A 72,089-nucleotide genomic window follows, 5' to 3' on the forward strand; every position below is an offset into this window, starting at 1 on the left:
GTTTTGAAATGGTTCGGGCACATGGAGAGAATGAGTGAGGAAAGATTGACCAAGAGAATATATGTGTCGGAGGTGGAGGGAACGAGGAGAAGAGGGAGACCAAATTGGAGGTGGAAAGATGGAGTGAAAAAGATTTTGTGTGATCGGGGCCTGAACATGCAGGAGGGTGAAAGGAGGGCAAGGAATAGAGTGAATTGGAGCGATGTGGTATACCGGGGTTGACGTGCTGTCAGTGGATTGAATCAAGGCATGTGAAGCGTCTGGGGTAAACCATGGAAAGCTGTGTAGGTATGTATATTTGCGTGTGTGGACGTGTGTATATACATGTGTATGGGGGTGGGTTGAGCCATTTCTTTCGTCTGTTTCCTTGCGCTACCTCGCAAACGCGGGAGACAGCGACAAAAAAAAAAAAAAAAATAATAAGAATTATAAGATATCACATTGAAGTAATACATGATAGAGAATGAAAGTCTTTATGGGTAGAAGCTCAATTCAAGGTTAGAAAGTATATATATAGATTATACAATATGAATTATAAGATATCACATAAAAGTACCACATAAAGTATCACATAAGGAATCATCGGTTGCAATCAGAGGTTATATCACAAAGGAGACATAGCGTCTTTAGATGATTAAATAGCAGGATGCTTTTTTTAGTACAAATGATTTTCTGAACTTATCGATGCGCTGTCAAGGCAGAGACAGTCTTCTTCCTAACCTTATAGATACATAGCACTGGTGCAGAGGATGACGGGCTGCATCCTGCATGATCTCCATCTGCTTCATTGGACATTCTTGATACATCATATCTAATCTTTTAGTGTTTGTACCCAATTTCCAAGATTTCTTACAAGTTTATTCTTATCTTTACTGTTTAGCTTGCCTTTCCAGGCGGTAATTGAAAATCATGAAAATGAATTTATAGGTCACCTATAAAAAAATATGACGAAATATGAAAATGAATGGCCGGAGAGCATATTCTAAGATAGTGCAGTTGCTAGAAACACTGCTACAGTCATCTGTATACAAAGTGAACAAAGTGGGGGACATAACGCATCCCTGGGGTGCATTTGCGTCGATAAAGATCATGTTGGAATCAGAATTATCTATCTAGATATACTGTGACCTCTTTGTTAAAAACCTGAAGATCTATTTCAGTAAGTTGTAGTTTACATTTATCCCTGATGATTTATCAAACAAAATATATATGGCTGGATTGTATTAAAGGCAAAGCTAAAATTTTGTCTCTCTAAATGTTTGCTAATCTCATTCATAATTTTCAAACTTACATCCTGCACACTACTATTTTCACAATACGCAAACTGCAGTGGATCCCTGAAATTATCTGTTATTACACAAAAAGTTTCTCATTATGTCTTCAGACATTTCATAATATTTGGCGTTAAAACAATCGGCTAAAATCGTTGAACTCTTTAGGAAATGAGATTGTAACTATTAGCTTATTTCTAACAATTTCCATAGGTCAAGTACTACGTTGCCCTTGATCTAGTGAGTCCTGAAATAGTTACATGGGTGCATTTGTTCAGCACAACACTGGTACAACGTCTGTTCCCGTGACCTTTCCAGGCCTAATACGCTTCAGGAACTGTAATACATGCTCGTACAATATCACAATTTCATCATTTCTTTCTCGAATAACTGACGTAAAATTACGGCACTCTTCACTACAACCATCTCTTTGAAGTTTGCAAAAACTGAATTTATATCATTCACATGTTTGTCATGGTTTTCTGACTCAGGCATGTTAATCTTTTTATTATAACCACATAATGTTTTTAATCCTTTCCACGCATCTTTCACACGATGTCTTCTAGGCAACCCCTCAGCCTTTTCCTTGTAAGCTGTCATTCTAATTCAATATTTTCTTTCTTGATTGTCTTTGTATTAATATCAGCTGTACACGATCTTCATTTTGTACGGTTCTATATTTTTCATTGAGCGTATATTTTCCTGTTCCTTGTGTATCCAAGGCTTGTTGTTGGGATACCCAGATATATCTTTACTTGGCACTATCATATCAAAACAAAAAAAAAATAAGAATTAAATATGTCCAAGTTTGTATCAAAATTTGCTCCATCTTGTAGAACTGGTCGGTCAGTGCACTCAAAGCATCCCTTTAGTTGTGGGCTACTCTCAGTATCCCATTTTCCAATTGCTACCTTTTTATATTCTTTTTTCTTTTCAACACTTGTGTATTGGTTGGTACACAAAACAGCATGATGTGATCTCCATTTTCAACACTTATGTACTGGTTGGTACACAAGACAGCATGATGTGATCTCCATTTTCAACACTTATGTATTGGTTGGTACACAAGACAGCATGATGTGATCTCCATTTTCAACACTTATGTATTGGTTGGTACACAAGACAGCATGATGTGATCTCCATTTTCAACACTTATGTATTGGTTGGTACACAAGACAGCATAATGTGATCTCCATTTTCAAGAAGGGGCCTTTCCATAACACAACATCTGTGTTTTACATCACAACACATCTTGTCGAGATTATCATTTCCCCTTGGTAGCGCATTTTATTGTTCGTTCTTAAGCTGGAACACTGTCTTGAAAGTTACAATGGTTAATATCATCTAGAATTATCCTGACGTTCTCATTTCATTCGTGTTCATGTTTCGTCATAGTTTTCCAAGTCTAATTCCTTCCGCCTCGTCCGCATCCGGGGGAATATACACAGTGAACAAGATAACCTCGCCAAACTCCCGTGGAACGTAAAAGGGCCTACGCGATATCACTGGGAATTCAATGTCTTTATCACAGTAGCTTTCTCTTACTGTTACCTGTATGTGTACACCATTCATCGTTTATATAAACAGTTACCCCACCTCCTCGTTCCTTGAAAATACCTCTCCTGTCTGATCCTAGCAGCGTAAAACCGTCTGTGTTCACTGGTCTTGTAGCCAGGTTTCCGTACTATCTCTGTATTCACGTAAGTATTTGCAGGCAGTTCATCATCCTTGTTCCGAATAGACCATATATTACCGAAATTTTCGGTGGGTAGCGGTGTTCGTATGTCCCTCTTCCTCGGGCTAAATCACTGGATATATTGTACATTAAGCTAAAAAGAAAAAATTAATGTTCCCGATGTCATGATTATAGGAATAATCTAACAAGAATAATCTGGGATTTTTCATACAAGATCTTTTCTGAACATGAAACCCAGCAGTGTACACTAAGTGTCTACCTCGCATAAGTAACAGTAGTAAAAAACGAAATGATAATTCGCGTAAGTCACGGATATTATAACCTTATCAAATGTGTGTGGTTTCCTTAACCATCTGAGCTTTGAGGGGAGACTATGGTGAAACACATTACTGCCTCTGACCATGACAGCGGAATACAAAATTCAGCACAAGCGCTTTGCAATGAGACTGAAGGATTGTTATTAGCCAATCCATTATACTACATATTTTTACCCTTATATATGTAATCACGCACACACAACCTTGACAATGTCAGGCACCCACTTTATCGTGCGTGTGTCTGTGTGTGTGTGTGTGTGTGTGTGTGTGTGTGTGTGTGTATATGTGCCTGTGTGTGTGTCAGAGCCAAAGTTCCATAAAAATATAACTTAGTATCTTCAAACCTTATACGCACACCAGGAGAACGCCAAGGGTATGCCCCTAGTTATGATACTTTAGATTTAAAGAAATATATGTATATTTGTATATATATATATATATATATATATATATATATATATATATATATATATATATATATATATAATAATAATAATGATAATAATAATAATAATAATAACAATATTTATTTATTTATTTATCTATTTTACTTTGACGCTGTCTCCCACGTTAGCGAGGTCGCGCAAGGAAAGGGACGTAATAATAGCCCAACCCACCCACATACACATGTATATACATACATGTCGACACACACAAATATACTTACCTATACATCTCTCTCTCTCTCTCTCTCTCTCTCTCTCTCTCTCTCTCTCTCTCTCTATATATATATATATATATATATATATATATATATATATATATATATATTTTTTATTATTTCATTTTGTCGCTGTCTCCCGCGTTAGCGAGGTAGCGCAAGGAAACAGACGAAAGAATGGCCCAAAACACCCATATACACATGTATATACATACACGTCTACACACGCAAATATACATAACTATACATCTCAACGTATACATATATATACACACACAGACATATACATATATACACATGAACAAAATTCATACTATCTGCCTGTATTCATTCCCATCGCCAACCCGCCACACATGAAATAACAACCCCCTCCCCCCGCATGTGCGCGAGGTAGCGCTAGGAAAATACATCAGAGGCCACATTCGTTCACACTCAGTCTTTAGCTGTCATGTATAAAGCACCGAAACCACAGCTACCTTTCCACATCCAGGCCCCACAGAACTTTCCATGGCTTACCCAGACGCTTCACATGCCCTGGTTCAATCAAATGACCGCACGTCGACCCCGGTATACCACATCGTTCCATTTCACTCTATTCCTTGTACGCCTTTCACCCTCCTGCATGTTCAGGCCCAGATCACTCAAAATCTTTTTCACTCCATCTTTCCACCTCCAATTTGGTCTCCCACTTCTCCTCGCTCCCTCCATCTCTGACCCATATATCCTCATGATCAATCTTTCCTCACTCATTCTTTCCATGTGACCAAGACATTTCAAAACACCCTCTTCTGCTTTCTCATCCACACTCTTTTTATTACCACACTCTATCTATAGCCCACGCCTCGCAATCATATAACATTGTCGGGACCAGTATTCCTTCAAACCTACCCATTTTTGCTTTCCGAGATAACTTTCTCGACTTCCACACATTCTTCAACGCTCCCAGAACTTTCGCCCCCTCCCCCACCCTATGACTCACTTCCGCTTCCATAGTTCCATCCGCTGCCAGATCCACTCCCAGATATCTAAAACACTTCACTTTCTCCAGTTTTTCTCCATTCAAACATACCTCTCAATTGACTTGTCCCTTAACCCTACTGTACCTAATAACCTTAATCTTATTCACGTTTACTCTCAGCTTTCTTCTTTCACACACTCTACCAAACTCAGTCAACAGCTTCTGCAGCTTCTCACACGAATCAGCCACCAGCGCTGTATCATCAGCGACGAACAACTGACTCACTTCCCAAGCTCTCTCTTCCACAACAGACTGCATATTTGCCCCTCTTTCCAAAACTCTTGCATTCACCTCGCTAACAACCCCATCCATAAACAAATTAAACAACTATAGAGCCATCACACACCCCTGCCGCAAACCACCATTCACTAAGAACCAATCACTTTCCTCTCTTCCTACAAGTACACATGCCTTACATCCTCGATAAAAACTTTTCACTGCTTCTAATAACTTTCCTCCTACACCATAGATTCTTAGTACCTTCCACAGAGCATCTCTATCAACTCTATCATATGCCTTCTCCAGATCCATAAATGCTACAGACAAATCCATTTGCTCTTCTAAGTATTTCTCACATACATTCGTCAAAGCAAACACCTGATCCACACATCCTCTGCCACTTCTGAAACCACACTGCTAATCCCTAGTCTGATGCTCTGTACATGCCTTCACCCTCTCAATCAATACCCTCCCATATAATTTACCAGGAATACTCAACAAACTTATACCTCTGTAATTTGAGCTCTCACTTTTATCCCATTTGCCTTTATACAATGGCACCATGCAAGCATTCCGCCACTCCTCAGGCACCTCACCATGAGTCATACATACATTAGATAACCTTACCAACCAGTCAACAGTACAGTCACCCTCTTTTTTAATATAATCCACTGCAATATCATCCAAACCCGCTGCCTTGCCGGCTTTCATCTTCCACAAAGCTTTTAGTACATATTCTCTGTTTACCAATTCATTCTCCCTAACCCTCTCACTTTGTACACCACCTCACCCAAAACACCCTATATTTTCCACTCTATCATCAAACACATTCAACAAACCTTTAAAATACTCACTCCATCTCATTTTCACATCACCACTACTTGTTATCACCTCCCCATTAGCCCCCTTCACTGAAGTTTCCATTTGTTCCCTAGCCTTACGCACTTTATTTACCTTCTTCCAAAACATCTTTTTATTCTCCCTAAAATTTGATGATACTCTCCTACCCCAACTCTCTTTTGCCCTCTTTTTTACCTCTTGCACCTTTCTCTTGACCTCCTGCCTCTTTCTTTTATACATTTCCCTCCCACTCATTTGCATTATTTCCCTGCAAAAATCCTCCAAATGCCTCCCTCTTTTTCACTAAGAATCTTACTTCGTCATCCCACCACTCACTACTCTTTCTAATATGCCCACCTCCCACGCTTCTCATGCCACAAGCATCTTTTGCGCAAGCCTTCACTGCTTCCCTAAATACATCCCATTCCTCCCCCACTCCCTTTACGTCCTTTTCCTCACCTTTTTCCATTCTGTACTCAGTCTCTCCTGGTACTGCCTCATACAAGTCTCCTTCTCAAGCTCACTTACTCTCACCATTCTCTTCACCCCAACATTCTCTTTTCTTTTCTGAAAACCTCTACAAGTCTTCACCTTCGCCTCCACAAGATAATGATCACACATCTCTCCATTTGCACCTCTCAGCATATTAACTTCAAAAAGTCTCTCTTTCGCGCGCCTATCAATTAACACGTAATCCAGTAACGCTCTCTGGCCAACTCACCTTCCTACATACGTATTCTTAGATATATCTCTCTCTTTAAAGCAGGTATTCCCAATCACCAGTTCTTTTTGAGCACATAAATCTACAAGCTATTCACCATTTCCATTTACAACACTGAGCACCCTATGTACACCAATTATTTCCTCAACGAAACATTACTTACCTTTGCATTCATATCGCCCATCACTATTCCGGTCTCGTGCATCAAAACTACTAACACACTCACGCAGCTGCTCTCAAAAACACTTGCTTCTCATGATCTTTCTTCTCATGCCTTGGTGCTCAATTCTATAAAATGATTTCTTTGCTAACTTAGGGGATTTATCAATGAAAGACCTAGGGTACTTTAACTTAGATTCAATAGAATATATCTTCTCAAACTCATCATCAATATATTCTAGACTGCAAATACGTAATGCCCTAAGGAACACAGATTGAAATGATGATAATCTAACTCTCTCATGTTGAGATGAGTAACAATGGATATATGAGCATACATTGGAAGGTTTTCTGTATATGCTAAACTTAAACTTGTTACCTTGCCTATGGATCATGCAAACTAAAAATGGTAACATACCATTATTTTCATTTTCTATAGTAAATTTGATGGAAGGTACTAAATAGTTAAGTAAGGGAAGAAATATTTGTAAATTTTCATTTGTTGGCCAAACACAAAGAACTTTATCTACATACTTTAACCAAATTGCATTAGAAGGTAAGATATCCCTTAGTGATTTTGTTTCAAAGAATTCCATATAAAGATTACTTATTATAAGTGAAAGAGGGTTACCCATTGCCATACCAAATTTTTTAGCATAATAACCTCCATTGAATTGAATTACACAGTCTTTTATAGACAATTATAGCAGTTTAATGAAAACAGACTTTGAAACAGGTAAATGAATATCATCCAAGACATCAAATGAATGTTCTAAAAGGTCATCAACTGGAACTTTTGTGAAAAGTGAAGAAACATCAAAGCTAACTAGTTTGAAATCAAAACTAACATTGATATTGTTTAGTTTGTTCACTAAATCTACATTGTTCATGATATTAGAATTTGATACCTTACCCACTAAAGGGCTTGATAAAGAAACTAACCATTTTGACAATTTACATGTGATGGAACATACTAAACTCACTATAGATCTTCCTGGAAAGTTCTGTTTAAGTGTTTAGATAAGTCCATACATATATAGCAATAAAGGGGACAAAGATGACAAACTTTAGAGAAGAGAATTATTACCTCTCAACAACAACTTCATTTCTTTATTGAAATGAGAATTAACTGCTTCTAAGGGATTTTTACTGAGTTTAGAATATGTTTTAGATGAATAGTTACTTTTGTCTAAAATCACAACAGTGTTAGCCTTAACTGCTTTAGTAATGTATATATCCTTGTCTTTTTCTTAAGGTGTTAATAGCTCTTATAAATCTTTTAGGGCAATTTGGTTCCACTGGTTTTGTCCTGGACTTTCTCCTTTTGTTATTACTTTCTCCAAATCGTTGATCAAGGCCCACCAATTGAAGTTACGATTTGGATTCCTTAGGAAATGCCTTGATGAACAAGTGATGCCAAGATCTGTCCTACCTCAACGTTTGTTGCAGCTGTCTGGTCGACCATTTGACCAATTCCAAAACAGCATTTTCAAGAAACACATTGAATTAAAGAAGATTGAAATGGAGGAGGCTTTTTGCATTACAAGATAGAAGAAACGTGCCTTTCAAATGACAATTCCGACATATTGGAAGAACCGGATGCTGCACTACTGCTATGATAGATTGAGGAATGAACGCAATAGGCTACAAATGAAACTAAATTGTAAGTTGGACCATCTTAGTAAAAACAGGGACTGGACTAAGAACACAAACATTTCTTTTGTGATAAACCTGTCTAATAAACGACTAGATAAGGATTCCTTGCGTGCATTAGGCTATGGACTAAGTTTTGTGTGCTCAAACAGTTCCCGGAAGCCAGCTGTGTTGATGTCACAAAGTCTTTTTGTAATTTAGAGAAATACCGAAATTTAACCAATGATGAAATTGATATCTGCAAAGGTTTAGTGTATGCCAGTTTGTCAGAACTGGAACCTAATTGCCCTAGAAGATTTATAAGAGCTATTAACACCTTAAAAAAAAAAGGATATACATATTACTAAAGCATATAAGGCTAACACTGTTGTGATTTTAGACAACAGTAACAGTTTCTCTAAAATGAATGATCTTTTAAATGATGACGCAACTTATTCTAAACTTAGTAAAAATCCCTTAGAAGCAGTTAATTCCCATTTCAATAATTGTAAGGTAATGGTTCTCTTATCAAAAGTTTGTCATCTTTGTCCCCTTCATTGCCATATATGTATGGACTTATCAAAACACATAAATAGAATTTTCCAGCAAGATCTATAGTGAGTTCAGTAGGCTCCATCACATATGAATTGTCAACAAGCTAAACAATATCAATGTCAATTTTTATCTCAAACTAGTTAGCTTTGATGTTTCCTCTCTTTTCACAAAAGTTCCAGTTGATGACCTTTTAGAATATCTATTTGATGTCTTGGATGATATTCATTTACCTGTTTCAAAGTCTGTTTTCATTAAACTGATAAGATAGTGTATAAAAGATTGTGTATTTCAATTCAATGAAGATTATTATGCTCAAAAATTTGGCATGGCAATGGGTAACCCTCTTTCACCTATATTAAGTAATCTTAATATGGAATTTTTTGAAACAAAATTACTATAGGATATCTTACCTTCTAATGCAATTTGGTTTAGGTATGTAGATGATGTTCTTTGTGTTTGGCCAACAAATGAAAATTTACAAATATTTCTCCCCTTACTTAACAATTTGGTACCTTCCATCAAATTTACTGTAGAAAATGAAAATAATGGTATGTTACCATTTTTAGATTGCATGATCCATAGGCAAGGTAACAATTTTAAGTTTAGCATATACAGAAAACCTACCAATATATGTTCATATATCCATTATTACTCATCTCAACACGACAGAGTTAAATTATCATCATTTCAATCTATTTTCCTTAGGGCATTACGTATTTGCAGTCCAGAGTTTATTGATGATGAGTTTGAGAAGATATATTCTATTGGATCTAAGTTAAAGTACCCTAGATCTTTCATTGATAAATCCCTCAAGTTAGCAAAGAAATAATTCTATAGAGTTGAGCCCAAATCTCCCATTGCCACTAAGAATCTTTTAGTTCTCCCTTTTGATAATAATTTTACTTTACTTCACATGTTGCTTAAATCCTTTAATGTAAATGTTGCCTTCAGCAACAATAATACTATAAAGAATATTTTAAACAGGAGTTCACCAGAAAATACTCCTGTAGAAATTGTGATTAGTTTTATGTTGGACAGACTGATATGTCATTACTCCCGTCAGTACAATGATCATAGTTTTTAACGTAAGTAAACAAGGCATTTGATTCTTGTCCCGTTCTTATACTACATTTATGTTGCTGGGGATAGGGAAGAAAGAATACTTCGCACGTATTCCTTGCATGTTGTAGAAGGCGACTAAAAGGGGAGGGAGTTGGGGGGGCTGGAAATCCTCCCCTGTAGTTTTTACTTCTCCAAAACAAGGAACAGAGAAGGGTGCCAGCAGAGGATTTTCTATCTAAGGCTCAGTCCTCTAGTCTTAATGCTACCTCGCTAATGTTGAAAATAGCGAAAATGTATGAAAAAAAATAACTACGCCGCTCTCCTCTAAATATTATAATTATCCAGTTCTTTGATTACGATTAGACCATTTTCTTTGGAAGATAAATATGTGTATTAAAGAAAATGGTATTAATAAGGGGTGACAAGTGTAGTTTTATTTTCTTCCACACACACACACACACACACACACACACACACACACACACACACACACACGCACACACATACACACACACACACACGCACACACATACACACACACTAGGACATGCCACAACTTGCCACCGAGACACCACACAAACTGTCACTGCGACATGACACCATCCGCCGCTAGTACACAACGGAAACTGCGACTGAGACGCGACTCCAGTTCCTGTTGTTACTGGACATTATTTGGCAAAGACTTAATACTCCTGACACTGTGAAACACCAATACCTGCACCCTGGACGTAACAGAACATGCCACAGGGATATGAAAGCACCTGCCACTAGAAAACTAAACCACTTGACAGCGTAGTTCGATACAATATACCACTAGGACATGACACCATCTGACAGTGGGACACGATACCACCTGCCCCTAGAAAATGGCATTACTTCCCACCGGGACATGACACCAATCGCCACTGGAAAAATGACACTTCTTGACACTGGAACAAGACACCACTTGCAATGTGACAAACCACCTGACACTGGGACATTATATCAACACACAATACACTGACATTCTTAGACTATGATGTTCACAGGGATGAAAACAACTTATAATTCTGCATTAATCGTAATCTCACTAATGTCTGTTCATACATTTATTACTACTTTATTCATCACAGTAGAAATGGTCCGTCAAACAGAGAGAATTATCGGTTTTGCGATACCGTTGGGCGTTTCCGTAAACTCCAGAGTCATGTTAAGTATACGAGCGGCAGCCGTGAGCACTTCCATGTCCATGCCGTAGCGATGAATCACTGTCCCATTCTCTGCCCGGCGGAGGAAGTTACACGGCTCATAGTTGAACATAGAAACCTGAGGATGAGAGACGACGGCTCACAAGTAGTTTACCCTCGCTATCAGCACTCACACACCTTGTACTCCACATAGTGAAGCATCACATAAAAATGCTGACGTACTAAGGCGTGTTACAACGAATAAGGAGTGGCTGCTACATATTATTAGTGCGTTTTGATGGGTAGTGATTCAGAATCATCTGCATTCATATCGAAGGAAAAACTCTACTAGTACTGAGTATTTCATGAAATGTTATAATTTACAGCCCTTCCACTGGCCTAAGTTTTTCTTGTTTAATACAACTGTGATTTACTTCTCCTTAGGTCAATCATTTTACCAATATAATTAGATTACCTTAAATGGAACTCCCAGATTTAAACCTTATACCCATTGTCAGCCTACCTTAAGCACAGCTCCCTGAAAGTCAGACAGTTTGTCAGGGAAGAGGTCTAACTGGCGGGTGAACCTGTGTTGGTACCAGGTGTTGATACGCCTCACTCCCGGACCCCAGTACAGCTGGTTCATGTACAGCATCCACTCCCCTTCGGTGCCAGACTGTGGGATAGATCATAAGCTATGGTACAGCTGGTTTATGTGCATTACTCACTACTCGTTGATACCACCCTGTAGGGGAATTATGACCATTCAATTCAGCTCGCTTATGTACAACACCCACGTACCCTCGTAGCTATATTTCAGAACATGTGTAACAGTGTACTAGGATCGCGTGCTACAACACCCACTTCCTCTCAGTTTCCCATAGTGAAGGATAATATTGATGCCGCCGCTGAATCACATATATCCTTAAGTTTACGTGTTAAAGCTTGACCTGAATGCAAATAGAAATATCATTCTTTTCTCGTTGCACATGGAAAATGGATGTCCTCCGAAATAATGATGAAACTGAGACTGATATACATAAACAGAGTTTCAAACAAGCTCTTTATGAATGAGGAATTATTTTGAAAAAATAACAAAGAAAATAGATATGTTTCAGAAACAAAAGCCTATCAATGTGTCTCTCATCATTACCTCCTTTCCTAAGTCCTAGGGTTGAGTCAGGTTCAAACAGCCTCTGATATCATCCATTTACTTCAATCCATGATGAGTGAGTTTAAGTGATACATAAATTACGACACTTAATAAAACCTCTTCCTATCTTATCATGTAGCACGAGCACTTCCGTCGGTGAGACCATTGTCTTTATTCATACCATCTCGATGAACAAAATATTTCCAATGCATTCGTTCCCAAATCATTCCTTCGGTAACTTCACCTACAAGATCCTTAGAGCTCTCTCTTTTAACATATTTCTGACTCGGTCAAACCTTCTCAAAAAACATGAAGTCCCGAAACATATCATTTCCAACGTGTATACCCTCTTACTTACATCTAAGACTCAAGCCTCGCATCTGCACAACACCAATGAGACTAACGTACCGTCAAACATGTAGTGACCTGTTTTTCCGTACATTTCTTGGTACGTCCAAGACCGCTTTTTCATCCACCCCAGGGCTCACTTCAGCTTCCCTGGATCCATTCGGTCACACGTCCACTTCCAGGTATCTGAAACATCACACTTCCTCCAGGCTTTCCACATTCAAGCTCACACTTCAAGTAAACCGTTACTTTCCACTAAAAGGCCTAATAACCTTAACTCTATTCACAATTACTATCAACTTTCTCCTTTCCTACACTCCTCTAAACTCAGACACCAACTTCTACGGATTCTTATTTGGATAATACACCAGCGCCGTGTCATCAGCAAACGATAACTGACTCGCCTCGCACCACCTCCTCTCACCACCAACAAAACGCAGTCCTGCTCCTCTCCTTATAACTCTTGCATTCACCTCCCTCACCACCCAATCAATAAGCAATCTAATGAGAAATGGTGGCAACACACATCGCTACCCCAACCCAACTTCCACTGGAACATATAACTCTCTTCCTCTTTGCACGCACGTCGTACACCCTTGATAAACACACTTCCATGCTTCTAGCAGTTTTCCTCCCAAGTCACATGGAGAGAATGAGTGAGGAAAGATTGACATAGAGTATATATGTGTCATAGGTGGAGGGAAAGAGGAGAAGTGGAAATCTAGATTGGAGGTGGAAAGATGGAGTAAGAAAAGATTTTGAGTGATCGGGGCCTGAACATGCAGGAGGGTGAAAGGAGTGCAAGGTATGGAGTGAAATGGAACGATGTGGTATACCGTGGTCGACGCGCTGTCAATGGATTGAACCAGGGCATGTGAAGCGTTTGGGGTACACCATGGAAAGTTCTGTGGGGACTGGATGTGGAAAGGGAGCTGTGGCTTCGGCGCATTATTACAAGAGAGCTAGAGACTGAGTGTGAATGAATGTGGCCTTTGTTGACCTTTCCTAGCGTTTCCTCGCGCACATGGGGGGGAGGGGGTTGTTACTTCATGCGTGGCGGGGTGGCGATGGGATAGAATAAAGGCAGCAAGTATGAATTATGTACATGTGTATATATATATATATATATATATATATATATATATATATATATATATATATATATATATATATATATATAGGTATACATATTTTTTTCTTTTTTTGCTTTGTCGCTGTCTCCCGCGTTTGCGAGGTAGCGCAAGGAAACAGACGAAAGAAATGGCCCAACCCACCCCCATACACATGTATATACATACGTCCACACACGCAAATATACATACCTCCACAGCTTTCCATGGTTTACCCCAGACGCTTCACATGCCTTGATTCAATCCACTGACATCACGTCAACCCCGGTATGCCATATCGCTCCAATTCACTCTATTCCTTGCACTCCTTTCACCCTCCTGCATGTTCAGGCCCCGATCACACAAAATCTTTTTCACTCCATCTTTCCACCTCCAATTTGGTCTCCCTCTTCTCCTCGTTCCCTCCACCTCCGACATATATATCCTCTTGGTCAATCTTTCCTGACCCATTCTCTCCATGTGCCCAAACCAATTCAAAACACCCTCTTCTGCTCTTTCAACCAAGCTCTTTTTATTTCCACACATCTCTCTTACCCTTACGTTACTTACTCGATCAAACCACCTCACACCACACATTGTCCTCAAACATCTCATTTCCGGCACATCCATCCTCCTGCGCACAACTCTATCCATAGCCCACGCCTCGCAACCATACAACATTGTTGGAACCACTATTCCTTCAAACATACCCATTTTTGCTTTCCGAGATAATGCTCTCGACTTCCAGACATTCTTCAAGGCTCCCAGAATTTTCGCCCCCTCCCCCACCCTATGATCCACTTCCGCTTCCATGGCTCCATCCGCTGCCAAATCCACTCCCAGATATCTAAAACACTTCACTTCCTCCAGTTTTTCTCCATTCAAACTCACCTCCCAATTGACTTGACCCTCAACCCTACTGTACCTAATAACCTTGCTCTTATTCACATTTACTCTTAACTTTCATCTTCCACACACTTTACCAAAATCAGTCACCAGCTTCTGCAGTTTCTCACATGAATCAGCCACCAGCGCTGTATCATCAGCGAACAACTGACTCACTTCCCAAGCTCTCTCATCCCCAACAGTCTTCATACTTGCCCCTCTTTCCAAAACTTTTGCATTTACCTCCCTAACAACCCCATCCATAAACAAATTAAACAACCATGGAGACATCACACACCCCTGCCGCAAACCTACATTCACTGAGAACCAGTCATTTCCTCTCTTCCTACACGTACACATGCCTTACATCCTCGATAAAAACTTTTCACTGCTTCTAACAACTTGCCTCCCACACCATATATTCTTAATACCTTCCACAGAGCATCTCTATCAACTCTATCATATGCCTTCTCCAGATCCATAAATGCTACATACAAATCCATTTGATTTCTAAGTATTTTTCACATACATTCTTCAAAGCAAACACCTGATCCACACATCCTCTACCACTTCTGAAACCACACTGCTCTTCCCCAATCTGATGCTCTGTACATGCCTTCGCCCTCTCAATCAATACCCTCCCATATAATTTACCAGGAATACTCAACAAACTTATACCTCTGTAATTTGAGCACTCACTCTTATCCCCTTTGCCTTTGGACAATGGCACTATGCACGCATTCCGCCAATCCTCAGGCACCTCACCATGAGTCATACATACATTAAATAACCTTACCAAGCAGTCAACTATACAGTCACCCCCTTTTTTAATAAATTCCACTGCAATACCATCCAAACCTGCTGCCTTGCCGGCTTTCATCTTCCGCAAAGCTTTTACTACCTCTTCTCTGTTTACCAAATCATTTTCCCTAACTCTCTCACTTTGCACACCACCTCGACCAAAACACCCTATATCTGCCACTCTATCATCAAACACATTCAACAAACCTTCAAAATACTCACTCCATCTCCTTCTCACATCACCACTACTTGTTATCACCTCCCCATTTGAGCCCTTCACTGAAGTTCCCATTTGCTCCCTTGTCTTACGCACTTTATTTACCTAATTCCAGAACATCTTTTTATTCTCCCTAAAATTTAATGATACTCTCTCACATCAACTCTCATTTGCCCTTTTATTCATCTCCTCCACCTTTCTCTTGACCTCCTGTCTCTTTCTTTTATACATCTCCCACTCAATTGCATTTTTTCCCTGCAAAAATCGTCCAAATATATATATATATATATATATATATATATATATATATATATATATATATATATATATATATATATATATATATGGTTTCAGAAGTGGTAGAGGATGTGTACATCAGGTGTTTGCTTTGAAGAATGTATGTGAGAAATACTTAGAAAAGCAAATGGATTTGTATGTAGCATTTATGGATCTGGAGAAGGCATATGATAGAGTTGATAGAGATGCTCTGTGGAAGGTATTAAGAATATATGGTGTGGGTGGAAAGTTGTTAGAAGAAGTGAAAAGTTTTTATCGAGGATGTAAGGCATGTGTACGTGTAGGAAGAGAGGAAAGTGATTGGTTCTCAGTGAATATAGGTTTGCGGCAGGGGTGTGTGATGTCTCCATGGTTGTTTAATTTGTTTATGGATGGGGTTGTTAGGGAGGTAAATGCAAGAGTTTTGGAAAGAGGGGCAAGTATGAAGTCAGTTGGGGATGAGAGAGCTTGGGAAGTGAGTCAGTTGTTGTTCGCTGATGATACAGCGCTGGTGGCTGATTCATGTGAGAAACTGCAGAAGCTGGTGACTGAGTTTGGTAAAGTTTGTGGAAGACGAAAGTTAAGAGTAAATGTGAATAAGAGCAAGGTTATTAGGTACAGTTGGGTTGAGGGTCAAGTCAATTGGGAGGTGAGTTTGAATGGAGAAAAACTGGAGGAAGTGAAGTGTTTTAGATATCTGGGAGTGGATCTGCCAGCGGATGGAACAATGGAAGCGGAAGTGGATCATAGGGTGGGGGAGGGGTCGAAAATTCTGTGGGCCTTGAAGAATGTGTGGAAGTCGAGAACATTATCTCGGAAAGCAAAAATAGGTATGTTTGAAGGAATAGTGGTTCCAACAATGTTGTATGGTTGCGAGGCGTGGGCTATGGATAGAGTTGTGCGCAGGAGGATGGATGTGCTGGAAATGAGATGTATGTGGACAATGTGTGGTGTGAGGTGGTTTGATCGAGTGAGTAACGTAAGGGTAAGAGAGATGTGTGGAAATAAAAAGAGCGTGGTTGAGAGAGCAGAAGAGGGTGTTTTGAAGTGGTTTGGGCACGTGGAGAGAATGAGTGAGGAAAGATTGACCAAGAGGTTATATGTGTCGGAGGTGGAGGGAACGAGGAGAAGAGGGAGACCAAAATGGAGGTGGAAAGATGGAGTGAAAAAGATTTTGTGTGATCGGGGTCTGAACATGCAGGAGGGTGAAAGGAGGGCAAGGAATAGAGTGAATTGGAGCGATGTGGTATACCGGGGTTGACGTGCTGTCAGTGGATTGAATCAAGGCATGTGAAGCGTCTGGGGTAAACCATGGAAAGCTGTGTAGGTATGTATATTTGCGTGTGTGGACGTATGTATATACATGTGTATGGGGGGGGGGTTGGGCCATTTCTTTCGTCTGTTTCCTTGCGCTACCTCGCAAACGCGGGAGACAGCGACAAAGTATAAAAAAAAAAAAAAAAAAAAAAAATATATATATATATATATATATATATATATATATATATATATATATATATATATTTTTTTTTTTTTTTTTTCTTTTTCCTTTGTCGCTGTCTTCCGCGTTTGCGAGGTAGCGCAAGGAAACAGACGAAAGAAATGGCCCAACCCACCCCATACACATGTATATACATACGTCCACACACGCAAATATACACACATACACAGCTTTCCATGGTTTACCCCAGACGCTTCACATGCCCTGATTCAATCCACTGACAGCACGTCAACCCCGGTATACCACATCGCTCCAATTCACTCTATTCCTTGCCATCCTTTCACCCTCCTGCATGTTCAGGCCCCGATCACACAAAATCTTTTTCACTCCATCTTTCCACCTCCAATTTGGTCTCCCTCTTCTCCTCGTTCCCTCCACCTCCGACACATATAACCTCTTGGTCAATCTTTCCTCACTCATTCTCTCCACGTGTCCAAACCACTTCAAAACACCCTCTTCTGCTCTTTCAACCACGCTCTTTTTATTTCCACACATCTCTCTTACCCTTACGTTACTCACTCGATCAAACCACCTCACACCACACATTGTCCTCAAACATCTCATTTCCAGCACATCCATCCTCCTGCGCACAACTCTATCCATAGTCCACGCCTCGCAACCATGCAACATTGTTGGAACCACTATTCCTTCAAACATACCCATTTTTGCTTTCCGAGATAATGTTCTCGACTTCCACACATTCTTCAAGGCTCCCAGAATTTTCACCCCCTCCCCCACCCTATGATCCACTTCCGTTTCCATGGTTCCATCCGCTGCCAGATCCTCTCCCAGATATCTAAAACACTTCACTTCCTCCAGTTTTTCTCCATTCAAACTCACCTCCCAATTGACTTGACCCTCAACCCTAATGTACCTAATAACCTTGCTCTTATTCACATTTACTCTTAACTTTCTTCTTTCACACACTTTACCAAACTCAGTCACCAGCTTCTGCAGTTTCTCACATGAATCAGCCATCAGCGCTGTATCATCAACGAACAACAACTGACTCACTTCCCAAGCTCTCTCATCCCCAACAGACTTCATACTTGCCCCTCTTTCCAAAACTCTTGCATTCACCTCCCTAACAACCCCATCCATAAACAAATTAAACAACCATGGAGACATCACACACCCCTGCCGCAAACCTATATTCACTGAGAACCAATCACTTTCCTCTCTTCCTACACGTACACATGCCTTACATCCTCGATAAAAACTTTTCACTGCTTCTAACAACTTGCCTCCCACACCATATATTCTTAATACCTTCCACAGAGCATCCCTATCAACTCTATCATATGCCTTCCCCAGATCCATAAATGGTACATACAAATCCATTTGCTTTTCTAAGTATTTCTCACATACATTCTTTAAAGCAATGCGTGCATAGTGCCATTGTACAAAGGTAAAGGGGATAAGAGTGAGTGCTCAAATTACAGAGGTATAATTTTGTTGAGTATTCCTGGTAAATTATCTGGGAGGGTATTGATTGAGAGGGTGAAGGCATGTACATGGCATCAGATTGGGGAAGAGCAGTCTGGTTTCAGAAGTGGTAGAGGATGTGTGGATATATATATATATATATATATATATATATATATATATATATATATATATATATATATATATATATATATATATATATATATGCACGAGACCAGGTTATAGTGATGGGTGATTTGAATGCAAAGGTGAGTAATGTGGTAGTTGAGGGAATAATTGGTATACATGGGGTGTTCAGTGTTGTAAATGGAAATGATGAAGAGCTTGTAGATTTATATGCTGAAAAAGGACTGATGATTGGGAATACCTGGTTTAAAAAGCGAGATATACATAAGTATACTTATGTAAGTAGGAGAGATGGCCAGAGAGCGTTATTGGATTACATGTTAATTGATAGGCGTGCGAACGAGAGACTTTTGGATGTTAATGTGCTGAGAGTTGCAACTGGAGGGATGTCTGATCATTATCTTGTGGAGGCTAAGGTGAAGATTTGTATGGGTTTTCAGAAAAGAAGAGTGAATGTTGGGGTGAAGAGGGTGGTGAGAGTAAGTGAGCTAAGTAAGTGTTTTAGATATCTGGGAGTGGATCTAGCAGCGGATGGAACCATGCAAGCGGAAGTGGATCATAGGGTGGGGGAGGGGGCGAAAGTTCTGGGGGCCTTGAAGAATGTGTGGAAGTCGAGAACATTATCTCGGAAAGCAAAAATGGGTATGGTTGAAGGAATAGTGGTTCCAACAATGTTGTATGGTTGCGAGGCGTGGGCTATGGATAGAGTTGTGCGCAGGAGGATGGATGTGCTGGAAATGAGATGTTTGAGGACAATGTGTGGTGTGAGGTGGTTTGATCGAGTGAGTAACGTAAGGGTAAGAGAGATGTGTGGAAATAAAAAGAGCGTGGTTGAGAGAGCAGAAGAGGGTGTTTTGAAGTGGTTTGGGCACATGGAGAGGATGAGTGAGGAAAGATTGACCAAGAGGATATATATGTCGGAGGTGGAGGGAACAAGGAGAAGAGGGAGACCAAATTGGAGGTGGAAAGATGTAGTGAAAAAGATTTTGTGTGATCGGGGCCTGAACATGCAGGAGGGTGAAAGGAGGGCAAGGAACAGAGTGAATTGGAGCGATGTGGTATACCGGGGCTGACGTGCTGTCAGTGGATTGAATCAAGGCATGTGAAGCGTCTGGGGTAAACCATGGAAAGCTGTGTAGGTATGTATATTTGCGTGTGTGGACGTATGTATATACATGTGTATGGGGGGGGGGGGTTGGGCCATTTCTTTCGTCTGTTTCCTTGCGCTGCCTCGCAAACGCGGGAGACAGCGACAAAGTATAAAAAAAAAAAAGAATATATATATATATATATATATATATATATATATATATATATATATATATATATATATATATATATATATATATATATATATATGTAAGGGGAGAGGGGGAGGAATGGGATGTATTTCGGGAATCAGTGATGGATTGCGCAAAAGATGCTTGTGGCATGAGAAGAGTGGGAGGTGGGTTGATTAGAAAGGGTAGTGAGTGGTGGGATAAAGACGTAAGATTATTAGTGAAAGAGAAGAGAGAGGCATTTGGACGATTTTTGCAGGGAAAAAATGTAATTGAGTGGGAGATGTATAAAAGAAAGAGACAGGAGGTCAAGAGAAAGGTGCAAGAGGTGAAAAAGAGGGCAAATGAGAGTTTGGGTGAGAGAGTATCATTAAATTTTAGGGGGAATAAAAAGATGTTCTGGAAGGAGGTAAATAAAGTGCGTAAGACAAGGGAGCAAATGGGAACTTCCGTGAAGGGCGCAAATGGGGAGGTGATAACAAGTAGTGGTGATGTGGGAAAGAGATGGAGTGAGTATTTTGAAGTTTTTGTTGAATGTGTTTGATGATAGAGTGGCAGATATAGGGTGTTTTGGTCGAGGTGGTGTGCAAAGTGAGAGGGTTAGGGAAAATGATTTGGTAAACAGAGAAGAGGTAGTAAAAGCTTTGCGGAAGATGAAAGCCGGCAAGGCAGCAGGTTTGGATGGTATTGCAGTGGAATTTATTAAAAAAGGGGGTGACTGTATTGTTGACTGGTTGGTGAAGGTTATTTAATGTATGTATGACTCATGGTGAGGTGCCTGAGGATTGGCGGAATGCGTGCATAGTGCCATTGTACAAAGGCAAAGGGGATAAGAGTGAGTGCTCAAATTTCAGAGGTATAAGTTTGTTGAGTATTCCTGATAAATCATATGGGAGGGTATTGATTGATAGGGTGAAGGCATGTACAGAGCATCAGATTGGGGAAGAGCAGTGTGGTTTCGGATGTGGTAGAGGATGTGTGGATCAGGTGTTTGCTTTGAAGAATGTATGTGAGAAATACTTAGAAAAACAAATGGATTTGTATGTAGCATTTATGGATCTGGAGAAGGCATATGATAGAGTTGATAGAGATGCTCTGTGGAAGGTATTAAGAATATATGGTGTGGGAGGCAAGTTGTTAGAAGCAGTGAAAAGTTTTTATCGAGGATGTAAGGCATGTGTACGTGTAGGAAGAGAGGAAAGTGATTGGTTCTCAGTGAATATAGGTTTGCGGCAGGGGTGCATGATGTTTCCATTGTTGTTTAATTTGTTTATGGATGGGGTTGTTAGGGAGGTGAATGCAAGAGTTTTGGAAAGAGGGGCAAGTATGAAGTCTGTTGTGGATGATAGAGCTTGGGAAGTGAGTCAGTTGTTGTTCGCTGATGATACATCGCTGGTGGCTGTTTCATGTGAGAAACTGCAGAGGCTGGTGACTGAGTTTGGTAAAGTGTGTGAAAGAAGAAAGTTAAGATTAAATGTGAATAAGAGCAAGGTTATTAGGTACAGTAGGGTTGAGGGTCAAGTCAATTGGGAGGTAAGTTTGAATGGAGAAAAACTGGAGGAAGTAAAGTGTTTTAGATATCTGGGAGTGGATATGGCAGCGGATGGAACCATGGAAGCGGAAGTGAATCATAGGGTGGGTTAGGGGGCGAAAATCCTGGGAGCCTTGAAGAATGTGTGGAAGTCGAGAACATTATCTCGTAAAGCAAAAATGGGTATGTTTGAAGGAATAGTGGTTCCAACAATGTTGTATGGTTGCGAGGCGTAGGCTATGGATAGAGTTGTACGCAGGAGGGTGGATGTGCTGGAAATGAGATGTTTGAGGACAATGTGTGGTGTGAGGTGGTTTGATCGAGTAAGTAACGTAAGGGCAAGAGAGATATGTGGAAATAAAGAGAGCGTGGTTGAGAGAGCAGAAGAGGGTGTTTTGAAATGGTTTGGGCACATGGAGAGAATGAGTGAGGAAAGATTGACCAAGAGGATATATGTGTCGGAGGTGAAGGGAACGAGGAGAAGTGGGAGACCAAATTGGAGGTGGAAAGATGGAGTGAAAAGGATTTTGTGTGATCGGGGCCTGAACATGCAGGAGGGTGAAAGGAGGGCAAGGAATAGAGTGAATTGGATCGATGTGGTATACCGGGATTGACGTGCTGTCAGTGGATTGAATCAGGGCATATGAAGCATCTGGGGTAAACCATGGAAAGCTGTGTAGGTATGTATATTTGCGTGTGTGGACGGGTATGTATATACATGTGTATGGGGGTGGGTTGCGCCATTTCTTTCGTCTGTTTCCTTGCGCTACCTCGCAAACGCGGGAGACAGCGACGAAGCAGAAAAAAAGAAATATATATATGTGTGTGTGTGTGTGTGTGTGTGTGTGTGTGTGTGTGTGTGTGTGTATGTGTACAATGGTGTTACCGGACTCCTTCTGAGGCTGTATCATTATCAGTGAACAGGATGGAAATACAGCTTCCCTAAAGAATTCTCACCATTAAAGTAGTCCATCATTTTCCTTCCCTTTTGTGGCGCATAAAACCTAGAGGATGCAAAAATACCATTAATGGTGTCGTAAGATTGTATGATGGCAAACATGCCTTATTCTAATGGCAGTAGAAACAGTGCCTGAACCTTACCTTCACCGCTCCCACGATGTGCTCTGTCCTCTTTCCGACGGACGACTTCGTGAAAGCCTCCAAGTGTAGAAGCGAAGTTCCGACCAAAACAAATCTGATGCGATAAAAAAGAGAATATGGATCTAAAAGGATCAGTTTGCCGGCGTTATACATGAAAAAAATTTGTCTGTAATATTCGAAAATCTCACTCGAATTGCTCTCCAGCCACAAGAAATAGGAGAAATTTTCTCTGTCGACCTCAAAAGTCTCCCTCTATCAACTTGTTACCTTTACATTACCAGTCCAGTCCTCTACTAATATTTCAACTACATTGCATGAAAACTTAGGCTATATACGTCTTCTAAACCTCTTTACCATGTCGCTATTCATTTTTTCCAAGTCGTATAGCCGGTCCTGAGCTGCAAAACTTTTCATCTCCATATTGTCTGTGATGATATCAGTGGTGTGTAATGAAGTTCTTCTTTCTCTGTTCCGAGAATAGTAATATCAAAAAAAAGTTTGATATAGAGAGCCACTTTATTTCTACGATCCTGGTCAAAGTGACAACATTGGCCCATATACTCTGTTTCACTCTGCTGAAACATATACATTAACTGGTACTCTTCATCATATTTCATGTTTAATTACCATACCGCACCATAATTTTGGCCCTCAGAAACTTGTTTACCGCAGCATTGATGTTACGTTTCATCTCTACTAAACACTCCCCCTCCTTCATAATAACTAAAGAGGTACCAAACACTTATCGTCAGAGAGTTTCATAATCCGATATAACAGACCTGCTTCTCCTTATTGCTCTCCGATGTATATCCATTTCCGTATATTCACTCCAAGTAAGCTAAAAACTGATTTTCTTCTCATACCTAACTTTCAGTTTATCTCATTATATTCAAGATGAAACCCATCACCTCATGTTCTTGGATGTCATCTTTCCTATATTCATTCCCATCACCAACCCCGCCACACATGAAATGACAACCCTCTCCTCCCGCATGTGCGCGAGGTAGCGCTAGGAAAACACAACAAAGGCCATATTCGTTCACACTCAGTCTCTAGCTGTCATGTATAATGCACTTAAACCACAGCTCCCTTTACACATCCAGGGCCCACAGAACTTTCCATAGTTTACCCCAGACGCTTCACACGCCCTAGTTCAATCTACTGACAGCATGTCGACCCCGGTATACCACATCGTTCCAATTCACTCTATTCCTTGCACGCCTCTCACCCTTCTGCATGTTCAGGCCCCGATCACTCAAAATCTTTTTCACTCCATCTTTCCATATCCAATTTGGTCTCCCACTTCTCCTCGTTCCCTCCACCTCCGACACATATATCCTCCTAGTCATTCTATCCTCACTCATTCTCTCCATGTGACCAAACCATTTCAAAACACCCTCTTCTGCTTTCTCAACCACACTCTTTTTGTTACCAAACATCTCTCCTACTCTATTATTACTTAATCAAACCACCTCATACCACATATTGTCCTCAGACATCTCATTTCCAGCACATCCACCCTCCTCCGCACAACTTTATCTACAGCCCACGCCTCGCAACCATATAACATTGTTGGAACCACTATTCCTTCAAATATAAACATTTTTGCTTTCCGAGATAATGTTCTCGACTTCTACACATTCTTCAAGGCTCCCAGAATTTCGCCCCCCCCCCCCATGATTCACTTCCGCTTCCATGGTTCCATCCGCTGCCACCAGCGCTCTATCATCAGCGAACAACAACTGACTCACTTTCCAAGCTCTCTCATCCACAACAGACTGCATACTTGCCCCCTCTCTCCAAATCTCTTGCATTCACCTCCCTAACAACCCCATCCATAAACAAATTTAACAACCATGGAGACATCTCGCACCCCTGCCTCAAACCGACATTCACTGAGAAACAATTACTTTCCTCTCTTCCTACTCGTACACATGCCTTACATCCTTTTCACTGCTTCTAACAACTTGCCTCGCATACCAAATATTCTTAATATGTTCCACGAGGTATCTCTATCAACTATAAATATGCCTTCTCCAGATCCATAAATGCTACATACAAATCATTGGCTTTTCTAAGTATTTCTCACATACAATCTTCAAAGCAAACACCTGATCCACACATCTTCTACCACTTCTGAAACCACACTACTCTTCCCCAATCTCATGCTCTGTACATGGTTTCACACTCTTAGTCAATACCCTCCCATATAACTTCCCAGGAACATTCAACAAACTTATACCTCTGTAATTTGAGCACTCACCTTTATCCCCTTTGCCTTTGCACAATGACACTATGCATGCATTCCGCGAATCCTCAGGCACCTCACTATGAGTCATAAATATTTCAAATATCCTTACCAGCCAGTCAACATCACATTCATCCCCTTTTTTAATAAATTCTACTGCAGTACTATCCAAACCCGCTACCTTGCCGGTTTTCATCTTCCACAAAGCTTTTACTGCCTCGTCTCTGTTTACCAAATCATTCTCCCTAACCCTCTTACTTCGCACACCACCTCGACCAAAACACCCTATGTCTTCCACTCTACCATTTAACACATTCAACAAACCTTCAAAATACTCACTCCATCTCCTTCTCACATCACCACCACTTCTTATTATCTCTCCATTTGCCCCTTTCACCGATGTGCCCATTTGTTCCCTTGTCTTACGCACTTTATTTCACTTCCTTCCAAAATATCTTTTTATTCTTCCTAAAATTTAATGATACTCGCTCACCCGAACTCTCATTTGCCCTCTTTTTCAACTCTTGCACTTTTCTCTTGACCTCCTGCCTCTTTCTTCTATACATCTCCCAGTCATTTGCACTATTTCCCCTGCAAAAACTTTCCAATGCCTCTCTCCTCTCTTTCACTAACAACCTTACTTCTTCATCCCACCACTCACTACCCTTTCTAAGCTGCCCACCTCCCACACTTCTCATGCCACAAGCATCCTTTGCGCAAGCTATCACTGCCCCTCTAAACACATCTCGCTCTTCTCCTAGTTCCCTTACGTCTCTTGCTCTCACCTTTTTCCATTCTGCATTCAGTCTCTCTTGGTACTTCCTCACACAAAACTCCAACCCAAGCTCCCTTACTCTCACCACTCTCTTCACCTAAACATTCTCTCTTCTTTTCTGAAGACCTCTACAAATTTTCACCCTCCTCTCCACAAGATAATGACCAGACATCCCTCCAGTAGCGACTCTCAGCACATTAACATCCAAAAGTCTCTCTTTCAAGCGTCTATCAATTAACACGTAATCCAATAACGCTCTCTGGCCATCTCTCCTACTTACATACGTATACTTATTTATATCTCTCTCTTTAAACCATGTATTCCCATTCACCACTCCTTTTTCAGCACACAAATCTACAAGCTCTTCACCATTTCCAATTACAACACTGAACACCCCATGTACACCAATCATTCCCTCAACTGCCACCTTATTCACCTTTGCATTCAAATCACCCATCACTATAACTCGGTCTCGTGCATCAAAACTACTAACACACTAACTCTGCTGCTCCCAAAACACTTGCCACTCATGATCTTTCTTCTCATGCCCAGGTGCATAGGCACCAATAATCACCCATCTCTTTCAATCCACTTTCAGTTTTACCCATATCGATCTAGAGTTTACTTTCTTACGCTCTATCACATACTCCCAGAACTCCTGTTTCAGGAGTAGGGCTACTCCTTCCCTTACTCTTGTCCTTTCGCCAACCCCTGACTTTACTCCGAAAATATTCCCAAACCACTCTTCACCTTTACCCTAGAGATTTGTTTCACTAAGAGCCAAAACATCCAGGTTCCTTTCCTCAAACATACTACCTATCTCTCCTTTTTTCTCACTCATTCAGACACCCCAGTCTGAGCCTACAAGGAGGATGAGCACTCCCCGCGTGACTCCTTCTTCTGTTTCCCCTTCTATAAAGTTAAGATACAAGGAGAGGAGGGTTTCTAGCCCCCCCCCCGCTGCCGTCGCCTTTAGTCGCCTTCTACGACACGTCAGGAATGCATGGGAAGTCTTCTTCTTCCCTGTCCTCAGGGATATATATATATATATATATATATATATATATATATATATATATATATATATATATATATATATATATATATATATATATATATATATATATATATATATATATATATATGTATATATATATATATATATATATATATATATATATATATATATATATATATATATATATATATATATATATATATCATCCCTGGGGATAGGGGATTAAGAATACTTCCCACGTATTCCCTGCGTGTCGTAGGAGGCGACTAAAAGTAGAGGGAGCGAGGGGCTGGAAATCCTCCCCTCTCGTTTTTTTTTTAATTTTTCCAAAAGAAGGTACAGAGGGGGCCAGGTGAGGATATTCCAAAAAAGGCCCAGTCCTCTGTTCTTAACGCTACCTCGCTAACGCGGAAAATGGCGAATAGTTTAAAAGAAAAAAGAAAGAAAGATATATATATATATATATATATATATATATATATATATATATATATATATAGAGAGAGAGAGAGAGAGAGAGAGAGAGAGAGAGAGAGAGAGAGAGAGAGAGAGAGAGAGAGAGAGAGAGAGAGAGAGAGAGAGAGAGAGAGAGAGAGGCATTTGGACGATTTTTGCAGATAAAAAATGAAATTGAGTGGGAGATGTATAAAAGAAAGAGACAAGAGGTCAAGAGAAATGTGCAAGAGGTGAAAAAGAGGGCAAATGAGAGTTGGGGTGAGAGAGCATCATTAAATTTTAGGGAGAATAAAAAGATGTTCTGGAAGGAGGTAAATAAAGTGCGTAAGACAAGGGAGCAAATGGGAACTTCAGTGAAGGGCGCAAATGGGGAGGTGATAACAAGTAGTGGTGATGTGAGAAAGAGATGGAGTGAGTATTTTGAAGGTTTGTTGAATGTGTTTGATGATAGAGTGGCAGATATAGGGTGTTTTGGTCGAGGTGGTGTGCAAAGTGAGAGGGTTAGGGAAAATGATTTGGTAAACAGAGAAGAGGTAGTAAAAGCTTTGCGGAAGATGAAAGCCGGCAAGGCAGCAGGTTTGGATGGTATTGCAGTGGAATCTATTAAAAAAGGGGGTGATTGTATTATTGACTGGTTGGTAAGGTTATTTGATGTATGTATGACTCATCATGAGGTTCCTAAGGATTGGCAGAATGCGTGAATAGTGCCATTGTACAAACGCAAAGGGGATAAGAGTGAGTGCTCAAATCTTAGAGGTATAAGTTTGTTGAGTATTCCTGGTAAATTATATGGGAGGGTATTGATTGAGAGGGAGAAGGAATGTACAGAGCATCGGATTGGGGAAGAGCAGTGTGGTTTCAGAAGTGGTAGAGGATGTGTGGATCAGGTGTTTGCTTTGAAGAATGTATGTGAGAAATACTTAGAAAAGCAAATGGATTTGTATGTAACATTTATGGATCTGGAGAAGGCATATGATAGAGTTGATAGAGATGCTCTGTGGAAGGTATTAAGAATATATGGTGTGGGAGGCAAGTTGTTAGAAGCAGTGAAAAGTTTTTATCGAGGATGCAAGGCATGTGTACTTGTAGGAAGAGAGGAAAGTGATTGGTTCTCAGTGAATGTAGGTTTGCGGCAGTGGTGTGTGATGTCTCCATGGTTATTTAATTTGTTTATGGATGGGGTTGTTAGGGAGGTGAATGCAAGAGTTTTGGAAAGAGGGGCAAGTATGAAGTCTGTTGGGGATGAGAGAGCTTGGGAAGTGAGTCAGTTGTTGTTCGCTGATGATACAGCGCTGGTGGCTGATTCATGTGAGAAACTGCAGAAGCTGGTGACTGAGTTTGGTAAAGTGTGTGAAAGAAGAAAGTTAAGAGTAAATGTGAATAAGAGCAAGGTTATTAGGTACAGTAGGGTTGAGGGCCAAGTCAATTGGGGGGTAAGTTTGAATGGAGAAAAACTGGATGAAGTAAAGTGTTTTAGATATCTGGGAGTGGATCTGGCAGTGGATGGAACCATGGAAGCGGAAGTGGATCATAGGGTGGGGGAGGGGGCGAAAATCCTGGGAGCCTTGAAGAATGTGTGGAAGTCGAGAACATTATCTCGGAAAGCAAAAATGGGTATGTTTGAAGGAATAGTGGTCCCAACAATTTTTTATGGTTTCGAGGCGTGGGCTATGGATAGAGTTGTGCACAGGAGGGTGGATGTGCTGGAAATGAGATGTTTGAGGACAATGTGTGGTGTGAGGTGGTTTGATCGAGTGAGTAACGTAAGGGTAAGAGAGATGTGTGGAAATAAAAAGAGCGTGGTTGAGAGAGCAGACAGGGTGTTTTGAAACGGTTTGGGCACATGGAGAGAATGAGTGAGGAAAGATTGACCAAGAGGATGTATGTGTCGGAGGTGGAGGGAACGAGGAGAAGTGGGAGACCAAATTGGAGGTGGAGAGATGGAGTGAAAAAGATTTTGTGTGATCGGGGCCTGAACATGCAGGAGGGTGAAAGGCGGGCAAGGAATAGAGTGAATTGGATCGATGTGGTGTACCGGGGTTGACGTGCTGTCAGTGGATTGAATCAGGGCATGTGAAGCGTCTGGGGTAAACCATGGAAAGCTGTGTAGGTATGTATATTTGCGTGTGTGGACGTGTATGTATATACATGTGTATGGGGCGGGGTTGGGCCTTTTCTTTCGTCTGTTTCCTTGCGCTACCTCGCAAACGCGGGAGACAGCGACAAAGCAAAAAAAAAAGAAGAAAAAAAAAGAATATATATATATATATATATATATATATATATATATATATATATATATATATATATATATATATATATATATATATATATATATATATATGTGTGTGTGTGTGTATGTGTGTGTGTGTGTGTATGTGTGTGTGTGTGTGTGTGTGTGTGTGTGTTTAAAAGAAAGGAAAGAGTAGCACCTAGTACCGGAACCACTCTCTGCTACCAAGTATAAGCAATGTAATAATGTCAAATCTAAGACAGAAGAAGCAGTACTGAGGTTACTTAGTTTTAGTTGTAGTAATAATTAATGGGTTCCCTGGGGCCCAAAAGGCTCGTCGTCAGTCAAAGATCCTAATACTGGCATTCTAGATATAATTAGGAAGAAGAAAAGCCAATCTCACCGAGATCATTCGCCTTCCTGTAGGACAAGGAAAGGCCTATAACCTGATAGGTAAAAGTAACAAGTGGAAACTCAACTAAACATATGTTGTTATCATACTTAGTCGCTGTCTCCCGCGTTAGCGAGGTAGCGCAAGGAAACAGACGAAGGAATGGCCCAACCCACCCACACACTCATGTATATACATAAACGCCCACACACGCACATATACATACCTATACAATTCAACGTATACATACACATACATACACAGACACATACTTGCATACACGTGTACATATCCATACTTGCTGCCTTCATCCATTTCCATCGCTACCCTGCCACACATGAAAATGGCACCCCCTTCCCCGCGCGCACGCGAGTTAACGCTAGGAAAACACGACAAAGGCCACATTCGTTCACACTCAGTCTCTAGCTGTCATGTTTGATGCACCAGAACCACAGCTCCCTTTCCACATCCAGGCCCGACAAAACTCTCCATGCTATGCTATGGTTCAATCCATTAACAGCACTTCGATCCCGGTAAACCTCCTATCGTTCCAATATATTCCTTGCACGCCTTTCATCCTCCTGTATGTTCATGCCCCGATCGCTCAAAATCTTTTTCACTCCATCCCTTCCACCTCCAATTTGGTCTCCCACTTCTCGTTCCCTCCACCTCTGACACATATATCCTCTTTGTCAATCTTTCCTCACTCATTCTCTCCATGTGACCAAACCATTTCAATACACACTTTTTTGCTCTCTCAACCTCATTCGTTTTATTACCACACATCTCTCTTACCCTTTCACTACTTAATCAAACCACCTCACACCATATATTATCCTCAAACATCTCATTTTCAATACATCCACCTTCCTCCGCACAATCCTATCTATAGTACACGCCTCGCAACCATATAACATCGTTGGAACTACTATTCCTTCAAACATACCCATTTTTGCTTTCCGAGATAACGTTCTCGCCTCCCTGACATTCTTCAACGCTCCCAGAACCTTTGCCCCCTCCCCCACCCTGTGACTCACTTCCGCTTCCATGGTTCCATCCGCTGCCAAATCCACTCCCACATATCTAAAATACTTCACTTCCTCCAGTTTTTCTCTATTCAAACTTATCTTCCAATTAACTTGTCCCTCAACCCTACTAACCTTAATAACCTCGCTCTTTTTCACATTTACTCTTAAGTTTCTTCTTTCACAGACTTTACCAAACTCAGTCACCAACATCTGCTGTTTCTCACCTGAATCAGTCACAAGCGCTGTATCATCAGCGAAGAACAACTGACTCACTTCCCAGCCCTCTCATCCACAAGACTGCATACTTGCCCCTCTCTCCTAAACTCTTGCATTCACCTCCCTAACCACCCCATCGATAAACAAATTAAACAGCCACCGAGACATCATGCACCCCTGCCGCAAACCGACATTCACTGAGAACCAATCACTTTCCTCTCTTCCTACACGTACACATGCCTTATATCCTTGATAGAAACTTTTCACTGCTTCTAACAACTTACCTCCCACACCATGTACTTTGAATACCTTCCACAAAGCATCTCTATCCACTGTATCATATGCTTTCTCTAGATCCATAAATGCTACATACAAATCCATTTGTTTTTCTAAGTATTTCTCACATACATTCTTCAAAGCAAACACCTGATCCACACTTCTTCTACCACATCTGAAACCACATCGCTCCTTCCCAATCTGATACTCTGTACAAGCCTTTACCCTCTCAATCAATACCCTCCATGTAATTTCCCAGGAATACTCAACAAACATATACCTCTGTAATTTGTACATGTAACACATAAAATGCTGCAGCACTGGAAGCTGTGTATGTCATTGTAAGATTGTAAAGGTGCCAACCATGGATAGAAAAAAAGATTTACATCCTAGCGGCATATTGACGTCAATATTATTGGTTGATGTGTGATAACTCATACCATACAAAACTGATGAGAACAGAAAGAATTGCGGGAAAAAAAGTATTTGACATGATTCCATATCACACCTTGCAAGTTACAATAATTCCTGCCGCACAGCATGATAATACCTAGCGACTCTTCTTCAGATATGTGTTCAAGGTCATATATATCATGGGACAGCAGCCCTTGCAGGCTCACTGCCGACTCGTTGCCCACATAGGATATGAGCCGGACACCTGCAACACCTGCTGCTATGCCAACACAAGGGTTATCATGGATGTATGTTCCCTCCGCTCCGCAGGATAAGCAAGCGGCCTTAGGACATCTCGGTGAGAGGGCCCATCATCCTGTCTATGACCTCCGGGGAGACTCATACGAGAGGTCAGTGATCTCTCCTTTGCTTGACTGACTAACTTGATAATTCATATCATCACCTCACTCTTGTTTCACAGTATCGCTATGTATCGTTTAGCACTGTATTTCCTTGCTTGAACACATTGACTGTAACATTCTGGGTGCACTCATTATATTGTTTAGAAAATATGTTATGTGCAGGGTCCAATCTCGCATGAGCACGACAATCTAACCTCTATTATAATTAACTCACAGCAACACTCATGATGCAAGGTGTGGAGGATCTTACACACTAATCCACTTACATCATTCTTGCAATCTGATATTTTGATCATTAGCGAAGTAAACAATCTTAAGAAAGTACTCATAACTGGTATACCTCTCTCGTGAGATGATAGGTGGGATGATGGGTTGTGGGGGCTGCTAGCCTCCCGCGCCTGACCTTCGACCCTTGACACCGACCAGACGCCGCGCTGTGGCCAACAGCTGGTTTCAGCAATTCCCATTTTCTCTCCGAGAGTGGCTCCTTTAATCTAAATCCTTAGTTACTATTTTTTTTTTCCTCACAAAATACTCACTTATGCACGTCAAAACTACTAAAATGGAGTATAGGGTTGTATAAATGTGACAGCACTGGTTATCCTCTCATCTCTTCTCACTCAGTTTCATTAAGCAGCCAACTTGTCTGATAGAGGGATGGCTTGGTTAGGCCTGGGGCTCACATATGGATGGGAACAGCTGGCTGAATATTTCCTTACTCATGAATATGCTTTTGATTCTAATATTTGCCAATGGACAGTTGGTTCCTATAGCTATCCTTTTAAGGTTAGACTCTAGCGACCGAATAGGAACAATGTCGACTCCCAGATCTCTCCCACAAGTGGATTCCTGTAGTTAATCTTCTAGATAAGATTCATAAAGAAACTTTCCTTCACTTTGACACATTCTCATTACATTGTATCTATTCAGGTTGAATTTTATGAACCGTATGTTTGGCAAACTTTGGAAACTATATAAGTTCCTTCGTAAGTTGATGCAATTCTCCTCTCTTTTCACCACACTCATCCGTAAACATATTTACGTAGAATTTCATTCCTTTTGGCAGATCATTTGCACAGATTCAGAAGAGCAATAGTTCCTAGAACAGAACTTTTTTGGCATTCAACTGGTAACCTAAAGACCTTTCGGGTAGGCCATTTCCTTATATTAATATGACCTTTCCACCAAAGGCGTCTCCCTCTTGTTCCTACCTCAGCCAGCCTCCTAAATGGTAGTGTTAGATGCCCTTTGGCAGCCCAGACACAAAAAATCCACCAAACTTACCTTTTTGCCTAAAACAAAGTTTACCTTCTCTTACATACCTAATAGGCTCGTTACTCATGACCTTCTTTCCCTAAAACCATACTGTCTCTCAGTGAGGTTCGTCTGTTCGAAGACATCAACTTGTTCTCTGATCATACCTTTTCCAGCACTTTGCAGACCAGACTAGTCAGAAAGACTGCTTTGTAGCTCAGCGTCTCCTTTCAATCTCATCCTTATGGACAGGTATGACGTTTGCTTTCTTGCACTCCCATGTCATTTTGCATTTTTCCATAAACCCATCAAACACTATTTTTCGTGCGGTTTTTCAAGTGCATTTACACACATCTTTATCATATATGGAGAAATTTCAATATCATGAACCTAAATGTCTCCCAAAGATATTTCAGTGATTGTCAAGACCTCTTTGTCTTTCCACCTCACTGGTGTTGGAGCTATAGTGTCTTCCATTGTGAAATCGCTTTTGAACTTGTCCATCATTTACTTATCTTCACTTGATCCTCCATAACTCTTCCCTCTAAATCCCTTAACCTGATTAACTGCTCCTCACCAGATAATCTGCTCCTGCAAAATTTATGGAAATCCCTTGCCTCGTCTACAATATTCTTTACTAAGTTTCTCTGTTCCACTTATAATATCCTGTTACACATATATCTTGCTCTCTTGTAACTTCTATATGCTGGTTGGCTGGAGATCCGGTTATATCTCACCTTAAAGCATCATGATTCTCCTTTTCTTTCTGTTTTTAAACATCATATATCAAGCTAGTTCTTCCCATTTCTCAACCTTTCCTCTGTAGCTGAAGCTAAAGGTGGATACCATTATTCCTACTCCTTCATAGTATATTCCATAGTAGCCTCCACCACAATGCCTTGCTTCCTAGCTACTGAACTCAGTTTCCCAGTTAATGTTATCACAGAAATGGCTGCGTTCTGTGTCGTTTCCACGATTATATCTTCTCTTTGAGTCTCTTTGAGTCTTACCTCATCTCTGCTCTTTCTACATCCGTGTTTACCACGTAACAAAACTGAAGCATTGTATGGTCACTTTTTTCTCAGTTGGTGACTCCTCTACGATATTCGAAATAATGTGATAATGATGGTGTATCAGTGCCTCACATTGTAATGTGATCGTAGGCGTGATGGTACAGGAAGAACTCCCATATGCCTTGAAAGAGCTCGTATCTCCATGCTTCTCTGTCTCCATCACAATCCATTCTTTTTTCAAGGTCGTTGTCTTTGTAAATGAAATCCTCAATCATTTCTATTCCAACGTCTTAAACAAATTTTGTGTGTGTATGTTTTGCAGGTTTTATTAATGGGTTTTAATAAAAGTATATAAGTTAGGGTGATTTTTGTATATCATATATTTTCTTCACATAAATATACATTATTAGTTTACATAGTTTCTTGGTTTGAATAGGTTTACCAATGATTTTGTGCTTAAAACTAAGTACCATACCTATGTATTACCAGCTATCACAGACGGATTATGCAGATGATTACCTCCATACCTGCCATTGTAGTCCCAGGTTTCTTCATACATCTTAGCATAGTCAAACAGTGGCTCAGGATCGTCCAGCAGGAAGAAGTAACCACGACACATTGACGATGTCCAGATTATCCTAGTCAGGTCTTCTGTTGTGTTGACGTACACCACCTGGATAGTGGATGGAGAAGGATATAGTATGTACAGCCAGTCTTATGGTGTATCCAAACTTACCACTTGATGAGTGATGACTGGATGAAAGTAGATACGGTACGTAAAGCAATGTTTTCTACAGTGTTCATGTACTGCTTTGTGAGGTTAGGGAGGAAGGCGCAGTAGGTGAATAATGTCTCCTGCTGACATCCCATGGTCGACCCAGTAAGGGAGGACGAGGGCTTATTGCAGAAAGTGCTTACGTTCATACACGAAGGGATGGAATATAATACGAAATTCCGCTACGTATAGACCAAAAATTCCGTTACTATTAATCAAATATAGATTAATGTGATATTCCGTGATCCATTTCCATATTGGTAATGTAATTTTTTTGTAAGCTACAGCTGATAGTATTACAATGCTGTCATTTTTTTGTAAGCTACAGCTGATAGTATTACAATGCTGTCATTTTTTTGTAAGCTACAGCTGATAGTATTACAATGCTGTCATTTTTTTGTAAGCTACAGCTGATAGTATTACAATGCTGTCATTTTTTTGTAAGCTACAGCTGATAGTATTACAATGCTGTCATTTTTTTGTAAGCTACAGCTGATATTATTACAATGCTGTCATTTTTTTGTAAGCTACACTTGATAGTATTACAATGCTGTCATTTTTTTGTAAGCTACAGCTGATAGTATTACAATGCTGTCATTTTTTTGTAAGCTACAGCTGATAGTAATACAATGATGTCATTTTTTTGTAAGCTACACTTGATAGTATTACAATGCTGTCATTTTTTTGTAAGCTACAGCTGATAGTATTACAATGCTGTCATTTTTTTGTAAGCTACAGCTGATAGTATTACAATGCTGTCATTTTTTTGTAAGCTACAGCTGATAGTATTACAATGCTGTCATTTTTTTGTAAGCTACAGCTGATAGTATTACAATGCTGTCATTTTTTTGTAAGCTACAGCTGATAGTATTACAATGCTGTCATTTTTTTGTAAGCTACAGCTGATAGTATTACAATGCTGTCATTTTTTTGTAAGCTACAGCTGATAGTATTACAATGCTGTCATTTTTTTGTAAGCTACAGCTGATAGTATTACAATGCTGTCATTTTTTTGTAAGCTACAGCTGATAGTATTACAATGCTGTCATTTTTTTGTAAGCTACAGCTGATAGTATTACAATGCTGTCATTTATGGTTTTGCGTTTGTTCCATAAGGATGACAAAATGTGGTTGGCCAATTTCATAGCCGACCGCCAAGCCAGAGTCACTCACAATGGGTTCGACTTTATAAAACTTAATTTTACGTTATAGTTCCCAAAGGAGCAGTTCCTTCTCCAAATCTCAACATGAAGGTTTCTACTTAAGCAAATGTACTCTCAGTCACATCACAACACCCTGACACCGCAACATCAAACATGCAACATTACGTTACATAACTGGAACGATGGTTTACTAAGAAGAAAATGTCCTTGTGTCTACAGCAATCTTCCATCACTCTCTTTACCAGAATCTAGCTCACATCCTCCAATCAACATGAATAGACAGTCTCTACCACTGAACAGAACACCAACATTCTGGGTATCGCATGCTATACACACATGACATTCACTCTGCACACCGATAGTATCAACATGAAAACAACACAAAAACAAAATGTTCTTCGAACACTAACTAGCACAGGATTTGGACAAGTAAAAGGAATCCCATAACATTCTCTACGAACTATTCATTCACTCTACTTTAAACTATGGCTCATCTGACTGGTCTTCCTACCCTTTCGAAAGTAGATATAACAATGCTGTAAACCACACACAACAGTGCACTCAAAACAACCATTGGCTGTCTAGCATCCCCAAACACTCAACACCTTCACAGTGAAACAAAAAATTCTCCCAACACAGCCTCACTTTGACATGGCTCGACACGCAGGTCTATGCAACAGCACTACATCCCTCTCTCCCAAACCACTGTAAAACTAACAACCAACCTATGTTGACATAAAATGATTACCTCCTACCTCACACTTGAGTAACCGCTACGTCACAGAGATTGTTGATTCGAAACGTATGCGTGAGACGTATGCGTATCTGATGCAATCTCTTTATAGTTTTCGGAGGTAATCTTTGCGGGGAAAAACCAAACAAACTCTGTGGTACTTCATTAAAGTAGTGACACTGATGATAAACTCTCCTAGTGGTCAATGTGTTACTCTTGCCGAGGGTCTGAGATCAAACAGCAAGCCAGTCTATACGGAGATCTACAGGTTATCGATATAAGGCCCTTTGAACTGGATGCAACGTATGTATGTTATGTCTGCTTATCTATCATAATTACCCTAGTCCTAGTGTCATCCAGAACATGTTTCTAGAGACTTTCGCAGCTCAAGGCTGCACTCCTTCCAGTAACGGAGAAGTGTAGACTCATTTAGAAATAGAAGTTCTTTGACGACACTGTACTTCCAATGTTATAGCCTCGCCAAAACTGACTTTTCACTCGTGATGTAGGATCATGTAAACGTAAGCCGGTGACTTCCAGGATTTATGCTCGCATGAACCAACGAAATCAGGTGTCTCAGGAAAGTTTATGGCATATAGTCGTAGATTATCTGTTATAATTGCTCTCCAAACTGACTTACAATCATATTTCAGTTACCGACAAAAGAGGATGGGCCTCCTGAAACGAAAGAATTTCATGGTACAAAATGGTGCACCCACTGGTCATCGATGTATATTTTCCCTTGATTTTCTATCTCTATCAAGTTCTCATCTGAATACCTTTTAATTGTGGCTGGACAATTACTTCAATATCTCTCGTCAAAAAGATAACCGTGGTGCTATATTTCACCCGAATCCAGCCGCAGTAATTATGTAGCCAAATTGACAAGGAACTCTTTCTAATTCAGACTCTTCTATCCTACCACTTTACTGCACGGTTATCTCCTCATCTTTTCCATACAGGCAGACGAGCCGGAGGGAGAGGTGGATGGATTAAATCTAGCATGGATCAAAAGAATATTGGGAAGCCAGCCTAAGATTCAGCTCCTAAGCTACTCATAGGCAAGTGAACGTATTATGAGGCAGCAACACGCCTGGAGCCAATTGCACATCACACTTTTAGTCTTCGCTTGAGTCACCACGCATCTATTCAGCATTAAAGGCTTCCATTCTATATATATCACACTGCCCTTCACGTCCAGGATATAACTTCCACACTGATGGTGACGAACACCTGGTCTCCAACTACACTGCAGTCTCCATACCTTCATCTATGCTACCGATCGCTAAACAAAGCCGGCTTTCTGGACGCCGATAATGCCTGATCAAGTATATCAGCAGTGCGACTACTTTTGCTCGGTGACGCCTCTAGGATATAGTGACCAGACTATAAGCAGAGTCATTAGTGTGAGTAATGAAATAATGCTGACCAAATTAGCAGCTTACCTGTCGTGGGTTCTGCAGCAGAAGTAGGTCCTTCAGTACAACGTGGCTCATGCCTCTGTACCCAACACCGTAAGCCAGGACAAGATCACATTCCAAGAGTTCTGCCTTCGCCACAGTCACCAACATCTGGCTTAGTGAAACTTCTACTGACAACTTCGAAACCTTCCTGGTATTTTGGAGCTTTAGAATTTTCAAAGAATTTTCGTGCTCTTCATTTTCCCTCGGTACAGCATTTACAACTCTAGTATTTGCTGAAGCTAAGTCTTCCAATTGATTTTCTAAAGCTTCTATCATAATGAAGTGGTCATCAGCAGATGTAGGTGGGGTTCCTTGCTGTTCGCCATGCATTATAAATGAGGCAGAAGGAAGGTAAGTTTTCATCATTTCTTGTGTGAAAGGTGAGAAATCATGGTGATATGTCCAGTTAGTCAGAGAGCTTCCTGTAGTTTTCACTTGGGCTCTCCAGGAGGTTGAGCACGTGAAGATCATCATCCACAGCACCCACTGAAGTCCCATTTCCTCAGATTCTCTGCGGGAGAATGAAGACTTTGTGTGTTGTTGAATACCAAATAAACTTAACGCCAAAAATCACAATTCCTTAAGTGTCCCCCCGAAAAAAAAATTAATCGCTTAAATGTAAATCATTGTTAAGATATATATCATACTTTTCTAACGAAAGAAAGTTGCTTGAAAGGAACATATATAATTGTAATATGGAAACAATATTTCATAACTAAGAAAGAATTCTTAGGAATTGAAACAAAAAACATCAGAAAAGCACTAAAATCTAGCACTTTACACAAGACTACTACATAAAGAAATATATATATATATATATATATATATATATATATATATATATATATATATATATATATATATATATATATATATTCTTACTTTCAAACTATTCGCCATTTCCCGCGTTAGCGAGGTAGCATTAAGAACAGAGGACTGGGCCTTTGAGAGAATATCCTCACTTGGCCCACTTCTCTCTTCCTTCTTTTGGAAAATAGAAAAGAAAAAAAAAACGAGAGGGGAGGATTTCCAGCCCCCTCCCCCCTCCCCTTTTAGTCGCCTCCTACGACACGCAGGGAATACGTGGGAAGTACTCTTCCTCCCCTATCACCAGGGAACAAACATATATATATATATATATATATATATATATATATATATATATATATATATATATATATATATATATATATATATATATATATATATATATATATATATATATATATATATATATATATATATATATATATATATATATATATATACTTGCCCCTCTTTCCAAAACTCTTGCATTTACCTCCCTAACAACCCAATCCATAAACAAATTAAACAACCATGGAGACATCACACACCCCTGCCGCAAACCTACATTCACTGAGAACCAATCACTTTCCTCTCTTCCTACACGTACACATGCCTTACATCCTCGATAAAAACTTTTCACTGCTTCTAACAACTTTCCTCCCACACCATATATTCTTAATACCTTCCACAGAGCATCTCTATCAACTCTATCATATGCCTTCTCCAGATCCATAAATGCTACATACAAATCCATTTGCTTTTCTAAGTATTTCTCACATACATTCTTCAAAGCAAACACCTGATCCACACATCTTCTACCACTTCTGAAACCACACTGCTCTTCCCCAATCTGATGCTCTGTACATGCCTTCACCCTCTCAATCAATATCCTCCCATATAATTTACCAGGAATACTCAACAAACTTATACCTCTGTAATTTGAGCACTCACTCTTATCCCCTTTGCCTTTGTACGATGGCACTATGTACGCATTCCGCCAATCCTCAGGCAAAGTATAATAATAAAAAGAAATAATAAAAAAAAAAAATATATATATATATATATATATATATATATATATATATATATATATATATATATATATATATATATATATATATATATATATATATATATATATATATATATATATATTATATATATATATATATATATATATTTTTTTTTTGTCGCTGTCTCCCGCGTTTGCGAGGTAGCGCAAGGAAACAGACGAAAGAAATGGCCCAACCCACCCCCATAGACATGTATATGCATACGTCCACACGCAAATACACATACCTACAGAGCTTTCCATGGTTTACCCCACACGCTTCACATGCCCTGATTCAATCCACTGACAGCACGTCAACCCCGGTATACCACATCCATCCAATTCACTCTATTCCTTGCCCTCCTTTCACCCTCCTGCATGTTTAGGCCCCGATCACACAAAATCTTTTTCACTCCATCTTTCCACCTCCAATTTGGTCTCTCACTTCTCCTCGTTCCCTCCACCTCCGACACATATATCCTCTTGGTCAATCTTTCCTCACTCATTCTCTCCATGTGCCCAAACAATTTCAAAACACCCTCTTCTGCTCTCTCAACCACGCTCTTTTTATTTCCACACATCTCTCTTACCCTTACGTTACTTACTCGATCAAACCACCTCACACCACACATTGTCCTCAAACATCTCATTTCCAGCACATCCATCCTCCTGCGCACAACTTTATCCATAGCCCACGCCTCGCAACCATACAACATTGTTGTTCAAACTTACCCATTTTTGCTTTCCGAGATAATTTTCTCGACTTCCACACATTCTTCAAGGCTCCCAGAATTTTCGCCCCCTCCCCCACCCTATGATCCACTTCCGCTTCCATGGTTCCATCCGCTGCCAGATCCACTCCCAGATATCTAAAACACTTCACTTCCTCCAGTTTTTCTCCATCAAACTTACCTCCCAATTTCCTTGACCCTCAACCCTACTGTACCTAATAACCTTGCTCTTATTCACATTTACTCTTAACTTTCTTCTTTCACCCACTTTACCAAGCTCAGTCACCAGCTTCTGCAGTTTCTCACATGAATCAGCCACCAGCGCTGTATCATCAGCGAACAACAACTGACTCACTTCCCAAGCTCTCTCATCCCCAACAGACTTCAACAAACTCTTGCATTCACCTCCCTAACAACCGCATCCATAAACAAATTAAACAACCATGGAGACATCACACACCCCTGCCGCAAACCTACATTCACTGACAATCAATCACTTTCCTCTCTTCCTACACGTACACATGCCTTACATCCTCGATAAAAACTTTTCACTGCTTCTAACAACTTCCATCCCACACCATATATTCTATAACATTCCACAGAGCATCTCTATCAACTCTATCATATGCCTTCTCCAGATCCATAAATGCTGCATACAAATCTATCATATCCTTCTCCAGATCCATAAATGCTACATACAAATCCATTTGCTTTTCTAAGTATTTCTCACATACATTCTTCAAAGCAAACACCTGATCCACACATCCTCTACCACTTTTGAAACCACACTGCTCTTCCCCAATCTGATCCTCTGTACATGCCTTCACCCTCTCAATCAATACCCTCCCATATAATTCACCAGGAATACTCAACAAACTTATACCTCTGTAATTTGAGCACTCACTCTTATCCCCTTTGCCTTTGTACAATGGCAATATGCACTCATTCCGCCAATCCTCAGGCACCTCACCATGAGTCATACATACATTAAATAACCATACCAACCAGTCAATAATACAGTCACCCCCTTTTTTAATAAATTCCACTGCAGTACCATCCAAACCTGATGCCTTGCCGGCTTTCATCTTCCGCAAAGCTTTTACTACCTCTTCTCTGTTTACCAAATCATTTTCCCTAACCCTCTCACTTTGCACACCACCTCGACCAAAACACCCTATATCTGCCAATCTATCATCAAACTCATTCAACAAACCTTTAAAATACTCACTCCATCTCCTTCTCACATCACCACTACTTGTTATCACCTCCCCATTTGCGCCCTTCACTGAAGTTCCCATTTGCTCCCTTGTCTTACGCACTTTATTTACATCCTTCCAGAACATCTTTTTATTCTCCCTAAAATTTAATGATACTCTCTCACCCCAACTCTCATTTGCCCTCTTTTTCACCTCTTGCACCTTTCTCTTGACCTCCTGTCTCTTTCTTTTATACATCTCCCACTCAATTGCATTTTTTCCCTGCAAAAATCGTCCAAATGCCTCTGTTCTCTTTCACTAATAATCTTACTTCTTCATCCCACCACTCACTACCCTTTCTAATCAACCCACCTCCCACTCTTCTCATGCCACAAGCATCTTTTGCGCAATCCATCACTGATTCCCTAAATACATCCCATTCCTCCCCCACTCCCCTTACTTCCATTGTTCTCACCTTTTTCCGTTCTGTATTCAGTCTCTCCTGGTACTTCCTCACACAAGTCTCCTTCCCAAGCTCACTTACTCTCACCACCCTCTTCACCCCAACATTCACACTTCTTTTCTGAAAACCCATACAAATCTTCACCTTAGCCCCCACAAGATAGTGATCAGACATCCCTCCAGTTGCACCTCTCAGCACATTAACATCCAAAAGTCTCTCTTTCGCGCGCCTGTCAATTAACACGTAATCCATTAACGCTCTCTGGCCATCTCTCCTACTTACATACGTATACTTATGTATATCTCGATTTTTAAACCAGGTATTCCCAATCACCAGTCCTTTTTCAGCACATAAATCTACAAGCTCTTCACCATTTACATTTACAACACTGAACACCCCATGTATACCAATTATTCCCTCAACTGCCACATTAATCACCTTTGCATGCAAATCACCCATCACTATAACCCGGTCTCGTGCATCAAAACCACTAACACACTCATTCAGCTGTTCCCAAAACACTTGCCTCTCATGATCTTTCTTCTCATGCCCAGGTGCATATGCACCAATAATCACCCATCTCTCTCCATCAACTTTCAGTTTTACCCATATTAATCGCGAATTTACTTTCTTACATTCTGTCACATACTCCCACAACTCCTGTTTCAGGAGTACTGCTACTCCTTCCCTTGCTCTTGTCCTCTCACTAACCCCTGACTTTACTCCCAAGACATTCCCAAACCACTCTTCCCCTTTACCCTTGAGCTTCGTTTCACTCAGAGCCAAAACATCCAGGTTCCTTTCCTCAAACATACTACCTACCTCTCCTTTTTTCACATCTTGGTTACATCCACACACATTTAGACACCCCAGTCTGAGCCTTCGAGGAGGATGAGCACTCCCCGCGTGACTCCTTCTTCTGTTTCCCATTTTAGAAAGTTGAAAAAATACAAGGAGGGGAGGATTTCTGGCCCCCCGCTCCCGTCCCCTCTAGTCGCCTTCTACGACACGCGAGGAATGCGTGGAAGTATTCTTTCACTCCTATTCCCAGGGAATATATATATATATATATATATATATATATATATATATATATATATATATATATATATATATATATATATATATATATATATATATATATCCCTGGGGATAGGGGAGAAAGAATACTTCCCACGTATTCCCTGCGTGTCGTAGAAGGCGACTAAAAGGGGAGGGAGCGGGTGGCTGGAAATCCTCCCCTTTCTTGTTTTTTTTAATTTTCCAAAAGAAGGAACAGAGAAGGGGGTGAGGTGAGGATATTCTCTCTAAGGCCCAGTTCTCTGTTCTTAATGCTACCTCGCTAATGCGGGAAATGGCAAATAGTATGAAAAAAAAAAAAAAAAAAAAAATATATATATATACATATATATATACATACACACACATACGCACATATGCACACACACACACACATATACATATATATACATATGAAAAATGTAAGAAAATAATTTAGAAAACTGAAACTTCTAGCTCGAAATGAAATGAAAAAATGAATGTCATAATGGTTCAACCTCTGGCTATGGAGAAGGGAAATATATAATTTATTTACACAAACGTCAATAGTAGTTCTCATCAATTTAACCACTGTATCAATAAGCTTCAATGTCTAAGCTACATTTTTTCCAATTTCACTATTTTCTTGTCAATATATATATATATATATATATATATATATATATATATATATATATATATATATATATATATATATATATATATATATATATATATATATATATATATATATATATATATATATATTTCTTTTATTGTACTTTGTCGCTGTCTCCCGCGTTAGCGAGGTAGCGCAGGGAAATAGACGAAAGAATGGCCCAACTCATACACATACACATGTATATACATGCACGTCCACACACACACACATATACAATCCTATACACCTCAACGTATACATATATATACACACACAGACATATACATATATACACATGTACATAATTCATACTGAATGCGCTTATTCATTCCCGTCGCCACCACGCCACTCATGAAATAAAAGCCCCCTTCCCCCCGCAGGTGCGCGAGGTAGCGCTAGGAAAAGACAACAAAGGCCACACTTGTTCACACTCAGTCTCTAGCTGTCATGTATAATGCACCAAAACCACAGCTCCCTTTCCACATCCAGGTCCCACAAAACTTTCCAAGGTTTACGCCAGATTCTTCACATGCCCTGGTTCAATCCATTGATAGCACGTCGACCCCGGTATACCAAATCGTTCCAGTTCACTTTATTCCTTGCAAGTTCAGGCCCCGATCAATCAAAATCGTTTTCACTCCATCTTTCCATCTCCAATTTGGTCTCCCACTTCTCCTCGTTCCCACCACTTCTGACACATATATCCTCTTGGTCAATCTTTCCTCACTCATTCTCTCCATGTGACCGGACTATTTCAAAACAAACTCTTCTGCTCTCTCAACCACACTCCTTTTATTACCACACATCTCTCTTACCTTTTCATTACTTACTCGATCAAACCATCTCACGCCAAATATTGTCCTCAGACATCTCATTTCTATAACATCAAACCACCTCCGCACAGATCTGTCTATAGCCCACGCGTTGCAACTATATAATACTGTTGGAACCACTATTCCTTCAAACATACCCGTTTTTGCTTTCCAAGATAACGTTTCGACTTCCACATATTTTTCAACACTCCCAGAACTTTCGTCCCCTCCCCACCCTATGATTCACTTCCGCTTCCATGGTTCCATCCACTGCCAAACCCCCTCCCTGATATCTAAAGCACTTCACTTACTCCAGTTTTTCTCCATTTAAACTTACCACCCAATTGGCTTGTCCCTCAATCCTACTGTACCTAATAACCAAGCTCTTATTGACATTTACTCTCAATTTTCTTCTTTCACACACTTTACCAAACTCAGTCACCAGCTTTTGCAGTTTCTCACACGAATCAGACACCAGCGCTGTATCATGAGAGAAAAACAACTGACTCACTTCCCAAGATCTTTCATCCACAAAAGACTACATTCTTGCCCATCTTTCCAAATCTCTTGCATTCACCTCCCGAACAACCCTATCCATAAACAAATTAAACAACCATGGAGACATCACACACCCCTGCCGCAAACCGACATTCACTGAGAACCAATCACTTTCCTCTCTTCCTACACGTACACATGCCTTACATCCTCGATAAAAACTTTTCACTGCTTCTAACAACTTACCTCCCACACAATGTATTTTTAATACGTTCCACAGAGCACCTCTATCAACTCTATCATATGCCTTATCCAGATCCATAAATGCTACAAACAAATCCATTTTATTTCGAGGTATTTCTCACATACATTCTTCCAAGCAAACACCAGATCCACAAATCCTCTACCACTTCTGAAACCACACTGCTCTTCGCCAATCTGGTGCTCTGTACCTGCCTTCTCCCTCGCAATCAATACCCTCCCATATAAATTACCAGGAATACTCAACAAACTTACACCTCTGTAATTTGAACACTCATTCTTATCCCCTTGGCCTTTGTACAATAGCACTATGCAAGCATTCTGCCAATCCTCAGGCACCTGAGTCTCTACATGTCATGTAATAATGCCCGAAACCACAGCTCCCTTTCCACATCCTGGTCCCACAGAACTTTCCATGGTTTACCCCAGACGCTTCATATGCCCTGATTTAATCCATTGACAGCACGTCGACCCCGGTATACCAAATCGATTCAATTCACTCTATTCCTTGCCCGCCTTTCACCCTCCTGCATGCTCAGGCCCCGATCACACAAAATCTTTTTCACTCCATCTTCCCACCTCCAATTTGGTCTCCCACTTCCCCTCGTTCCCTCCACCTCCGACACATATATCCTCTTAATCAATCTTTCCTCACTCATTCTCTCCATGTGCCCAAACCATTTCAAAACACCCTCTTCTGCACTCTCAACCACACTCTTTTTATATCCACACATCTCTCTTACCCTTACATTACTTACTCGATCAAACCACCTCACACCACAAATTGTCCTCAAACATCTCATTTCCAGCACATCCACCCTCCTGCGCACAGCTCTATCCATAGCCCACGCCTCGCAACCATACAACATTGTTGAAACAACTATTCCTTCAAACATACCCATTTTTGCTTTCCGAGATAATGTTCTCGACTTCCACACATTCTTCAACGCTCTCAGAATTTTCGCCCCCTCTCCTAACCCATGATTCACTTCCGCTTCCATGATTTCATCCGCTGCCAGATCCACTCCCAGATATCTAAAACACTTTACTTCCTCCAGTTTTTCTCCATTCAAACGTACCTCCCAATTGCCTTGACCCTCAACCCCACTGTACCTAATAACCTTGCTATTATTCACATTTACTATTACATTTCTTCTTTCACACACTTTACCAAACTCAGTCACCAGCCAAGCTTCTGCAGTTCCTCACATGAATCAGCCACCAGCGCTGTATCATCAGCGAACAACAACTGACTCACTTCCCAAGCTCTCTCATCCCCAACAGACTGCATACTTGCCCCTCTTTCCAGGACTCTTACATTTACCTCCCTAACAACCCCATCCATAAACAAATTAAACAACCATGGAGACATCACACACCCCTGCCGCAAACCTACATTCACTGAGAACCAATCACTTTCCTCTACTCCTACACGTAAACATGCCTTACATCCTCGATAAAATTTTTTCACTGCTTCTAACAACTTGCTTCCCACACCATATATTCTTAGTATCTTCCACAGAGCATCTCTATCAACTCTGTCATATGCTTTCTCCAGATCCATAAATGCTATATACAAATCCATTTGCTTTTCTAAGTATTTCTCACAAACATTCTTTAAAGCAATCACGTGATCCACACATCCCAATCTGATGCTCTATACATGCCATCACCCTCTCAGTCAATACCATCCCATATAATTTACCAGGAATACTCAACAAAGCTATACCTCTGTAATTTGAGCACTCACTCTTATCCCCTTTGCCTTTGTACAATGGCACTATGCAAGCATTCCGCCAATCCTCAAGAACCTCACCATGAATCATACATACATTAAAATACGTTACCAACCAGTCAACAATACAGTCAACCCCCTTTTTTAATAAAGTCCACTGCAATACCATCCAAACCTGCTGCCTTGCCGGCTTTCATCTTCCGCAAAGCTTTTACTACCTCTTCTGTGTTTACCAAATCATTTTCCCTAACCCTCTCACTTTGCACACCAACTCGACCAAAACACCCTATATCTGCCACTCTATCATCAAACATATTCAACAAACCTTCAAAATAATCACTCCATCTCCTTCTCACATCACCACTACTTGTTATCACCTCCCCATTTGCGCCCTTCACTGAAGTTCCCATTTGTTCCCTTGTCTTAAGCACTTTATTTACCTCCTTCCAAAACATCTTTTTATTCTCCCTAAAATTTAATGATACTCTCTCACCTCAACTCTCATTTGCCCTCTTTTTCACCTCTTGCACGTTTCTCTTGACCTCCTGCCTCTTTTTTTTATACATCTCCCACTCATTTGCATTATTTCCCTGCAAAAATCGTCCAGATGCCTCTCTCTTCTCTTTCACTAATAATCTAACTTCTTCATCCCACCACTCACTACGCTTTCTAATCTGCCCACCACCCACGCTTCTCATGCCACAATCATCTTTTGCGCAAGGTATCACTGCTTCCCTAAATACATCCCATTTCTCCCCCACTCTCCTTACGTCCTTTTTCCATTCTGTATTCAGTCTCATGCACAGGTGCATATCCACCTGGGCATGAGAAGAAAGATCATGAAAGGCAAGTGTTTTGGGAGCAGCTGAATGAGTGTGTTAGTATGTTTGATGCACGAGACCGGGTTATAGTGATAGGTGATGTGAATGCAAAGGAGAGTAATGTGGCAGTTGAGGGAATAATTGGTATACATGGGGTGTTCAGTGTTGTAAATGGAAATGGTGAAGAGCTTGTAGATTTATGTGTTAGAAAAGGACTGATGATTGGGAATACCTGGTTTAAAAAAAGAGATATACGTAAATATACGCATGTAAGTAGGAGAGATGGCCAGAGAGCGATATTGGATTACGAGTTAATTGATAGGCTCGCAAAAGAAAGACTTTTGGATGTTAATGTGCTGATAGGTGCAACTGGAGGGATGTCTGATCATTATCTTGTGGAGGCTAAGGTGAAGATTTTTAGAGGTTTTCAGAAAAGAAGAATGTTGGGGTGAAGAGAGTGGTGAGAGTAGGTAAGCTTGGGAAGGAGACTTGTGTGAGGAAGTACCAGGAGATACATATATCTATCTATCTATCTATCTATCTATCTATCTATCTATCTATCTATCTATATATATATATATATATATATATATATATATATATATATATATATATATATATATATATATATATATATATATATATATATATATATATATATACACACACACAATATGCATAATTTTATTATACTTTGTCGTTCTCTATGGTGTTAGCGAGGAAACGAAAGGAAACAGAATAAAGGATGGCCCTATCTACAAATATACACATGCATATACATACACGTCCACGTCCACACACGCAAATATACATACATATACATCTCAACATATACATACATATACACACACAGACTTAAACACATATACACATGTACATGATTCATACTGTCTGCTCTTATTCATTCCCGTCGCCACCCCACCACATAAGAAACGACAACCCCTTACCCCAGCATGTGCGCGAGGTAGCGCTAGGAAAAAACCAACGAAGGACATATTCGTTCACACCCAGTCTCTAGCTGACATGTATAATGCACCAAAACAACAGCTCCCTTTACACATCCAGGCCCCACACTACTTTCCATGGTTTACCTCAGACGCTTCACATGCCCTGGTTCAATCCATTGACAGCACGTCGACCCAGGTATACCACATCGTTCCAATTGACTCTATTCCTTGCACGCCTTTCACCCTCCTGCATATTCAGACCCCGATCACGCAAAAACTTTTTCACTCCATCTTTCCACTTCCAATTTGGTCTCCTGCTTCTTCTTGTTCCCTATACGTATGACACATATATCCTTTTTGTCAGTCTTTCCTCACTCATTCTCTCTATGTGACCAAACCATTTCAAAACACCCTCTTCTGCTCTCTCAACCACACTCTTTTTATTACCACACATCTCTTTTACCCTTTCATTACTTACTCGATCAAACCACCTCACACCACATATTGTCCTCAGACATCTCATTTCCAGCACATCCACCCTCCTCCGCACAACCCTACCTATAGCCCACGCCTCGCTACCATATAACATTGTTGGAACCACTATTCTTTCAAACATACCCATTTTTGCTTTCCAAGGTAACGTTCTCGACTTCCGACCATTTTTAAATGATCCCAGTACTTCCCCACCCAACCCCCCGTGATTCACTTCCGCTTTCTTGGTTCCATCCACTGCAAAATTCAACCCCCAAATATCTAAAACACTTCACTCCCTCCAGTTTTTCTCCATTTAAACTTACCTCCCAATTGCTTTGTTCGTCAACACTACTGTACCTAATAGCCTTGCTCATGTTCATATTTACTCTCAGCTTTCTTCTTTCACACACTTTACCAAACTCAGTCACAAGCTTCTGCAGTTTCTCACCCGAATCAGCCACCAGCGCTGCATCATCAGCGAACAACAACTGACTCATTTCCCAAGCTCTCTCATCCACACGACTGCATACTTGTCCCTCTTTCCAAAACTCTTGCATTCACCTCCCTAACAACCCCATCCATAAATAGATTAAACAACCATGGAGACATCACGCACCCCTGTCACAAACCAATATTCACTAAAAACCAATCACTTCCTACACGTACAAATGCCTTACATCCCCGATAAAAGGTTTTCACTGCTTCTAACAACTTGCTTCCCACACCAAATATTCTTAATACCTTCCACAGAGCATCTCTATCAACTCTATCATATGCCTTCTCCAAATCCATAAGTGCTACATACAAATCTTATCCTGGGGACAGGGTAGAAAAAATACTTCCCACACATTCCTCATATGTCGTAGAAGGCGACTAACTAGGACAGGAGCGGGGAGATAGAAACCCTCCCCTCATTGTATTTCTACTTTCTAAAAAGGGGAAACAGAAGGAGTCACGCGGGAAGTGCTCATCCTCCTCTAAGGCTTAGATTGAGGTGTCTAAATGTGTGTGGATGTAACCAAGATGAGAAAAAAGGAGAGATAGGTAGTATGTTTGAGGAATGGAACCTGTATATTTTGTCTCTGAGGGAAACGAAGCTTAAGGGTAAAGAGGAAGAGTGGCTTGGAAATGTCTTCGGAGGTTTAGTGAGAGGACATGAGCAAGGGAAAGTGTAGCACTACTGCTTAAACAGAAGTGGTAGGAGTATGTGATAGAGTGTAAGAAACTAGACGCTAGATTGATATGGGTAAAACTGAAAGTGGATGGAAAGAGATAGGTGATTATTGGTGCATATGCACCCGAGCATGAGAAGAAAGATCATGAGAGGCAAGTGTTTTGGGAGCAGCTGAGAGAGTGTGTTAGTAGTTTTGATGCACGAAACAGGGTTATAGTGATGGGTAATTTGAATGCAAATGTGAGTAATGCGGCAGTTGAGGGAATAATTGATGTACATGGGGTATTCAGTGTTGTAAATGGAAATGGTGAAGAGCTTGTAGATTTACGTGATGAAAAAGGACTGGCGAATGGGAATACCTGGTTTGAAAAGAGAGATATACAGAAGTATACGCATGTAAGTAGGAGAGATAGACAGAGAGCATTATTGGATTACGTGTTCATTGATAGGCGCGCAAAAGAGTGACTATTTGATGTTAACGTGCCGAGAGATGCAACTGGAGAGATCTCTGATCATCATCTTTTGGATGCGAAGGTGAAGATTTTTAGAAGTTTTCAGAAAAAAGAGAGAATGTTGGGGTGAAGAGAGTGGTGAGGGTAAGTGAGCTAAGGAAGAAGACTTGTGTGAGGAAGTACTAGGAGAGACTGAGTACAGAATGGAAAAAGTTAAGAATAAAGGATGTTAGGGCAATGGGGTAGGATTGGGATGCATTTAGGCAAGCAGTGATGGCTTGCGCAAAAGATGCTTCCAGCATGAGAAACGTGGGAGGTGGTCAGATTAGAAAGGGTAGTGAGTGGTGGGATAAAGAAGTAAGATTATTAGTGAAAGAGAAGAGAGAGGCATTTGGACGACTTTTGCAGGGAAATATTGCAAATGAATGGGAGATCTATAAAAGAAAGAGGCAGGAGGTCAAGAGAAAGGTGCAAGAGGTGAAAAAGAGGGCAAACGAGAATTGGGGTGAGAGAGTATCATTAAATTTTAGGGAGAATAAAAAGATTTTTGGAAGGAGCAAATATAGTGCGTAAGACAAACGAACAAATGGGAACATCAGTAACGGGGGCTAATGGGGAGTTGATAACAAGTAGGGGTGATGTGAGAAGGAGGTGGAATGAGTATTTTGAAGGTTTGTTGAATGTGTTTGATGATAGAGTGGCAGATATATCGCATTTTGGTCGAGGTGGTGTGCAAAGTGAGAGATTCAGGGAGAATGATTTGGTAAACAGAGAAGAGGTAGTAAAAGCTTTGCGGAAGATGAAAGCCGGCAAGGCAGCGGGTTTGGATGGCATTGCAGTGGAATTTATTGAAAAAGTGTGTGACTGTATTGTTGGCTGGTTGGTAAGATTACTTAATGAATGTATGATTCATGGTGACGTGCATGAGAATTGGCAGAATGCATGCATACTGCCATTGTACAGTCAAAGAGGAAAAAGGTGAGTGCTCAAATTACAGAGGTATAAGTTTGTGAGTATTCCTGGGAAATTATATGGGAGGGTATTGATTGCGAGGGTGAAGGCATGTACAGAGCATCAGATTGTGGAAGAGGAGTGTGGTTTCAGAAGTGGGAGAGGATGTGTGGATCAGGTGTTTGCTTTGAAGAATGTATTTGAGAAATATTTGGAAAAGCAAATGGATATATATATACATATATATATATATATATATATATATATATATATATATATATATATATATATATATATATATATATATATATATATATATATATATATATATATATATATGATCCCTGGGGATAGGGGATTAAGAGTACTTCCCACGTATTCCCTGCGTGTCGTAGAAGGCGACTAAAAGGGGAGGGAGCGGGGGGCTGGAAATCCTCCCCTCTCGGTTTTTTTTTAATTTTCCAAAAGAAGGAACAGAGAATTGGGCCAGGTGAGGGTATTCCCTCAAAGGCCCAGTCCTCTGTTCTTAACGCTACCTCGCTAATGCGGGAAATGGCGAATAGTTTGAAAGAAAGAAAGAAAAGATATATATATATATATATATATATATATATATATATATAAATATATATATATATATATATATGTATTGGAAAGGATCACAATTTTGCGCGTGATCAAGATATTCCTATGAGTCCACGGGGAAAATGAAACACGAAAAGTTCCCAAGTGCACTTTCGTGTAATAATCACATCATCAGGGGAGACACAAGAGAGGAATATAACAGTCAGTTGATATACATCGAAGAGACGAAGCTAGGACGCCATTTGGTAAACATGTGATTGTCCAAAACATACAACGAGCGTTCATAAACTTATCATTTTACAAATCTTATCAACAATAAAGTTATCTAATTTGTACAGACCATCACTAATATTAAGATGATAATTCTTTGTGTATTTAATAATAGAAGATTCAATGATATTTCTCTTGGTAATAGAGTTAGAGTTAACAACTGACATGGCGTTACTCCAGTCAATACAATGATCATAGTTTTTAACATGATTAAACAAGGCATTTGATTCTTGTCCCGTTCTTATACTATATTTATGTTGCTTAAGTCTAACAGAAAGATCCTTACCAGTCTGACGAACATAAGATTTATCACAGTTTCCACAAGGAACTTTAAAGATGCAACCAAGAGAATTTTCTGGTGAATTCCTGATTAAGATATTCTTTATAGTATTATTGTTGCTAAAGCCAACATTTACATTAAAGGATTTAAGCAACATGGGAAGCAAAGTGAAATTATTATTCTATTGGATCTGAGTTAAAGTACCCTAGATCTTTCATTGATAAATCCCTTAAGTTAGCAAAGAAATCATTTTATAGAGTTGAGCCCAAACCTCCCATTAACACCAAGAATCTTTTAGTTCTCCCTTTTAATAATAATTTCACTTTGCTTCCCAGAAAATTCTTTTGGTTGCATCTATAAAGTTCCTTGTGGAAACTGTGATAAATTTTATGTTGGTCAGACTGGTAAGGATCTTTCTGTTAGACTTAAGCAACATAAATATAGTATAAGAACGGGACAGGAATCAAATGCCTTGTTTAATCATGTTAAAAACTATGATCATTGTATTGACTGCAGTAACGCCATCTCAGCTGTTAACTCTAACTCTATTACCAAGAGAAATATCATTGAATCTTCTATTATTAAATACACAAAGAATTATAATCTTAATATTAGTGATGGTCTATACAAATTAGATAACTTTATTGTTGATAAGATTTGTAAAATGATAAGTTTATGAACGCTCGTTGTATGTTTTGGACAATCACATGTTTACCAAATGGCGTCCTAGCTTCGTCTCTTCGATGTATATCAACTGACTGTTATATTCCTCTCTTGTGTCTCCCCTGATGATGTGATTATTACACGAAAGTGCACTTGGGAACTTTTCGTGTTTCATTTTAACCGTGGACTCATAGGAATATATATATATATATATATATATATATATATATATATATATATATATATATATATATATATATATATATATATATATATATATATATATATATATATATATATATATATATATATATACTATTTTGAGGTTATATAATATCATAAATCATATGGAAATACAAACAAAATTTTTTCCAGTTCGTCATTCAACCCAAGGTAGTCTTATCTTACCTGTCGTAGTAATGAGAGATAGAGCTGTCTGTGGGAGCAAGTTGAACTTGCATCCACCACCGGCCTAGGTGTTGAGCTAGACCACCTGCTGCTCCACGCGCGCCACGATAAGTGCTACATAGAAGGTTGCCAAGCAAAGGATTTATCACCTCCACTGACCTATCAGAAAGTCTCTGTAAATGTCACCATGAGGGGATTAACTGCAATCTATTTTAGACATGAAAATAGGTCCAAATTTATATATATATATATATATATATATATATATATATATATATATATATATATATATATATATATATATATATATATACATATAAATATATATATATATATATATATATATATATATATATATATATATATATATATTTTTTTTTTTCTTTTTTATCTTTTTTTTTTTGCTTTGTCGCTGTCTCCCGCGTTTCCGAGGTAGCGCAAGGAAACAGACGAAAGAAATGGCCCAACCCACCCCCATACACATGTATATACATACACGTCCCCACATGCAAATATACATACCTACACAGCTTTCCATGGTTTACCCCAGACGCTTCACATGCCCTGATTCAATCCACTGACAGCACGTCAACCCCGGTATACCACATCGATCCAATTCACTCTATAACTTGCCCTCCTTTCACCCTCCTGCATGTTCAGGCCCCGATCACACAAAATCTTTTTCACTCCATCTTTCCACCTCCAATTTGGTCGCCCACTTCTCCTCGTTCCCCCCACCTCCGACACATATATCCTCTTGGTCAATCTTTCCTCACTCATTCTCTCCATGTGCCCAAACCATTTCAAAACACCCTCTTCTGCTCTCTCAACCACGCTCTTTTTATTTCCACACATCTCTCTTACCCTTACGTTACTTACTCGATCAAACCACATCACACCACAGATTGTCCTCAAACATCTCATTTCCAGCACATCCATCCGCCTGCGCACAAGTCTATCCATAGCCCACGCCTCGCAACCATACAACATTGTTGGAACCACTATTCCTTCAAACATACCCATTTTTCTTTCCGAGATAATGTTCTCGACTTCCACACATTCTTCAAGGCTCACAGAATTTTCGCCCCCTCCCACACCCTATGATCCACTTCCGCTTCCATGGTTCCATCCGCTGCCAGATCCACTCCCAGATATCTAAAACACTTTACTTCCTCCAGTTTTTCTCCATTCAAACTTACCTCCCTACTGACTTGACCCTCAACCCTACTGTACCTAATAACCTTGCTCTTATTCACATTTACTCTTAACTTTCTTCTTTCACACACTTTACCAAGCTCAGTCACCAGCTTCTGCAGTTTCTCACATGAATCAGCCACCAGTGCTGTATCATCAGCGAACAACAACTGACTCACTTCCCAAGCTCTCTCATCCCCAACAGACTTCATACTTGCCCCTCTTTCCAAAACTCTTGCATTCACCTCCCTAATAACCCCATCCATAAACAAATTAAACAACCATGGAGACATCACACACCCCTGCCGCAAACCTACATTCACTAAGAACCAATCACTTTCCTCTCTTCCTACACGTACACATGCCTTACATCCTCGATAAAAACTTTTCACTGCTTCTAACAACTTGCCTCCCACACCATATATTCTTAATACCTTCCACAGAGAATCTCTATCAACTCTATCATATGCCTTCTCCAGATCCATAAATGCTACATACAAATCCATTTGCTTTTCTAAGTATTTCTCACATACATTCTTCAAAGCAAAGATGTTCTGGAAGGAGGTAGATAAAGTGCGTATGACAAGGGAGCAAATGGGAACTTCAGTGAAGGGCTAATGGGGAGGTGATAACAAGTAGTGGTGATGTGAGAAGGAGATGGAGTGAGCATTTTGAAGGTTTGTTGAATGTGTTTGATGATAGAGTGGCAGATATATGGTGTTTTGGTCGAGGTGGTGTGCAAAGTGAGAGGGTTAGGGAAAATGATTTGGTAAACAGAGAAGAGGTAGTAAAAGCTTTGCGGAAGATGAAAGCCGGCAAGGCAGCAAGTTTGGATGGTATTGCAGTGGAATTTATTAAAAAAGGGGGTGACTGTATTATCATATACACTTTATTCGTATTCATATAACTCCGCGTTGTACAGTTAGGTTCGGTAAAACGCTATCAGCTGGCTATGTGTTCTGTTCGGAAACAACCGATAGACCCCGTTGCTCACCATAGTGAGACGAAGGGTATTAGAGTACTTAGTATTTCGAATAGTTGTTTCTTATTATACAGTCCCTTAGCCTAGCGGTTAGCATGCCTGCCTCTTGCACAAGGGGTCCCAGGTTCGATCCTGGCTGTTGGAGGTTTGTATGTTCTATGAAGGTGCGCGTTCATATACACTTTATTCGTATATGTATATATATATATATATATTTATATATATCCTTCTTATACCACTCGCCATTTCCCGCTTAAGCGAGGTAGCGTTAAGAACAAACGACTCGGCCCCTGAGGAAACATCCTCACCCGGCCCCCTCTCTGTTCCTTCCTTTGGGAAAAATAAAAAAAAAAAAGAGGAGTGTAAGATTTCCACCCCTCCCGCTCCCTTCCCTTTAAGTCGCCTTCTACGACACGCAGGGAATACGTGGGAAGTTTCTTTTTCCCCTATCCTCATTGATAATATATATATATATATATATATATATATATATTTTCTTTTCTTTCTTTTAAACTATTCGCCATTTCCCGCGTTAGCAAGGTAGCATTAAGAACAGAGGACTGGGCCTTTGAGGGAATACCCTCACCTGGCCCAATTCTCTGTTCCTTCTTTTGGAAAATTAAAAAAAAAAAAAACGAGAGGGGAGGATTTCCAGCCCCCCGCTCCCTCCCCTTTTAGTCGCCTTCTACGACACGCAGGGAATACGTGGGAAGTATTCTTTCTCCCCTATCCCCAGGGATGAATATATATACCAGTAACATACCTTCAGCCTGAAAACTTGCATCTCATAACGAATAAAGTGCATAGAAACGCGCACCTCCATAGAACATACAAACCTCCATATATATATATATATATATATATATATATATATATATATATATATATATATATATATATATATATATATATATATATATATATACTATCCCTGAGGATAGTGGAGAAAGAATATTTCCCACGCATTCCTCACGTGTCGTAGAAGGCGACTAAAGGGGACGGGAGCGGGGACCCAGAAACCCTCTCCCCCCTTGTATTTTAGCTTTCTAAAAGGGGAAACAGAAGAAGTAGTCACGCGAGGAGTGCTCATCCTCCTCGAAGGCTCAGATTGGGGTGTCTAAATATCGGTGGATGCAACCAAGATGAGAAAAAAGGAGAGATAGGTAGTATATTTGAGGAAAGGAACCTGGATGTTTTGGCTCTTAGTGGAACGAAGCTAAAGGGTAAAGGGGAACAGTGGTTTGGGAATGTCTTGGGAGTAAAGTCAGGCGTTAGTTAGAGGATAAGCGCAAGGTAACGAGTAGCACTACTCCTGAATCAGGAGTTGTGGGAGTATGTGATAGAGTGTAATAAAATAAATTCTAAATTGATATGGGTAAAACTGAAAGTTGATGGAGAGAGATGGGTGATTATTGGTGCATATGCACCTGGGCATGAGAAGAAAGATCATGAGAGGCAAGTGTTTTGGGAGCAGCTGAATGAGTGTGTTAGTGGTTTTGATGCACGAGACCGGGTTATAGTGATGGTTGATTTGAATGCATAGGTGAGTAATGTGGCAGTTGAGGGAATAATTGGTATACATGGAATGTTCAGTGTTGTAAATGGAAATGGTGAAGAGCTTGTAGATTTATGTGCTGAAAAAGGACTGGTGATTGGGAATACGTGGTTTAAAAAGCGAGATATACATAAGTATACGTATGTAAGTAGGAGAGATGGCCAGAGAGCGTTATTGGATTACGTGTTAATTGATAAACGAACGAAAGAGAGACTTTTGGATGTTAATGTGCTGATAGGTGCAACTGGAGGGATGTCTGATCATTATCTTGTGAAGGAGGCGAAGGTGAAGATTTGTGGGGGTTTTCAGAAAAGAAGAGAGAATGCTGGGGTGAAGAGAGTGGTGAGAGTAAGTGAGCTTGCGAAGGAGACTTGTATGAGGAAGTACCAGGAGAGGCTGAGTACAGAATGGAAAAAGGTCAGAACAAAGGAGGTAAGGGGAGTGGGGGAGGAATGGGATGTATTTAGGGAAGCAGTGATGGCTTGCGCAGAAGATGCTTGTGGCATGAGAAGCGTGGCAGGTGGGTTGATGACGTGAGAATGACATGGAGTGAGTATTTTGAAGGTTTTCTGAATGTGTTTGATGATAGAGTGGCGGATATAGGGTGTCTTGGTCGAGGTGGTGTGCAAAGTGAGAGGGTTAGGGAAAATGATTTGGTAAATAGAGAAGAGGTAGTAAAAGCTTTCCGGAAGATGAAAGCCGGCAAAGCAGCAGGTTTGGATGGTATTGCAGTGGAATTTATTAAAAAAGGGGGTGACTGTATTGTTGGCTGGTAGGTAAGGTGATTTAATGTATGTATGATTCATGGTGAGGTGCCTGAGGATTGGCGGAATGCTTGCATAGTGCCATTGCAAAGGGGGTAAGAGTGAGTGCTCAAATTACAGAGGTATAAGTTTGATTATTCCTGGTAAATTATATGGGAGGGTATTGATTGAGAGGGTGAAGGCGTGTACAGAGAATGAGATTGGGGAAGATCAGTGCGGTTTCAGAAGTGGTAGAGGATGTGTGGATCAGGTGTTTGCTTTGAAGAATGTATGTGAGAAATACTTAGAAAAACAAATGGATTTTTATATAGCATTTATGGATCTGTAAAAGGCATATGATAGAGTTGATAGAGATGCTCTGTGGAAGGTATTAAGAATATATGGTGTGGGAGACAAGTTGTTAGAAGCAGTGAAAAGTTTTTATCGAGGATGTAAGGCATGTGTACGTGTAGGAAGAGAGGAAAGTGATTGGTTCTCAGTGAATGTAGGTTTGCGGCAGGGGTGTGTGATGTCTCCATGGTTGTTTAATTTGTTTATGGATGGGGTTGTTAGGGAGGTGAATGGAAGAGTTTTGGAAAGAGGGGCAAGTATGCTGTCTGTTCTGGATGAGAGAGCTTGGGAAGTGAGTCAGTTGTTGTTCGCTGATGATACAGCGCTAGTGGCTGATTCATGTAAGAAACTGCAGAAGCTGGTGACTGAGCGTGGTAAAGTGTGTGAAAGAAGAAAGTTAAGAGTAAATGTGAATAAGAGCAAGGTTATTAGGTACAGAAGGGTTGAGGGTCAAGTCAATTGGGAGGTAAGTTTAAATGGAGAAAAACTGGAGGAAGTAAAGTGTTTTAGATATCTGGGAGACGATCTGGCAGCGGATGGAACCATGGAAGCGGAAGTGAATCATAGGGTGGGGGAGGAGGCGAAAATTTTGGGAGCCTTGAAGAATGTGTGGAACTCGAGAGCCTTTTCTATGAAAGCAAAAATGGGTATCTTTGAAGGAATAGTGGTTCCAACAATGTTGTATGTTTGCGAGGCGTGGGCTATGGATAAAGTTGCGCGCAGGAGGGTGGATGTTATATAAATGGGATGTTTGAGGACAATATGTGGTGTGAGGTGGTTTGATCGAGTAAGTAATGTAAGGGTAAGAGAGATGTGTGGAAATAAAAAGAGTGTGGTTGAGAGTGCAGAAGAGGGTGTTTTTAAATGGTTTGGAGAGAATGAGTGGGGAAAGATTGACCAAGAGGATATTTATATCAGAGGTGGAAGGAACGAGGAGAAGTGGGAGACCAAATTGGAGGTGGAAAGATGGAGTGAAAAAGATTTTGAGTCATCGGGGCCTGAACATGCAGGAGGATCAAAGGCGTGCAAGGAATAGAGTGAATTGGAACGATGTGGTATACCGGGGTCGACGTGTTGTCAATGGATTGAACCAGGGCATGTGAAGCGTCTGGAGTAAACCATGGAAAATGTGTGGGGCCTGGATGTGGAAAGGGAGCTGTGGTTTCGGTGCATTATTACATGACAGCTAGAGACTGAGTGTGAACGAATGGGGCCTTTGGTGTCTTTCCTAGCGATACTTCGCACACATGAGGGGGGAGGGGGTTGTTGTTCCAAGTGTGGCGAGGTGGCGATGGGAACAAAGAAAGGCAGACAGTATGAATTATGTACATGGGTATATATGTATATGTCTGTTTGTGTATATATATGTGTACATTGAGATGTATAGGTATGTATATTTGCTTGTGTGGACGTGTATGTATATACATGTGTATGTGGGCGGGTTGGGCCATTCTTTCGTCTGTTTCCTTGCGCTACCTCGATAACGCGGGAGACAGCAACAAAGCAAAATAAAAAAAATAGAAATAACATATATATATATATATATATATATATATATATATATATATATATATATATATATATATATATATATATATATATATATATATACATATATATATATATATATATATATATATATATATATATATATATATATATATATATATATATATATATATATATATATATATATATATATATATATATATATATATATATATATATATAGTCTAGTTTTTTTCAATTTTCCAAAAGAAGGAAAAGAGAAGGGGGCCAAGTGAGGATATTCCCTCATAGGCCCAGTCCTCTGTTGTTAATGCTACCTCGCTATCTCGGGAAATGGCGAATAGTACGAAAGAAAAAAAAGATATAAATATATATATATATGTATATATATATATATATATATATATATATATATATATATATATATATATATATATATATATATATATATATATATATATATATATATATATATATATATATATATATATATATATATATATATATATATATATATATATATATATGTATATATATATATATAAATATATATATATATATATATATATATATATATATATATATATATATATATATATATATATATATATATATATATATATATATATATATATATATATATACATATATACATATATATATATATATACATATATATATATATATATATATATATATATATATATATATATATATATATATATATATATATATATATATATATATATATATATATATATATATATATATATATATATATATATATATATATATATATATATATATATATATATATATATATATATATATATATATATATATATATATATATATATATATATATATATATATATATATATATATATATATATATATATATATATATATATATATATATATATATATATATATATATATATATATATATATATATATGTATATATATAAATATATATATATATATATATATATATATATATATATATATATATATATATATATATATTCATTTATTATACTTTGTCGCTGTCTCCCGCGTTTGCGAGGTAGCGCAAGGAAACAGACGAAAGAAATGGCCCAACCCCCCCCATACACATGTATATACATACGTCCACACACGCAAATATACATACCTACACAGCTTTCCATGGTTTACCCCAGACGCTTCACATGCCTTGATTCAATCCACTGACAACACGTCAAACCCGGTATACCACATCGCTCCAATTCACTCTATTCCTTGCCCTCCTTTCACGCTCCTGCATGTTCAGGCCCCGATCACACAAAATCTTTTTCACTCCATCTTTCCACCTCCAATTTGGTCTCCCTCTTCTCCTCGTTCCCTCCACCTCCGACACATATATCCTCTTGGTCAATCTTTCCTCACTCATTCTCTCCATGTGCCCAAACCATTTCAAAACACCCTCTTCTGCTCTCTCAACCACGCTCTTTTTATTTCCACACATCTCTCTTACCCTTACGTTACTCACTCGATCAAACCACCTCACACCACACATTGTCCTCAAACATCTCATTTCCAGCACATCCATCCTCCTCCGCACAACTCTATCCATAGCCCACGCCTCACAACCATACAACATATTTTTTTTTTTTTTTTTTTTTTATACTTTGTCGCTGTCTCCCGCGTTTGCGAGGTAGCGCAAGGAAACAGACGAAAGAAATGGCCCAACCCCCCCCATACACATGTACATACACACGTCCACACACGCAAATATACATACCTACACAGCTTTCCATGGTTTACCCCGGACGCTTCACATGCCTTGATTCAATCCACTGACAACACGTCAAACCCGGTATACCACATCGCTCCAATTCACTCTATTCCTTGCCCTCCTTTCACCCTCCTGCATGTTCAGGCCCCGATCACACAAAATCCTTTTCACTCCATCTTTCCACCTCCAATTTGGTCTCCCTCTTCTCCTCGTTCCCTCCACCTCCGACACATATATCCTCTTGGTCAATCTTTCCTCACTCATTCTCTCCATGTGCCCAAACCATTTCAAAACACCCTCTTCTGCTCTCTCAACCACGCTCTTTTTATTTCCACACATCTCTCTTACCCTTACGTTACTTACTCGATCAAACCACCTCACACCACACATTGTCCTCAAACATCTCATTTCCAGCATTCCATCCTCCTGCGCACAACTCTATCCATATCCCACGCCTCGCAAACATACAACATTGTTGGAACTACTATTCCTTCAAACATACCCATTTTTGCTTTCCGGGATAATGTTCTCGACTTCCACACATTTTTCAAGGCTCCCCAAATTTTCGCCCCCTCCCCCACCCTATGATCCACTTCCGCTTCCATGGTTCCATCCGCTGACAGATCCACTCCCAGATATCTAAAACACTTCACTTCCTCCAGTTTTTCTCCATTCAAACTCACCTCCCAATTGACTTGACCCTCAACCCTACTGTACCTAATAACCTTGCTCTTATTCACATTTACTCTTAACTTTCTTCTTCCACACACTTTACCAAACTCCGTCACCAGCTTCTGCAGTTTCTCACATGAATCCGCCACCAGCGCTGTATCATCAGCAAACAACAACTGACTCACTTCCCAAGCTCTCTCATCCCCAACAGACTTCATACTTGCCCCTCTTTCCAAGACTCTTGCATTTACCTCCCTAACAACCCCATCCATAAACAAATTAAACAACCATGGAGACATCACACACCCCTGCCGCAAACCTACATTCACTGAGAACCAATCACTTTCCTCTCTTCCTACACGTACACATGCCTTGCATCCTCGATAAAAACTTTTCACTGCTTCTAACAACTTGCCTCCCACACCATATATTCTTAATACCTTCCACAGAGCATCTCTATCAACTCTATCATATGCCTTCTCCAGATCCATAAATGCTACATACAAATCCATTTGCTTTTCTAAGTATTTCTCACATACATTCATCAAAGCAAACACCTGATCCACACACCCTCTACCACTTCTGAAACCACACTGCTCTTCCCCAATCTGATGCTCTGTACATGCCTTCACCCTCTCAATCAATACTCTCCCATATAATTTACCAGGAATACTCAACAAACTTATACCTCTGTAATTTGAGCACTCACTCTTATCCCCTTTGCCTTTGTACAATGGCACTATGCACGCATTCCGCCAATCCTCAGGCACCTCACCATGAGTCATACATACATTAAATAACCTTACCAACCAGTCAACAATACAGTCACCCCCTTTTTTAATAAATTCCACTGCAATACCATCCAAACCTGCTGCCTTGCCGGCTTTCATCTTCCGCAAAGCTTTTACTACCTCTTCTCTGTTTACCAAATCATTTTCCCTAACCCTCTCACTTTGCACGCCAACTCGACCAAAACACCCTATATCTGTCACTCTGTCATCAGACACATTCAACAAACCTTCAAAATACTCATTCCATCTCCTTCTCACATCACCACTACTTGTTATCACCTCCCCATTTGCGCCCTTCACTGAAGTTCCCATTTGCTCCCTTGTCTTACGCACCCTATTTACCTCCTTCCAGAACATCTTTTTATTCTCCCTAAAATTTACTGATAGTCTCTCACCCCAACTCTCATTTGCCCTTTTTTTCACCTCTTGCACCTTTCTCTTGACCTCCTGTCTCTTTCTTTTATACTTCTCCCACTCAATTGCATTTTTTCCCTGCAAAAATCGTCCAAATGCCTCTCTCTTCTCTTTCACTAATACTCTTACTTCTTCATCCCACCACTCACTACCCTTTCTAAACAGCCCACCTCCCACTCTTCTCATGCCACAAGCATCTTTTGCGCAATCCATCACTTATTCCCTAAATACATCCCATTCCTCCCCCACTCACCTTACTTCCATTGTTCTCACCTTTTTCCATTCTGTACACAGTCTCTCCTGATACTTCTTCACACAGGTCTCCTTCCCAAGCTCACTTACTCTCACCACCTTCTTCACCCCAACATTCACTCTTCTTTTCTGAAAACCCATACTAATCTTCACCTTAGCCTCCACAAGATAATGATCAGACATCCCTCCAGTTGCACCTCTCAGCACATTGACATCCAAAAGTCTCTCTTTCGCACGCCTGTCAATTAACACGTAATCCAATAACGCTCTCTGGCCATCTCTCCTACTTACATAAGTATACTTATGTATATCTCGCTTTTTAAACCAGGTATTCCCAATCATCAGTCCTTTTTCAGCACATAAATCTACAAGCTCTTCACCATTTCCATTTACAACACTGAACACCCCATGCATACCAATTTTTCCCTCAACTGCCACATTACTCACCTTTGCATTCAAATCACCCATCACTATAACCCGGTCTCGTGCATCAAAACCGCTAACACACTCATTTAGCTGCTCCCAAAACACTTGCCTCTCATGATCTTTCTTCTCATGCCGAGGTGCATATGCACCAATAATCACCCACCTCTCTCCATCAACTTTCAATTTTACCCATATTAATCGAGAAACAACATATATATATATATATATATATATATATATATATATATATATATATATATATATATATATATATATATATATATATATATATATATATATATATATATATATATATATATATATATATATATATATATACATATATATATTGGGGGAGGAATGAGATGTATATAGGGAATCATTGATGGATTGCGCAAAAGATGCTTGTGGCATGAGAGGAGTGGGAGGTGGGTTGATTAGAAAGGGTAGTGAGTGGTGGGATGAAGAAGTAAGATTATTAGTGAAATAGAAGAGAGAGGTATTTGGACGATTTTTGCAGGGAAAAAATGCAATTGAGTGGGAGATGTATAAAAGAAAGAGACAGGAGGTCAAGAGAAAGGTGCAAGAGGTGAAAAAGAGGGCAAATGAGAGTTGGGGTGAGAGAGTATCATTAAATCTTAGAGAGAATAAAAAGATGTTCTGGAAGGAGGTAGATAAAGCGGGTAAGACAAGAGAGCAAATGGGAACTTCAGTGAAGGGCGCAAATGGGGAGGTGATAACAAGTAGTGGTGATGTGAGAAGGAGATGGAGTGAGTATTTTGAAGGTTTGTTGAATGTGTTTGATGATAGAGTGGCAGATTTAGGGTGTTTTGGTCGAGGTGGTGTGCAAAGTGAGAGGGTTAGGGAAAATGATTTGGTAAACAGAGATGAGGTAGTAAAAGCTTTGCGGAAGATGAAAACCGGCAAGGCAACAGGTTTCAATGGTATTGCAGTGGAATTTATTAAAAAAGGGGGTGACTGTATTGTTGACTGGTTGCTAAGGTTATTTAATGTATGTATGACTCATGGTGAGGTGCCTGAGGATTGGCGGAATACGTGCATAGTGCCATTGTACAAAGGCAAAGGGGATAAGAGTGAGTGCCCAAATTACAGAGGTATAAGTTTCTTGATTATTCCTGGTAAATTATATGGGAGGGTATTGATTGAGAGAGTGAAGGCATGTACAGAGCATCAGATTGGGGAAGAGCAGTGTGGTGTCAGAAGTGGTAGAGGATGTGTGGATCTGGTGTTTGCTTTGAAGAATGTATGTGAGAAATACTTAGAAAAGCAAATGGATTTGTATGTAGCATTTATGGATCCGGAGAAGGCATATGATAGAGTTGATAGAGATGCTCTGTGGAAGATATTAAGAATATATGGTGTGGGAGGCAAGTAGTTAGAAGCAGTGAAAAGTTTTTATCGAGGATGTAAGGCATGTGTACGTGTAGGAAGAGAGGAAAGTGATTGGTTCTCATTGAATGTACGTTTGCGGCATTGGTGTGTGATGTCTCCATGGTTGGTTAATTTGTTTATGGATGGTGTTGTTAGGGTGGTGACTGCAAGAGTTTTGGAAAGAGGTGCAAGTATGACGTCTGTTGTGGATGAGAGATCTTGGGAAGTGAGTCAGTTGTTGTTCGCCGATGATATAGCGCTGGTGGCTGATTCATGTGAGAAACTGCAGAAGCTAATGACTGAGTTTGGTAAAATGTGTGAAAGAAGAAATTTAAGAGTAAATGTGAATAAGAGCAAGGTTATTAGGTATAGTAGGGTTGAGGGTCAAGTCAATTGGGAGGTAAGTTTGAATGGAGAAAAACTGGAGGAAGTAAAGTGTTTTAGATATCTGGGAGTGGATCTGGCAGCGGATGGAACCATGGAAGCGGAAGTGGATCATAGGGTGGGGGAGGGGGCGAAAATCCTGGGAGCCTTGAAGAATGTATGGAAGTCGAGAACATTATCTCGGAAAGCAAAAATGGGTATGTTTGAAGGAATAGTGGTTCCAACAATGTTGTATGGTTGCGAGGCGTGGGCTATGGATAGAGTTGTGCGCAGGAGGGTGGATGTGCTGAAAATGAGATGTTTAAGGACAATGATTGGTGTGAGGTGGTTTGATCGAGTGAGTAACGTAAGGGTAAGAGAGATGTGTGGAAATAAAAAGAGCGTGGTTGAGAGAGCAGAAGAGGGTGCTTTGAAATTTAGAGGTGGAAAGATGGAGTGAAAAAGATTTTGAGTGATCGGGACCTAAACATGCAGGGGGGTGAAAGGCGTGGAAGGAATCAAATGAATTGGAACGATGTGGTATATCGGGGTCGACGTGCTCTCAATTGATTGAACCAGGCCATGTGAAGCGTCTGGGGTAAACCCTGGACAGTTTTGTGGTTCCTGCATGTGGAAAAGGAGCTGTCGTTTCGGTGCATTAAACTTGACAGCTAGAGACGTAGTGTGAACCAATGTGGCCTCTATTGTCGTTTCCTAGCGCTACCTCGCGCTCATGCGGGTGAGGGTTTGCATCTCATGCGTAGCGGTATGGCGACGTAAATGGATAAGGACAGACAGTATTAATTATATACATGTGTATATATGTATATGTCTGTTTATATGTATATATAAATATGTATATATATATATATATATATATATATATATATATATATATATATATATATATATATATATATATATATATATATATATATATATATATATATATATATATATATATATATATATGGAAGTAAGGGGAGTGGGGGAGGAATGGGATGTATTTAGGGAATCAGTGATGGATTGCGCAAAAGATGCTTGTGGCATGAGAAGAGTGGGAGGTGGGCTGTTTAGAAAGGGTAGTGAGTGGTGGGATGAAGAAGTAAGAGTATTAGTGAAAGAGAAGAGAGAGGCATTTGGACGATTTTTGCAAGGAAAAAATGCAATTGAGTGGGAGAAGTATAAAAGAAAGAGACAGGAGGTCAAGAGAAAGGTGCAAGAGGTGAAAAAAAGGGCAAATGAGAGTTGGGGTGAGAGACTATCAGTAAATTTTAGGGAGAATAAAAAGATGTTCTGGAAGGAGGTAAATAGGGTGCGTAAGACAAGGGAGCAAATGGGAACTTCAGTGAAGGGCGTAAATGGGGAGGTGATAACAAGTAGCGGTGATGTGAGAAGGAGATGGAATGAGTATTTTGAAGGTTTGTTGAATGTGTCTGATGACAGAGTGGCAGATATAGGGTGTTTTGGTCGAGGTGGTGTGCAAAGTGAGAGGGTTAGGGAAAATGAGTTGGTAAACAGAGAAGAGGTAGTAAAAGCTTTGCGGAAGATGAAAGCCGGCAAGGCAGCAGGTTTGGATGGTATTGCAGTGGAATTTATTAAGAAAGGGGGTGACTGTATTGTTGACTGGTTGGTAAGGTTATTTAATGTATGTATGACTCATGGTGAGGTGCCTGAGGATTGGCGGAATGCGTGCATAGTGCCATTGTACAAAGGCAAAGGGGATAAGAGTGAGTGCTCAAATTACAGAGGTATAAGTTTGTTGAGTATTCCTGGTAAATTATATGGGAGGGTATTGATTGAGAGGGTGAAGGCATGTACAGAGCATCAGATTGGGGAAGAGCAGTGCGGTTTCAGAAGTGGTAGAGGATGTGTGGATCAGGTGTTTGCTTTGAAGAATGTATGTGAGAAATACTTAGAAAAGCAAATGGATTTGTATGTAGCATTTATGGATCTGGAGAAGGCATATGATAGAGTTGATAGAGTTGCTCTGTGGAAGGTATTAAGAATATATGGTGTGGGAGGCAAGTTGTTAGAAGCAGTGAAAAGTTTTTATCGAGGATGTAAGGCATGTGTACGTGTAGGAAGAGAGGAAAGTGATTGGTTCTCAGTGAATGTAGGTTTGCGGCAGGGGTGTGTGATGTCTCCATGGTTGTTTAATTTGTTTATGGATGGGGTTGTAAGGGAGGTAAATGCAAGAGTCCTGGAAAGAGGGGCAAGTATGAAGTCTGTTGGGGATGAGAGAGCTTGGGAAGTGAGTCAGTTGTTGTTCGCTGATGATACAGCGCTGGTGGCTGATTCATGTGAGAAACTGCAGAAGCTGGTGACTGAGTTTGGTAAAGTGTGTGGAAGAAGAAAGTTGAGAGTAAATGTGAATAAGAGCAAGGTTATTAGGTACAGTAGGGGTGAGGGTCAAGTCAATTGGGAGGTGAGTTTGAATGGAGAAAAACTGGAGGAAGTGAAGTGTTTTAGATATCTGGGAGTGGATCTGTCAGCGGATGGAACCATGGAAGCGGAAGTGGATCATAGGGTGGGGGAGTGGGCGAAAATTTTGGGAGCCTTGAAAAATGTGTGGAAGTCGAGAACATTATCTCGGAAAGCAAAAATGGGTATGTTTGAGGGAATAGTGGTTCCAACAATGTTGTATGGTTGCGAGGCGTGGGCTATGGATAGAGATGTGCGCATGAGGATGGATGTGCTGGAAATGAGATGTTTGAGGACAATGTGTGGTGTGAGGTGGTTTGATCGAGTAAGTAACGTAAGGGTAAGAGAGATGTGTGGAAATAAAATGAGCGTGGTTGAGAGAGCAGAAGAGGGTGTTTTGAAATGGTTTGGGCACATGGAGAGAATGAGTGAGGAGAGATTGACCAAGAGGATATATGTGTCGGAGGTGGAGGGAACGAGGAGAAGAGGGAGACCAAATTGGAGGTGGAAAGATGGAGTGAAAAAGATTTTGTGTGATCGGGGCCTGAACATGCAGGAGGGTGAAAGGAGGGCAAGAAATAGAGTGAATTGGAGTCATGTGGTATACAGGGGTTGACGTGCTGTCAGTGGATTGAAGCAAGGCATGTGAAGCGTCTGGGGTAAACCATGGAAAGCTGTGTAGGTATGTATATTTGCGTGTGTGGACGTGTGTATGTACATGTGTATGGGGGGGGGGGTTGGGCCATTTCTTTCGTCTGTTTCCTTGCGCTACCTCGCAAACGCGGGAGACAGCGACAAAGTATAAAAAAAAAAAAAAAAAAAAAAAAAAAAAAAAAATATATATATATATATATATATATATATATATATATATATATATATATATATATATATATATATATTTCTTTTTTTTTTTTTGCTTTGTCGCTGTCTCCCGCGTTTGCGAGGTAGCGCAAGGAAACAGACGAAAGAAATGGCACACCCACCCCCATACACATGTATATACATACGTACACACACGCAAAATATACATACCTACACAGCTTTCCATGGTTTACCCCAGACGCTTCACATGCCCCGATTCAATCCACTGACAGCATGTCAACCCCGGTATACCACATCGCTCCAATTCACTCTATTCCTTGCCCTCCTTTCACCCTCCTGCATGTTCAGGCCCCGTTCACACAAAATCTTTTTCACTCCATCTTTCCACCTCCAATTTGGTCTCCCTATTCTCCTCGTTCCCTCCACCTTCGACACATATATCCTCTTGGTCAATCTTTCCTCACTCATTCTCTCCATGTGCCTAAACCATTTCAAAACACCCACTTCTGCTCTCTCAACCACGCTCTTTTTATTTCCACACATCTCTCTTACCCTTACGTTACTTACTCGATCAAACCAACTAACACCACACATTGTCCTCAAACATCTCATTTCCAGCACATCCATCCTCCTGCGCACAACTCTATCCATAGCCCACGCCTCGCAACCATACAACATTGTTGGAACCACTATTCCTTCAAACATACCCATTTTTGCTTTCCGAGATAATGTTCTCGACTTCCACACATTCTTCAAGGCTCCCAGAATTTTCGCCCCCTCCCCCACATTATGATCCACTTCCGCTTCCATGGTTCCATCCGCTGCCAGATCCACTCCCATATATCTAAAACACTTCACTTCCTCCAGTTTTTCTCCATTCAAACTTTCCTCCCAATTGACTTGACCCTCAACCCTACTGTACCTAATAACCTTGCTCTTATTCACATTTACTCAACTTTCTTCTTTCACACACTTTACCAAACTCAGTCACCGGCTTCTGCAGTTTCTCACATGAATCAGCCACCAGCGCTGTATCATCAGCGAACAACAACTGACTCACTTCCCAAGCTCTCTCATCCCCAACAGACCTCATACTTGCCCCTCTTTCCAAAACTCTTGCATTCACCTCCCTAACAACCCCATCCATAAACAAATTAAACAACCATGGAGACATCACACACCCCTGCCGCAAACCTACATTCACTGAGAACCAATC

At 40.1% G+C, this 72,089-nt stretch overlaps 1 protein-coding gene across 1 annotated transcript; it reads right to left on the reverse strand.

Moving 5' to 3' along the window:
• Positions 1-11,198: 11,198 nt before the first annotated feature.
• LOC139746810 (uncharacterized) lies at positions 11,199-55,312 on the reverse strand. Its single transcript, XM_071658381.1, has 6 exons — positions 55,224-55,312; positions 38,931-39,459; positions 35,342-35,487; positions 23,092-23,185; positions 11,841-11,993; positions 11,199-11,456 (listed from the first exon to the last, which is right to left on the reverse strand). Exons 1-6 carry the CDS (start codon positions 55,274-55,276, stop codon positions 11,277-11,279), a joined length of 1,155 nt encoding a protein of 384 aa, XP_071514482.1. The 5' UTR covers positions 55,277-55,312; the 3' UTR covers positions 11,199-11,276.
• Positions 55,313-72,089: the final 16,777 nt, after the last annotated feature.

The sequence above is a fragment of the Panulirus ornatus genome, chromosome 5 (genome assembly GCF_036320965.1).
Source record: "Panulirus ornatus isolate Po-2019 chromosome 5, ASM3632096v1, whole genome shotgun sequence".
Taxonomy (NCBI): domain Eukaryota; kingdom Metazoa; phylum Arthropoda; class Malacostraca; order Decapoda; family Palinuridae; genus Panulirus; species Panulirus ornatus.

Coding starts and splice junctions, on each gene's coding strand:
- LOC139746810 (XM_071658381.1), bottom strand. CDS start 55,276: ATGCAAGTTCAACTTGCTCCCACAGACAGCTCTATCTCTCATTACTAC. Junction 39,460..55,223: donor ATCTCTCATTACTACGACAG/GTAAGATAAGAC, acceptor ATTCTCCCGCAG/AGAATCTGAGGAAATGGGAC. Junction 11,994..23,091: donor ACATCGTGGGAGCGGTGAAG/GTAAGGTTCAGG, acceptor TCTATCCCACAG/TCTGGCACCGAAGGGGAGTG.